The sequence below is a fragment of the Chenopodium album genome, chromosome 7, assembly GCF_948465745.1.
Source record: "Chenopodium album chromosome 7, dcCheAlbu1.1, whole genome shotgun sequence".
Taxonomy (NCBI): Eukaryota; Viridiplantae; Streptophyta; class Magnoliopsida; order Caryophyllales; family Amaranthaceae; genus Chenopodium; species Chenopodium album.
The window spans coordinates 65,552,449-65,624,537 of NC_137840.1; the positions used below are offsets into that span (position 1 = coordinate 65,552,449).

General features: G+C 35.9%; 1 protein-coding gene across 1 annotated transcript; it reads left to right on the top strand.

Moving 5' to 3' along the window:
- Positions 1 to 52,506: 52,506 nt before the first annotated feature.
- On the top strand, positions 52,507 to 56,803 carry LOC145640494 (uncharacterized). The gene is made up of 3 exons (XM_081691766.1): positions 52,507 to 53,599; positions 54,834 to 56,143; positions 56,243 to 56,803. The coding sequence occupies exons 1-3, from the start codon at positions 52,507 to 52,509 to the stop codon at positions 56,801 to 56,803; spliced, it is 2,964 nt and encodes a 987-aa protein (XP_081547892.1).
- Positions 56,804 to 72,089: the final 15,286 nt, after the last annotated feature.

A 72,089-nucleotide genomic window follows, 5' to 3' on the forward strand; every position in this document is an offset into this window, starting at 1 on the left:
TTTGATCCCTCGACTTCACCAGGTCATTACGAGGGATCCTGCTACGAGCGCCCTATGGGAATCGGCTGGCTTGGTAGATTTCTACGCGGCGATTGTAGGGTTTCGCAGCCCCCGGGGTTGCGGCGCGACAGTCGTTCGCGCATTGTTGGAGTATTTCTGGGATACTACCAACACCTTTCACTTTGCTTGGGAGGAGATGACGGTGACCCCTCTAGACTTCAGCATGATTAGCGGGTTGCGCTTCACCGACCGGGCTGTAGGTCAGATGTCCGATCTATCTTGGGGATCGGCTGAGGTAGCTGATTTGTTGGGTCCGATTGTTCAGCATATCAGGACCCGACCAGTGTCTCGGGGTGGTCCTAGGAGTGGACGATCGGAGCTGGCTTCAGTTCTAGCTCGCGGCTTCGAGATGGAGGATACGACGGCTGAGCAGCGGGTGTGGATCTTCATCTTGATCCTGATCTCTATGACCCTCTCTCCCGACAGGAGTTCACGCGTGCTCCTTTGCTACCTCCCCTCTTTCGCCAGGATCCCCAAGATAGGATCCTATAGCTGGGCCAGTCTTGGGTACGCGGATCTTCTTTTGTCACTTCGTCATGGCTGTCGGCAGCTGAATGACGAGTCCCCTATCACCGTTTATGGCTTGTGGAGAGTCGTAGAGGTGATGATCTTTTCCCTTTTTGTTTCACTTTAGCTTGTTCGACTCATGTGCTAAAGATTACTTTTATCGCAGCTATGGTTCTACGAGTACTTCCCAGGCTTGGCTCCTCGCCGGCGTCGCGGAGCGGTCCATGATTTCCCTGTCGGGGCCAGCTGGCGTGACCGAGGAGAGTCGCGGGTGGAGTCCGTTCCGGCACTTCGTGGGCTACTACGCCGAGGCACCTCTTCCGTTGGCGTAAGGACTAGTTTTGTTGCGTTCTTTCCTTCTGATGTTGTTTCCGTTGTTTTACGCCTAACCTTTTTTTATGGTTTCCAGGTTCCCATCGATGTCCAGTATCGTCCTTGGGCCGGGATGACTGATCTACCTGAGGCCCTGCGTCTTTCAGCGTACCGTACCATTTTGGTTGGTACCGGACGCTTTGTCTGGTATTTGGGGGAGCGAGTCGTTCGTCAGCATAGCGGCGATCGCTTTGTGGTGCCCTCATCCCCACCAGAGTCGATGCTGGACTCCCGCTTGATCAGAGAGCTGATCAACAGGGGAGAGCGCTATACTCTTCCATGGCAGGAGCTGGTTCACATGGAGAGTGATTATGCGCAGGACTTGCTTCCCTCTCTGGCTCCTCCACCCCGTCTTCCTGAGGTATGATTTCTTTTGAGGATCTTCTTTACTAGTCTCTGTTTTAAATAGTCGAATAACTTGATTATTCGATCATATTTTCAGACGACCATCCGCCCTGTGGGGAGGATCGAGATTCCTCCTCAGTCTGTCCGCTATCCAGGGCCGATCGGTATCACGGAGGACCATATTGCTGACGCGCCAGAGGGTTATAGACAGGCGCATGAGTCTCTGCCTGAGGTCTTTGAGCCGATGAGTTTTCTTGGACGCTTTATCCATCCTTTTAATACTGCTTGTTACTGACTTTTCTTTGTTTTATCCTCAGCCTAACCGCCCGGAGATGATGGGATTCATGAAGCTGGTGGACGCCCTGAAGTATTGCATCATCAAGCTTCGGCGTGGTGCGAGTTGTCGGAGCTCTAGCGACGTTCTTTAGGTATCACTTATTTTTTTTCATTTCTACCATTTGTTTTATTTTGCATTGTTGACACCTTTTGATTTTGTATCTTTCAGGAGCGACGGAGGTCCCGCTCGCGCTCGAGGCCCAGAGGCTCGGACGAGGAGGAGCTTGGTCGCGGTAGACGATCTCCTGAGGCTCACCGGCGTTCTCATTTTCAGCGAGAGCCTCAGACTACTCAGCAATTTCAGGAGGCTTAGTGGCAGCAGGGTCAATCTTCCCAGCGCTTTCCGGGCCAGAGTCAGGGGCAGCGACAGTCGTTTTCACAGCCTCCACAGCCTGAGTTTGGGTCTGTTCTGACTCCTTTGGATCCTGGTTCATTTTCAGCTCCGTTATCCGGGATTCCTCCACCGCTGTCGGGCTTGTTCTCGGTTCCGATTTATGGGACGATGCCTTCACCGACGATTCCCGTGTCTCTGGGCCAGTCTACTCCGTTTTCTGGTTGGACGGGTCCTGCCTTGAGCTTGGCTACTGCTGGGGCTACAGGGACTAGTAGGGACGCTACTCCCCGTACTCGGATGGTGGAGGGACTCTTCGGTTCGCCGTTCCCATATGCACAGGGTGGACCATATGCACAGGGTGGACCACATGCATAGGGTGGAGACGAGACTGATTCTGGCTCTAGGGACTTTTGACCGAGGGTTTTTGTTTGTACATACTTGACATATTTATGTATTACGACTCTTTGTACATTATTTATGGTTTATATATTTATTATTGTGTGTTAGTGTGTGTTTGAGACTCCTTGTGTGTGATTGTGTATTTATTAACGACACGATGAAAAAACATAAGTGGAGTAATGGAGGGTACTGACCTTCCCCAAAAGAAAAAGAAATAAAAAAGAAGAACAAAAAGAAAAAGAAATAAAAATAACAATATCTTCTCCACAAGAAAAGGAAATAAAAGAAATAAAATAAATAAATGAAATTACCATCCCCAAAAGAAAAAAGAAATAAAGTGATGAATAAATAAAATAAAATAAAATAAAATAAAATAAGATAAAGATAATAATAATAATATAGATAAAAAAGATGAGAAGTTTATTGGCAATAAAACTCTCAAATAAAACTGGAAAATAAACGGTGAAGATAAAAAACTATAAAAAATCCGGATAAATACGGGAAAAGATAAAAAAAAGGACGCGTGAAGTGCCGTGACACGGTACTGTACACCGTGTCACGGCAAAACCTGCCGTGTCACGGCAAAAGTTCTCGTGACACGGTGGAATTTCCCGTGTCACGGGACGCGTATTAGTCAGCGGTTTGTTTTACGCGTATGAAAAGATAAATTCTGGGCAGTTTCGAGCGCTTTTGCTATAAAATAAGACCAGATTATTCATGATATGCATAATTACGAAACACAAAATAATTTAGAATTTCATATTTCAATAATCATGTCTTAGAATTTTGATAATACATTGCGCGATTGGTCTTATTCTTTGACTAATGCTGAAAAAAGAGAGTTAGAATTATTTCATGTCAGGGGTTTGCTAGCCCTGCGACATGTAGCTATTGAACATGATTTTCTTAGGGCAACATTAGATTATTGGAGTCCAGAAACACACTGTTTCAAATTTGATTATGATGAAATCTGTCCTCCGCCGGAGGAATTTGGTGCAATCTTTGGATTTCCTGCTAGAAATCTTATTGCCATGCCTACCCTGCGTGAATATTATTACCAAGATTTTGAACGCCATCTGAATCTAACAGATCCAGATTTAAATAGAATTGTTTGTGGTAATGAAGTAGACTTAGAAAAACTTGCTAACTTATATTTTAATCGCCCTATCTCTGAGTCTTATCATGTATATCGTAGAAGGGCATATATTTTTTGCATGTTTAGCAAGATACTATTTGCAAACGGTAGAGTAGGACATGCTTGTCTAGCGTCTGTGCTTGAGCATGTTGAATCCGGAAGATCTCCTATGCCGACGTGCCTTGGAGAAACATTTCGTGGTCTTGACGAGGCAAAAGCTGACCTGAAAGCCATCAGGAAGGGCTCTCTGGTACTACTGTAGGTAAAAACACGCTCCGAATAGCCCCCGTGACACAAAACAGGCACCGTGTCACGGTTGGTGTCTGCCGTGACACGGTTAAAACTGCCGTGTCACGGGAATCTGCAAAATTTTATTTATTTATTTATTTATTTATTTATTTTTTTATTTATTTTTCGACTAATTTTTTCTCTCTTTTTTTTTTTTTTTTTTTTTTTTTTTTTTGCAGATTTGGTTGATGGAGCGCTTGGAATTATTTGAAGCCCCCGACGATATTGAAAAATATGGCCTTAACGACCTAGTCCGTAGGGAAAAGAATTACTCTGCGAACATGTCGTATGAAGATTATAAAAATTTCTTTGCAAAAAGGGAATTTTCCATTCGTTGGGTGGTGCCTTGGTGGAGGCTTACTAGGATGGTTGGCACGAATGAAACTCCATATTGCCGTGTTCCAAGTATCTCCAAACTGACCTTTTACTGTCCTTCTCGACTGATGCGGCAGTATGGACTTGAACAAGTAATCCCACGCTATAACGATAGTCCTCGTGAAGTATCGTTGCATGAGAGTAACGTTCACAAGTACGAGGCTTATTGGATTGGAAGACCTTTGTGGACCGTTTCTGCAAGTGACCAAGCTCCTCCTCCTTTATCTAGTGCATACAAGGCATGGTTGAACCCTAGAAGTAGGAGGGAACGATTCGGATCACGCAAGTCTGATGTGAAGAGTCGTCTTGGAAATAAGAAAGCTTCTCCTGAAGATCGTCTAGGTCCGAGAACACAAGGAATTGAGTTTAAGACTCCTATGATGCCAAGAAAGAAGAACTATGTGAAAGGGAAGGGTAAAGAAAAAATGGTGTACAGGGAGAAACAACCGAAAAAGTTCAAGAGAGGTGAAAGGGGTGAAAGTTCGACTAGGGGTGTGACGGTTCGGGCTACAAAAGACACATTAATGGTGAAGGCCGACCTAATTGAGAAAGAGAAGGATGTTCCTAAAGAGAAGAGAGATTAGATCAATAGTGCTTTGCATTTTATGATTTATAATTTTTATTTAAAATAAGGCATATGATGCCAATACTTGTAGTCGCATTTATTTTAATAATAGCACATTTATTTCAGCCTCAAAAAATAAAAATTACCATGACTTTTATTTATTATTTATTTATCCGAGTCAAGGAGTCGGACGCAATGGAAAAACGAGAATAAAAACTCGAACAATTAATTCGCAACGAATGCGCCAATATTCCAAAAATATAACTGAAATTCCACCGTGTCACGGTGAAAGGGTCCCGTGACACGGTAAAAATTCCCGCGTCACGGCAATTTTTTTTTTTTTTTGCTGAGAGGGGTTGACGTGGCACGGGAACTTCTCCCGTCAGACGGGATAAATTCCCGTGTCACGGGAGTTCCTCTTTCCTTTTTTCTTCGTTTAGGCCCACCGTGTCACGGTGAACAGTACCGTGACACGGTAGGATGTCCCGTGTCGCGGCAATCCCCCCCCCCTTTTTTTTTTGGCCGTGACGCAATGCTGAACCGACGCCCATATTTGATCAACAGAGGGAGGATTTTTTTTTATTTTAAAGTGGCCGGGCCCCCTTGAGGGGTTGCATACGTATCCTAAAAAGGAATCAGGCCAAATGTAGCTCTATTGGGTCATGAACCCATGCGACTAGGCATAGAATTTCTTGAGTTGATCCAAGTTAGTTAAATTATGGAAGCCGTTACCATCCATGTCCACCAATTGTGCCGCTCCGCCAGACAGGATGGCTTTAACAATGTACGGGCCTGACCAGTTCGGTCTGAATTTTCCTCTTGGATCTAACACATTTTTACGAAGTGCCTTAAGCACTAGGTCACCCTCTTTGATATTTCTGGTCTTAAATTTTTTATTAAAATGTCGTGCCATACGCTGTTGGTAGGTTTGGACATGATGCAAAGCTGCCAAGCGTTTTTCATTAAGCAAGACCAGTTCGTCGTATCTCGCTCTAATCCAGTCGACTTCATCTAGTTGGCTTTCCAATGCGTTTCGAAGAGAAGGTATTTCGAGCTCGATTGGTTGTACAACTTCAACTCCATAGACTAAAGAGAAAGGGGTAGCCCCCGTCGATGTACGAACAGAGGTTCGATAACCCCAAAGGGCGAAATGTAGCTTACTTGGCCAATCCTTATAATTTTCTGTCATCTTTTCGATGATAGTTTTCACATTTTTGTTGGCCGATTCGACTGCTCCATTTGTTTGTGGTCTGTAAGGTGATGATCGGTGATGTTTGATATGATATTTCTGTAATAATTCCGCGCATTCGGCTTGGAAATGCGTTCCATTATCACTGATCATCTCATGTGGTACCCCATAGCGGCATACGATGTTTTTCTCAATGAATTGAGCTACGTGTTTTGCCGTCAGCTTGGCATATGAGACAGCCTCGACCCATTTGGTGAAGTAGTCGATTGCTACGAGAATGAATTCATGCCCCCCTTGTCCTGGTGGTGCTATTTTTCCAATGATGTCAATGCCCCAAGTGGAGAAAGGCCATGGAGAAGTATACGTGTAGAGAAGCGAAGGTGGAACATGCTGTAAGTTTGCGTAGATTTGACACTTCATACATTTCTTGACGTATTCGTGACAATCTCTCTCCATAGTAGTCCAATAGTAACCTTGTCGTTGAATCTTCTGGACTAACATCTTTGCATTCATGTGAGTTCCACACATACCAGCATGAAGGTTTTCCATGGTTTTATGTGCTTCTTTCTTGGCTATACATAAGAGATTCCTTCCCATTGCAGTTCTCTTGTGGAGTTCTCCTCTAATGAGCACATACTGTGAGGCCAGGAGCCTCAAAGCACGGCGTGCCCTTTTATCAGTATTAGGAGGGTATTCTCCTCTTGTCACATAATTAAGGATGTCCGTATACCATGGCTCTTCGTCTTCTTGCTGTGGTTCTTGTTCATCGTCAAGTGCATGAACATAAGCTGGTTCATGTCTTCTCTCTATGGTCAGTGGCATTCTGATTGTGTCGGCTGGAAGTCGCACCATTGATGCTAATTTAGCTAGTGCGTCGGCGAACTGGTTTTCTTCTCTTGGCAAATACGTATATTCCACTTCATCTAGTTGCTCCGTGAGAGTTTCTAAATGAGCTTGATACGTAGCGAGACTTTCACTTCTCACTTTCCATCTCTTGGAGATTTGGTTAATGATTAGTGAAGAATCACCGTATATTCTGAGTTTCTTAATTCCCAAGGCGACAGCTGTTTCTAACCCCAAAATGCATGCTTCGTATTCTGCGGCATTGTTGGTGACATCAAAGTCGAGCTTCATGGAAATTGGGATGTGTTCTTCGTTGGGTGATACGAGCAAGACTCCTACACCACATCCTTTTTGGTTTGAAGCTCCATCAAAATAGAGCGTCCAACTATCGTCTTCGATCATGAGCAAATCTTCGTCAGGGAAATCGTACTCATCTTCTTCTTTTTCAGCTTCTTCTAGCGGAAAGTCTGCTAAGAAGTCAGAGACTGCAGAACCTTTGATTGCTTTTTGTGGCACAAATCTCAAGTCAAATTGAGCTAGATTGACTATCCACCTTGATAATCTGCCGTTGAGTGTTGCTTTCTCGAACAAGTATTTGAGAGGATCCATCTTGGACACGACATGCACTGTATGAGTGAGCATGTAATGTCTTAGTTTCTGTGTGGCCCATACAAGTGCGAGACACAACTTCTCGAGTGGTGTGTATCGCGTCTCATATCCTTGAAGTTTCTTGCTCAAGTAATAGATTTCATTCTCCTTGCTTTCGATCTCTTGTGCTAGCATTGCCCCCATCGTTTCTTTTGTGACCGTAAGGTAGAGTCAAAGAGGAAAGTCAGGTATTGCTGACGCTAGCACGGGTGGGTTTGCCAAATACTCTTTGATTTTGTCGAAAGCCTTTTGGAAATCATCATCCCATGTGACTGGGACATTCTTCTTAAGCTTCTTGAATATAGGTTCACATATCGCTGTGAGCTTTGATATGAACCTACTTATATACTGCAGCCTTCCAATGAAGCCTCGAATCTCCTTCTCATTTTTGGGTGGTGGCATGGCCATGATCGCTTTTACTTTTGAAGGATCTATTTCAATCCCTCGAGAACTGATCACATATCCAAGTAATTTGCCTGACGTGACTCCGAATGCACATTTTGCTGGATTTAATCTCATGTTGTACTTACGAAGTCTTTCAAAAAACTTGCGAAGTGGAACAATATGGCCTGGGCGATCTTTAGACTTGACAATCATATCATCGACATAGACCTCCACCTCTTTGTGCATCATGTCATGTAACAATGCTGTAGCTGCTCTTTGGTAGGTGGCACCCGCGTTTTTCAACCCGAATGGCATTACCGTATAGCAATATGTACCCCATTGCGTGATGAATGTGGTTTTCTCCATGTCTTCTTCGGCCATCAATACCTGATTGTATCCGGCGTAACCATCCATGAATGACAGGAGTGCATGGTTTGCTGTATTATCGACCAGAATGTCAATGTGAGGTAGAGGGAACCCATCTTTTGGGCTTGCTTTATTGAGATCCCTGTAATCAACACACATCCTGACCCTTCCATCCTTTTTTGGAACTGGAACCACATTTGCTATCCATTCCGGATACTTGGATACTCTGATGAAACCTGCGGCCAATTGCTTCCTGATTTCTTCCTTGATTTTGAGAGCCACATCTGGTTTCATTCGGCGCAGCTTTTGTTTAACAGGCTTCATACCTGGAATGAGTGGTATCGTATGCTGAGCTATATCCCTGTCAATTCCTGGCATATCTTGGTATGACCAAGCAAATATATCAACAAATTCACTAAGCAAGTTAATTAGCTCTTTGCGTTCATCTTGACTTAGGTTAATCCAATTTTTACTTCTTTAACAGTCGTATCATTGGAAATGTTAACTGTTTCTGTATCTTCAATAACTGCTGTTTTATTTTCGTGTTCTTACATTGCTTTTATTATTTCTTTGTCATTTTTATCATTAGCAAAGCAATATTGATCAGGGCTAGGGGAATGGCTCGCATCGTAAGCAAAGGTACTCATTTTATTGAATTTACTGGTTAATACATCAAGAGAGGCAAGGTCAGCTGCGACCTCACCAGAATTATTAGAAAGAGAGGACTCAACAAGAGACTCAGGGTTGAACTCTATGGCAGAAAGAGGGTCGGCCTCAGACTCTAAGGACTCGTCTATAGACTCAGACTCGGACTCGGACCCAGATGACTCAGACTCATCAAACATAGGACCCTCGCCAGCGGTTATTTCCAACTTCTCTCCACTCGGCGTAGTGATCCTCAATGTCTTGCGCCATCCCCTTGAAATGTTGTCAGCTTGGTCGATTAACTCGGAGGGGTCAAAATCCTTGTTCGCTATGACAGCTTGAACGAACTCGGAGTTATCATTGCAGACCGACTTGGATTCATTTTTCTCCATTCCAAAAAGAAGGTTGATTCCCAGATCATCATAGTTCAGGCTATCTGGCTTCTCGGCTGTGGAGAGCTCTTCATCGATGAAGTCACAATCGAGGAACATCTCGAATCCCGGTTCACGGATCCCGTTATGGACAAATGGTTCAGGGAATTCATAGCATGGGAAGTCTTCCCCTTCTTTGATGTACTGGCCATTGAGGGTGAACGGATATGGATCCATGTCCATTTCCGTCTTCGTGATTCGAGCGTTGTTGCGAGCCTTCATTTTCAATGCAGCTCGTTTCAGATCTTCTTTTGTTGGCTTGAATCCCAAGCCGAAAGTATCCTTCTTGAGCGCACCAGGATGGTCCCAAGATTTAGCCATTTTCTTCTTGAGTCCAAGGGCCATTCTAAGGAAGTGACCTTGCTTCTTCAGAATGGCGTTGATACTGGTGTTTGAATAGGGATCGAAGTCAAGATGGCACTTTTCCTCTTCTTCGATCGCAAGAACATCATCTAGTGAAAACCCCCAAAGATCTTCATCTTCCTCGTCATGTTCAACATGGACGATAGGAGTATCAATAACTTGAATGCGCATAGGAGAAGCATCGATGGTAATCGGAACCCCTCCAACTATGGCTTTCACTTTCTGGTGAAGCGATGACGGAATCGCCTTTAGCTCATGAAGCCAAGGGCGTCTTAACAACAGATTGAAAGAGGCCTTAATGTCCACCACCTGAAATTTGGTGCGACGTTCAATGGCCCCAGTAGTTATATTTAGTATGATAGTACCCACGGCTTGACGGCGAGTATTATCGTAAGCTCGAATCCCTTGAGTGGAGGGAGTCAATTCTTCATTTTTTATACCCAACTTCTTTGCAGTACGGAGTGGGCACACATTGATTTCAGAGCCTTTATTAACCAGGCTCATGGGAACATTCATCTGCCTACACACTACAGTGAGGTGTAAGGCCTTATTATGTTGGTCCCCTTCCGGGGGTAGATCCTTATCAGAAAAGGAAATCAGATTGCTAGTACTCGGCAGCTCAGTAGTGAGAAAGTTGACCAATCCTTGAGGAGTCATGTCATCGTCGACTCCTATTTTCACCAGAGCATTCATCATAGCCCTTCGATGCTCGTGGGAAGTGGCCAAAAGCTTCCATACATTCATCTCCACCTTGGTCTTTTGCAGTTGTTTGACCACATCGCTATTCACAGGGTCGATGGGATCAACTATCGGATGTGATTGTGGTGGAGGTGGAGGTGGGTTAGGTTGTTGCAACCGTCCACTTCCGGTGAGAACCTTGACCTCAAAGTCCCTCCAAATATCTTCACTGGTGCCGAGAGATGAACAGGCTATGTCTTTGAGATAGACGTCTTCATCATCACTATCCCAGATCCCATTCACTTCTTCAGTACTTGAGATAAATACAACTTCCGGCAGAGGTTCATTCACAGGTTGAATGAGTATTGACGGATCAAAGGAGACTTCATCTCCCATGATAGCCAAAGCATCAGAAAGAGGACCTGTTTGAATGTTAGGCTTCTTGCCCCCTGGAGGGACAGGAAGTTGGTTAGCAGCAATCAGGTCTTGGATTGCATCTTTCAGCCTCCAACACTTCTCAGTGTTATGACCCTTTCCTTGATGAAACTTGCAATAATCATTGGGGTCATAGCTAGCGGTCCTATTCTCAGGTCGAGGTTCTAGAAATGGTCCGATTGGCATAATCAGTCCCTAACCATGCAAACGGTCATAAGCAGCATCATAAGTCATTCCCAAAGGCGTATACACCCTCCTTTGCCTTTGGAATCTTTGAGGAGGAGCATTAAGGGCCAGCACATCATTGATGTTAATATTGTTGGTAGCATTATTGGGCTTAGAAGACGAAGAAGAAGGAGTGTCGTTCTTCTTGTTTTTCCAAGTGTTGTTGTTATTGTTGCTACCAACAGACTTCATCTGTTCATCTTCGATATTGATTCCAATATAGTATACAGCTTCAAAGGTACTTAGAGGCAGAAACTTCAAGTGTTGCTTTTATTTATGAGTCAGATTGGCAATGAACAAGCGAACCATTTCCTTCTCCTTGGGAGGATCCACCAAGAGCGCAGCTGTTTCTCTCCACCTGCTTAAGTAAGTGGTGAAGCCTTCATTCTCTTTCTGTTTGAGAATGGAGAGCTCACGTTCAGAAGTCTTGGCCTGGATGTTACACTTGTACCGATTCATAAAGCTTTCAGCAACATCCTCCCAGGTCGCGACATGCTTGGATTCCAAAGAATAGAACCACTGTTGACAGGCATGCTCTAAGGAAAGAGGAAACACCGTAGGGAAGAGTGTCACATCTACTCCCTTAAGAGCCATAGTTGCAGAAAAAGCGTTCAAATGGAAAAGCGGATTATCAGTAGGCTTGAATTTGGGAATGTCAGCAGTGGAAAACTTCTCAGGAAGCTTCTCTCTTATGGACGAAGAGGCGACAGGCTGTTCCACATAAGTGAACTCTTCGGAAATCTTGCTCATCTGTTCCTTGATCTTGTCCATTGCAGCAGTAGTGACATTGTTTTGATTGTCTTGCTCTACAGTGCTGACTCTAGTGGTGAGTGTCTGCATCATGTCAGACAATCTTTCGATTGTCCTGTTGAGGTTCTCAATGTCTTCCTTAGTGGCCATTGGTTGAAAGTAGACTGGAGATGGATCTTGTGGAGATGATTGAGGTGGTTTCCTTGTACGCCTCTTTGGTATAAGAGGTTGTTGAGGTATGGACTCGAACCGTAACAATCTACCCCTGCTTCTTGCCCAAGTGCTGTGACACCGAAACAAACACACCTTAAATGACCAAACTTAACCTTAACCTATCCGGATAAAATTTTTTTTTTATTTATTATTATTTTTTTTAAATTTGAAACTCTACTTATTAGCCAAGAGTCTTAAAGCTCGTTTTGCTCTTTTGTCAGCATGGGGAAGGTATTCTCCTTTGGTGACGTAGTTGAGTATATCCGTGTACCACGGTTCTTCTTCTTCTTCTTCTTCGTCTTGGACTATTTCATCATATTCTATAGCCTGGATGTATGCCGGTTTATGCCTTTTTTCTATAGTTAGAGGCATTTGCTCGATTTCCGTGGGAATCCTAACCATTGAGGCTAGTCTTGCCAAGGCATCAACAAATTGATTTTCTTCTCTAGGTAGATATGTGTATTCTACCTTCTCTAACTGATTAGTAAGAGTTTCCAGATAGGTTTGGTAAGGAGCTAGACTTTCGCTCCTTACTTTCCACCTTTTGGATATTTGATTGATGATTAATGAAAAGTCTCCGAATATCCGTAACTTTTTCACTCCCAATGCCAAGGCTGTTTCAAGGCATACCACGCATGCTTCGTATTCAGCAGCGTTGTTGGTAACGTCGAAATTAAGCTTTATGGAGATTGGAACATGCTCTTCTTTAGGTGACACTAGTAATACTCCAACGCCACATCCCTTTTGGTTTGAGGCTCCGTCGTAGTATAAGGTCCAAGTATCATCTTCAGTGACCATTAAGTCTTCATCTGGAAGCTCATTGTCTTGTATTGGGGTCGAATCTTCTATTGGGAAGTCCGCTAGAAAGTCTGACACCACAGATCCTTTGATAGCTTTTTGTGGCATAAACCTCACATCAAACTGGGCTAAATTGACTATCCATCTCGATATGCGTCCATTGAGTGTAGATTTCTCGAATAGATACTTGAGTGGATATAATCGGGAGACTACAAAGACGGTATGTACTAGCATGTAATGTCTTAGCTTGGTTGTGGCCTACACCAAGGCGAGGCACAATTTCTCAAGTGGTGTGTAACGTGCTTCATATTCGAGCATTTTCTTGCTTAGATAGTAGATTGCGTTTTCTTTGCCTTCTACTTCTTGTGCTAGCATAGCTCCCATTATCTCCTTGGTAACTGTTAAGTACAACCTAAGAGGTATTCCGGGAAGTGCTGGTGCTAATACGGGAGGATTTGCGAGATAGGGTTTGATCTTTTCAAAGGCTTTTTGACACTCGTCATCCCATATTACTGGTACATTCTTCTTAATCTTTTTAAAGATTGGTTCACATATCGTCGTCAATTTTGATATGAACCTACTTATGTATTGCAACCGGCCAATAAATCCTCGAATCCGTTTCTCGGTTTTGGGCGGTTGCATTGACATGATTGCTTTGATCTTTGTTGGGTCTATCTCTATTCCTCTAGAGCTTATGACATAACCCAAAAGCTTGCCTGAGGTGACTCCAAAAGCACACTTAGATGGCTTCAACCTCATATTATATTTTCTCAGCCTTTCGAAAAATTTCCTTAAGGCTACTTGATGGCCTGGGCGGTCTTTTGATTTTACAATCATGTCGTCGACATATACTTCGACTTCTTTGTGCTTCATGTCATGGAGTAAGGCAGTCGCTGCACGTTGGTAAGTAGCACCCGCGTTTTTCAACCCGAATGGCATTACCGTGTATTAATTAAAATGTAAGAATATTCTAAAATACCCCAAGAGACCGGTTATCTTTAAAAACCGGTCTTTTGAATTTGTTTTGAGACCGGTTTTTAATGGAAAATGGTCTCTTGGAACAAAGAGACCGCTTATGTAGTAAACAGGTCTATTATTTTTGGTCTCTTTGGCCAATTTTGTAGTAGTGAATAAGTGCCCCATGGTGTTATGAAGGTTGTTTTCTCCATATCTTCTTCTGCCATGAGAATCTGATTATAACCTGCATATCCATCCATGAACGAGAGAAGTGCGTGATTTGTCGTGTTATCCACCAGAATATCAATGTGTGGTAAAGGGAAGTCGTCCTTTGGACTTTCCTTATTTATATCTCGATAGTCGACACACATTCTTACCCTTCCGTCTTTTTTTGGAACTGGGACGACGTTGGCGACCCATTCGGGGTATTTAGATACCTTGATGAAACCTGCAGTTATTTGTTTTTGGACCTCTTCTTTTATTTTAAGTGCTACGTCGGGTTTCATTTGACGTAACTTTTGTTTTACAGGTTTCATTCCCGGAATTAGTGGTATAGTGTGTTGAGCTATTTCTCTATTAATGCCTGGCATATCTTCGTATGACCAAGAAAATACATTAATAAATCCTTTAAGTAAGTTAATTAAATCGGTTCTTTCTTGTTCATTAAGTGTTAGTCCGATTTTAACTTCTCTTTTATTGGTTGAATCATTTGAGATATCAACCGTCTCAGTTTCTTCAATTATCGGTGTTTTCTTTTCGAGTGTTTCCATTGCTTTAATAAGTTCTTTGTCTTTTTCATTGTAAGTTAAGCAATGTTCGTTATCTTGGGTTAAGGAAGAACACAAGGAGTAAGGAGAAGAAATTGTATTATTATACTCTGAGATCATTACATCAATGAGTGATATGTCCTCAGGGACTTGATCACTAACTATTTTAGGAGAAGAGATAGAAGGGGAAGGTGCTACTACTAAAGACCTAGATGACTCTATAGGGAAAGACTCTGACGACTCCTCGAACATCGGTCCTTGCCCTGTCGTGATAGATATCTTTCTTCCACTTGGAGTCGTCACCTTGACGGTCTTGCGCCACCCTTGTAGTGATCCTTCCGCTGGAGTGATTAGCTTCGAGGGATCGAAGCTTTCGCTTTGTAGGACTGTTTGAATGAGCGAGAAGTTATCCTCTTTGTAAGTTGGCTCATCCTTTTCTTGCCCAAATAATAATCCCATGACGTTAAAGTCAAAGCATGGGGGTGCTTTCTCCTTATGGGCAGGAGTTGGGATTTCATCTGTGAAATAACAATCCAAGAAAATTTCAAATCTCGGTTGCCTTATGTAATTTACAACAAATGGCTCGAGAAATTCATGGCATGGATAGTCCTTTCCTTCTTTTATGAATTGATCGTTAAGGGTGAGAGGGTACTGATCCATTGGGATTGCTTTCTTTTGGATGCGAGCATCCCTATGTGCCTTTGATTTTTCCTGGGCTCGCTTGAGATCTTTCCGAGTCGGTTCGAAACCAAGTCCGAAAGTGTCTAATTTAGGGAGGCCAGGTGACTCCAGCGATTTTGCTATTCCTTTCTTCTTTCCTAGGGTCATCCCAAGAAAATGTCCTTGTTTCTTCAGAATAGCATTTACAATCATGTTAGAATGGGGGTCATGGCAAAGAAGGGTCCTTTCATCCTCCTGGATCAAGGAGACCTATTCGTTAAAGCCCCATAAATCTTCATCATCCTCATCGTGCTTTACGTTAATTATGGGATTTTCTATAGACTTGATTCTCATAGGTGAAGCATCGATGATGATAGGAATTCCCCCAACTATGGCTTTTACTTGTTGGTGGAGAGATGAGGGGACGGCCTTTAGGTCATGAAGCCAAGGGCGTCCCAACAGCAAATTGAATGAAGCTTTGATATCTACTACTTGGAAAGTAGTTGCATGTTCTATTGCTCCCGCCGTTACATTCATGGTAATTTTACCAAGAGCTTGACGACGAGTGTTGTCGTAGGCCCTTATTCCTTGTGTTGACGGGGTTAAATCTTCATCCCTTATACCTAGCATCCTCGCAGTTCTAATTGGACAGACATTAATGACTGATCCATTGTCTACAAGAGTCATTGGGACGTTCATTCTCTTGCAAACTACCATGAGGTTTAATTCCTTATAGTGTTTGTCAACTTCTGGAGGTAAATCCTTGTCAGAAAAGGTGATCAAATTGATGGGACTAGGTAGATCACTCGTGAGGAAGTTAGCCAACCCCTCAGGAGTGGTGTCAGAATCTATCCCTATTTTGTCCAAGGCATTCATTACATCCAACCTATGTTCTCGGGATGTTGCCAGAAGTTTCCACACGTTCATTTCAACTTTTGTCTTCTTGAACTGTTTAACGATATCATTATCTTCAATGATAGGTATGGGAACTTGCTGTGTGGTTGGCATGGGTTGTGTTGAAACGGGAGGTTGCATTCTCCCGGATCTTGTGAGGACATTTATCGATGAGTCTTCTTCAGCCTAAAAGTCATCCATGGCGTATGACACTGAAGGTGGAGGTCCTACCACGTCTTTTAAGTAGACGTCTTCTTCATCACTGTCCCAAACTCCATTAATATTTACATCCTCTACTTGTGGAACTTGGACTAGTTTCTTTTCATCAATCATTTTCTGAATTAAATTCTTAAATTTAAAACAGTTTTCGATAGTGTGACCCCCTAATTAATGATACTGACAATAATATCTATCTGTCCTTTTAAATGATTCGAATGGTCTTGGTTCGAGAGGTTTGATCTCGCCACTCTCGGAGAGCATTTCAAACATTTGTATACATGGGATCCTAATTGGAGTGTAGAGTCTATTGCTCTTCTTGGGTTTTTCGGTGACTTGTAAAGGAAAACGCTTTGCCTCATAAGTCGTTCCCATGGGTGTGAATTCTCTCTTAGGTTCATCTTTCGGGAGTGGGACCTCGTCGTATTTCTTTTGAAGTTCCTTTATATCCTTGAGAGTTTCACATAGCAAATGCGACCCTTCCATCATAGACAATGTGAGCGATTGTATGTCCTCTTTACTTGCTGGTTCTAGAAGGTTATCCATGGCGTCGAAAAAGATCTCTTCCTCTTCTTCGATGGCATGGATTTCTGTAATGGGTTTGATGAGAGACGAGGGGTCAACCTCGTTTTCCTCATCAGAGATAGCCAAGGAATGAGCGAGAGGCGCATTATCAATACTTGGCTTCTTACTGGCATGGGCCAATGACAGCTTGTTGTTGTCGATTAAGTCTTGGATAGCTTCTTTAAGCTTCCAACAGTTCTCGGTGAGATGGCCCCTACCTTTGTGATACTTGCAGTGTGCATTGGGGTTCCAGTTAGCCGACCTCTTTTTGACTGGTGGGTCCCCAAATGGTCCAATGGGAGTTATAAGACCTTTTGCATTTAATCGATCAAATGCGGTGTCATAACTCATGCCAATAGGAGTAAAGTTCCTCCTAAATGGTTTCTTTTGTCCTTGTTTATTCATAGCAAGGACTTCACCTAGGTTAAAAGTGCTAACGTTGTTTGAGTGGGTGGTTTTGGAAGAAGAAGGATTGTCATTCTTCTTTCCTTTCCAGCCACTGTTGGAGTTATTGTTGACAGCTTTCAACTTAGCCAAGTCGTCTTCAATATTGATTCTAATGTCGTAGACGGCCTTGAAGGTATGGAGATTATTTTGATACTTGAGATGCTTGGAGTATTTTTCTTGAAGGTTCTTGATGAATAACCTTACAGACTCTTTTTCACTCGGCACCTCAATCATCTTAGCTGAGGTTTCTCTCCATTTGTTAAAGAATGAGGTGAAGCCTTCGTTCTCCTTCTGCTTGAGGATTTCAAGTTCCCTATGGCTAGTCTCGACTTGAATGTTGCATTTGTATCTATCAACGAAAGCGTTTGCTATGGACTCCCAGGTGGAGGTCTTTTCTTTCTCGAGAGAAAAGAACCATTGCTGGAAAACGGTCTCGAGAGATAGTGAGAACATAGAGGAAAACACCTTTTTGTCGATACCCTTAATACTCATTATTGTTTCGAAGGCTCTTAAATGAAAATAAGGGTTATCGGTTGCTTTGAATTTCGGGATGTCGTTGGCATTGAACTTCTGTGGAAGAAGATCTTTGTCCACCAAGACCCCTTGTGAACTAATCCCTTGAAACTTATAGTCGCTAGATAGCTTGCTTAGACTCTCTTGCATGAGGTCCATCTGTTGTTGCTTCACGGGATCATCTATCTTAAGGGTTAGGAGCTTTAGTGCCTCAGTTACGGTAACCAGTTGGTTCCTAAGCTCATTGACTACTTCTTGTGTTGCCATTACTGTCCTAGCTTTCCTCTTACGAGCAATGGGTTTGTCAAAAAGTTGGAATTGTACGAAAAGGTTGTCTTTGATTAACCGTCCTTCCTTTCTTGACCACGCGCTGTAATTTAAACCATTTTGCGTTTTAATTACTTGACTCAAATCGACCTTGATTTTACGGTTCTAAAGAGGAAAAATTAAAAAAAAAAAATAGGTCCATATTTTTGGCAAAAATAATGTATATATTTTTTAGGAACCAAGTATGGTGTTTAAATTGGAGGATTAATATCCGACTTACCCCCCTAAAAAAATGACGGAAAAAACGCGCGTACAAGACTCTCTTAGACATGGTCAAAGTGTGTATTGGTGTGTGCGTTGAGTGTAAGTGACATGCTTAGACTCTTGTGTAAGACCATGGGACTTAGTGCCTAGACTGAATTAATGACTTAACAAAGTATTGTTGACAGTAAAATTTAATTGAATTAATTGACAAACTGGTTAATTAGACATAAGGTGATGACTCGATCAATAATCCGTACTGTCGTCAAAACGACAGGACTGGCGCCTCTCTTTGCAGTGTAGCGCCAGGCGACAGAACTGTCGCCAGGCGCCACACTCCACAGAGTGGCGCTACAGTTCAGACTTTGGCGCCATTGCTGGAGCTTCAATCTAAAACTGTTTTCGGTGTAATTAATCAACAGGGGCATGCCTAAAGTCGTACTAGGTCAATTCCGATTAAAATATTACTTTATTTACTCAAATTTATTAATTAATTAATTAATAAATAAATTAATTAATTAGGAAAAGTTCTTTAAGTCATTAATTTATTTAATCTTAACACAAGTCAAACAAACGGTTAAGAAAAACATATACCATATGCACAACAAATAATGCACAATTAGTCAAGTAGGCACGATATGATGCAATGAGTTTGCAACCTAACCATGGCTCTAGTTCTCTAAAGTTCGGGATATGGGTTAGTCTATAGAGGGTCCATGGTTAATTGTCCGGATGCACCGCGCAGAAGCCTAACCGTGAAGGGTTGGCGCGAGTGGATGAGACACCGCGAGTTTTAGAAAAAAAACTCGCTTCCATGGTTTGGTGAATTTAACAATCTCGGATGTACCCTTTGTTGCTCAGAGCGTTCAATCAGGTAGATGGATCGTGAATTCCCAGAGGGTTATGTCCATATGTAGAACACATATGGGTTTCAGAAAAGTGAGAAAAACTCAATCAGGAAGTAGGATCGAGCAAACAATGCAAAAACTAGTCGAAATTAGAACGCATATTTCTGGCTCGGTATTGGATGAATTTGGCGCCAGCAAACAGAGATTGGCGCCGGATTTTGATTGTAGCGCCTGGCGACAGAGTTGTCGTCTGGCGCTACAGTTAAAATTCTGGCGCTAATTTTCTGTTCGCTGACGCTAATTCCTACACGCCTCAGCAGCTTTATGTGTTCGATAAAATTTTCCAGTTTTCGCGCAGTGTTATTTCAGTCCTAGTTGTGAAAGATATTCCCCAAATTTGCTACGTGTAAAAATCCTATGTTTTAACTCATTACGGATGGTCTTTCCAATGAGATTTTTTTTTATGCATGTGACAATAATGTTAATCAAAATTACGCACATGAAATACTTAGAATGTTTCGAGTCTCATCCACTCATTCTAAATCATTGCCGAAATAAATTTCAGGAATTAAAATAGAAATCCTCCCCAACGGAGTCGCCAAAAACTGTAGGGAATATTTCAAGCGTTAATCCCCTAGCTTAAACCCCACTGTGATCATACAGTAAAGTACGGTGACGTCCAAAGGGAAAGAAGATAGAGCAAAAGAGTCGCCAACAAGTTTTTTAGGAACTTGTAAACCATTCACGAGGTGAAGGTTACACCCCTTAACGATCCAAGAGATTGTCAACTCCATAAGGTCATGAACCAAATAGGGTTCGGGGATGAAGGTACAAATCCAACCTAAAAGAGATTGAACTTGCCCTAATAATAGGCCTCTATTTTATTCAGATCGTATTCATGTGCGCTTTCTGACTAACATGCAATCAATATGTTTACCCTAAACCTGTTTATCTATGTTGGTTGAATTTAATGCACAAATAACTCTTTTATTGGCGATCACTTGAATTATAATCATATTAACCCTAACCAAGATTATTAATAATCTTATTAAGCGTGATTACAAGTACCAATTCCCTTTAAACATGCATAAAAAGATGAGATCAAGCAATAACAATAAATAAGCATCAAGCAACATAATAATAATCATAATTATTATAATAAATATCATAATTATAAAATCATGATAACAAATTATAATTAAAATAATCATGTTAAAGCATAATAATAGCAAGATCTTAGGCATGATACTAACAAGATTAATAACAAACCCTAGCATGTCACTAAGCAATAAAAATCAAAGCTTTAGCCCTAACATGATACTAACAATCATAAATATTAGGAAGAACATAGGAAGCATCATACTAATCATACTTAATATTAAAGTTACCCTAGACATGATACTAGGAATCAAAATAACAACCTAAGCATGATTTCTATATAATAACATCAATAAAAACCATTAAAGTACTTACTTGGATGCCTCGTACCTCTTTCTAATAACAAAATACACACGTTAGTAACTTCAAGGAAAATAAAACAAAACAAAACAATTAAATTAAATAATTGAAATAGAGATTTGGGACCAAACCCTCAGAAATATCAAACCTTTCACGTCTAGGGCGAAGACAACTTTGAATATGGCTAGGTGTTTCTAAGTCTAATGAATGTGGAATTTTTATATTTGTGAGAAGGCTAGTTTAGAAAAGAGAGAGAGAGAGAGTAATCAAGAAAATCTTGATGAGAGTTGGTGAGAATTGGTCAATGAAAACGGGGTTTTTAGGAAGCTATTTATAGAGAAAATCAGCCAAAAAGATAAAACATCAAAAACAGAGTTCTGACGCGTAAAACCAGGTTAGCGCCAAACGCTGACGTTAGCGCTAGGCGCTAAGGCTAGCGCAAGGCGCCAGGCGCTACAGCTGGCGTTTGGCGCTGACTAATAAGTTGACGCGTTTTCTTAAAATCAGATAGAAATTTCCGTACAGGAGGATAAAATCGTATTTTCCTCAAAAACGTTATTTTATTCTGATAAAAAACTCTAAAATGTCAACAAAAGTCAATTTATCAATGCTAATTAAATTAGGAATGAAAAGAACCTTCTAGAAGAATCTAGAAGACTAAAAACATTCCTAATTGCATTAGGAATGATAAATCCATATTAGGCCCTCCTCTAGATCATTGGGCCGCATATAAGTCTCAAACCAGGCCCAGTTTAGTAATTTGGTCATAACTTGCTCAATATTCATCGGAATTGGGCTTATAATATATCATTGGAAAGATCTTTTCAAGCTCCATCCAACTACACTACTATTGGACCCATATCATGGACCAACCAAATTGGATTGGCAGTTTTCTTAAAATAGATTTTCAAAAATAGAGAGAAGAGAAAAGAAATTAAAGCTATCCGCAACACTAAACTTTCCACACTTTCACTTCATTCGATTATGATTCGACGTGAAAGGTACTCATCACTGGGTTTGGTTTTGGGGAGACACAAATGGGTGTCTACAATACCGATAAAGTATTTTTGTAATTTATTTCATTTTATTTAAGTAGTAGATAGAATAGAGTATAGTTACAGGTCGCAGTTAATCCAAGAAATCAATGGAGTGAAGGCCCAAAGGAGCAAGATGGATGAGATCCATGAAGGTTCAAGTGGGAGTTTTTTGCTTTATTAGTTTTCTTAGGATTAGGGGCCATGCTATGTCTTGTTTTTGCATTCAGTTTGTTATGCATATTAGATTTTATTGATGTTTTGGGATGATGCGCTAGAGTTCACTATTTAATCACAACATAATAGATCTAGGTCCCAGTAATATTGAGGTTGCTTTTCCAATTAAAAACCCGATGAAACCTTCAATATTTATGATAGGTCATGCCTCAGCTGGGTGTCATATTATATCTTAGGGGAGTGGGGGTGAATCACGTTTTACAATTTTAATTGGTTATACTCAACAAGGTTACCTAAAGCGTTTAGAACCTTGAAGCTAAGGGTAATAATTAAACATGTGATGATTAATTATTCAACCAAGAGTTACAAAGAATTGTAATCAGTAAAGAGTTTACTCACCTTGAAAATGCAATACTTGATGGTAGGGCCTCAGTCCGGTCAATTATTGCACAAATAAAGGATATTGGAATCATTTTATTCAATAGGGATCAATTAAAATTGAATAAATGCTTTAAAGTTGCCAATTTAATTCGCTTATGGCACTTTAAATTTTATTAAACATAATTGAATTTTGCGTTTACTTACAAGTAACATGTCGTTCTAATTTTATTATTATATATAATCTCCTCGATTGAAAATAAAGTTGAGAAACGTTCTCAAAAGGTTAAAAGATAATCTATAAACCTTAATTCCAATTTTGCTAAGATGGTTCTAAAAGGCAAGTTTTAGAAATCCATGTCACATGTCTAAGGTTGGTTTCATTCAACAAAATGTTTGATTAAAATGTCAACACATCTTCATTTTGAAAAGTGTTTCAAGGGATATAATGAAATGGGAGGTACAAACCCTCTAAAAGACAAGTATAAAAATCCAATAAAATCTCTTATCTTCAATATGATTGAATATAAGAAAGTGATTGGAAATCTCTATGATCAAAAGTTGATCAAATGACGCTACTCTTCATCCACTTTATATAAGAGTTAAATAGTTGATTAAACTTTATTATAAATAATGATTGAATAGACTTAGCAAAATCATGAAAAGTGCTTAAAGTAGTTAAGCAAAGCATCATTTTGAACCTAAGAGAAGTGTTCTAAGTGGCTCAAATGGGAAAGGTTTAGGAATATATGAGGATTGCATTAAGAAGTTATAGGCCAAGAAATGCAAACAAGTTGCTACTTCTCTAACCTAGAACTACTTACATGCTAAAAGTTGTTATAAACAACAAATGTTTCAAATTAAATGGACCAATTCCAAATGATTAGAAACTACCTCATATAGTTGGAAGGTAACAGAATGGAAAAGTTCCAAATTTAAGAATTGCATTATAGAAATTGATTGAGCATATTGCTACTTCTTGGACATATGATGGCTTGTTTAGATCACTCATTGCACAATGTGGTTGAACTAAAGGAAGAAGTTATGGCTAAAGAAGAAATAAATCTACAAGTTTAGAAGCAAACGTTGCTACTTCACAAGTAGAATCTACGAGTCTGGAAGCAAAGTTGCAACTTTACAAGTAGAACCTATATTTCACCTTACCTTGTTATTGGCTAGAATTAAATAAATGTTATTCATTCTTGCCATTATCAAAACACCATTCAATGTTAGTAATGACTAAGTGTTAATTCGGATGATATACTACAAGAGGGGGGTGAATTGTAGTATGTTCCTAGTGCCTACTTTTCGCGGAATATAAAACTGATTGTTGTTAGGAACTTAGACAATGCAAAGCGGATTTTGCGAGGAAACCATCCAGGGCCCAACTGGAAGTAAAACCTCGACCCTACCTTAGGGATTTCAAATACACTTCACTATAATAGGGCAAACACCAAGTTACAACCTATTAGACACGGACCTTTATTTCACAAGTTCCTCACTGGACTTGCTACTTGATAGGACCCTATCCTACCCAATCTAAGTACCACACTTAGATTCACTCGTACCACCAAAGTACTACACGTACTGCCAAAGTACAAACTGCTTGTACCACCTAAGTACAAAACTACTCGTACTACCAAAGTACTACCCACTTGGCCTCACACTAGAAGCTCAATTGGCTTCACCTAGAAGCTCACACATTGCACACTTACAATATAATTATTACGAGAATCCTCACGAACTCTCACACCCCAATACATAAAACACTCAAAACCCTTTTTCCCAATTACAAGATCTCAAAGAATAACTCTAAATACATACCAATGAATAAAGATATAAAACTAATATGCTAGACACTTCAAGATCTGTCTGGAACTTACTGGACGAACTGTAACCGGAACCTGACAGGAACTTTGACCTGGAGGTTTGACTTAGCTTTGTGGTGAAGGATGAAACCATTAAGCACGACCACTAAGCTTCATCAGCCTAAACTTTGAATGAATACATATGAGCATATTTATAGTACACCTAAATTATTCTTTTCGTAAAAGATAAGTTTTATTAAAAGATAGAAATAAAAGATATTTTCCAAAAATAAGTTTTCCAAAAATATATCTTTTGTTAAGAATATATTCTATCAATAATAATAAGATATATTTACCATAAAATCAGATTTTATCTAAATCTTATATTTTTCAAATATACTAATATATCTTACCATATCTTTTTACAAAAGATATAATTACCATTTCTTTTTACAAAAGATATACTTGCCATAAAATTAGATTTTATTTAAAACTTATTTTGCTGAAAATATTTTCCAAAAATAACTTATCTTTTTCCACAAGGATTTATTAGAAAATAAATATCTTTATTCAGTAAAACCAAATCCTTAAAAGATATGCACGTGGTAGATAAATATATATCATTAAATTCGACCTGCGACCTTTAACGACGTGCAGACCTAAGTTCCAATTAGGTTTTGGAACTCTGACAGTCTCTAAGTTCCTGACAAGTCAGTAACTCTAATTTCATTGACTATCATGAGTTCACCTTGGTTCTTTAGACTTGTTCCAGACTGACTTTTATGTCCAACATACTTACATGAATCCTAGAGCGATATACTTCGATTTCTTCGTCTTCATGTTGTTTCTTTGAAACTCTTGTTCTGGAATCTTGTAGTATTTATGTATTCTAGTTCTCGGGGCAACGTTAAGTTCTTGTTAGGGAACTCTTCATGTACCTGTTTGGGAACATGGAACTCTTCATGTACCTGTTAGGGAACATGCTCCGGCTCTCGTGGGAAAGCCTGCCAAAGGTTCCTTCTATATCTCGTTAGAGAATATCTTCTGGTTCCTTCGTGGTTTGGTTCTTGTGGGAGAACTTGCTTTAGGTTCATTCATTCCCTCTTGTTCCTCTTGAAGTCTTCTACGTTCCAACCCATTGACTTCACCTAAGTCAGTTCCTGTCTTCACATGAACACTTAAGAGAAACATTATATTGAAGTTTGTTTGTCATAAACAAACTTCAAGTGAGAGAACTAATTAAACTTAAAGCTTATGTAAATACTCCTACACATATACGACTCACGTATGTATAGAGTACTTACCTCATGAAGCTAACATATGCAAACACCTATTTACATAGTTACCTTCATAGTTCCTTAGCCATCATCATGCTTATCAACCATAACACTCATCATTGCTCTTGTTCTTCTATTGCTTATCATATATAGCTTAAGTTCCTTATATACATACTTGTCATTGCTCAGGTTCCTTGTATCCTGTTCCAAGTATAACTTGTTCTTTCTATGCACAACTTAATAAACACATTAGCTAGATAATCATCATTAGTTTACAATCATCAAAACCTAATTACTCAACAATTTCCCCCTTTTTGATGATGACAAACTAATGATGCTTATCACACATTAAAGGATAAAGCTTTGTACATTTATTCCCCCTTAGTTCTTCAAGGAAATAACATTTAGAACAAGTTAGGAACATACACAGGAACTTCACATAGTTAGAAACTTAGCAATACACATCCTTATCAATATATATATACTTTCAAAGATCATGTTGTAAGAACTTTAGACTTAACTACTACATACCATAAGCATCATATATATTCTTCCCCCTTTTGTCTTTATCAAAAAGGGTATTGTTCCACAAGTTTGTTTTCCGTAAATTACACACACATAAAGTCATATGTCACACCTACCACCATATATTAATAAAATATATAATGGTTAAACACTTGTTGTTCCTAAAAGCCTCAAGGTACTCACTTTTCAAACTGGATACTATTTCCACATTAATTTCCAACTCACAATCCAAAGGCCCAACTTCAAAACCCTTAATTGAACTTGACAAATAAGAAGTTAAAAATCAAGTCAAGATCAAAGCTAAAAAGTTAGAAATGGATTGAATGAATAGGCAAATGAAAGCGCAAGCTCAAAGGATATATAAAGAAGCATATGGAACAAAATAAGTAGAGGGAACATGAAGTGGAATTTGTGCTCTTCGTTTAGACCTTTTGAGATGATAAGGTTCACCACATTTGTTCTTCATTTCATACTCTTGAACCTCCTACTAAACACAACACATATTCATCTTGCTAATTGATAACCAAGTTCCCTTACTTCAACTACCAACTTCTTTGAGAAACATTCTGCTTACTGGAACTTAAACAGATTTCAGCTTCATAGTCAAGTTCCTTCAACGTTTAATGTTGCTCCGTCACTAGCTAGCTTACCAAGTATACGAGTACACGCCATCAACATAGTCAATATTCTTCATATTTAGAAATCTAGGAAATTAAATATTGGATCACCCTTATTCTTCTTCTTCTTTTTTTTTTTAATTTTTTTTTTTTACATAGGGTGTCATTACACAGATTTTGCATGCTTTCCTAGAATAACACATTTTAAATCAATGAAGAAAATACTTACTCATACACTTGATTTCCACAACCAAATATGAACCAATTTGATTTCTTGGTTCCTACCTTATTCCCCTTGAGTTCCTTACCATTCTTCTTCCTTTTCAAGTGCTTACTTCTTTTCTTTTTCTTCAACTTCCCCCTCAACATGTAATCACCATTCTTCACGTTTCATTGATCCATAGAAAGATTATGAACAAACTTAGAGCACATGGGAATTAAGAATAAGAAGTATGGCTATATGAAAAGATAAGGAAATAGGGTCGATAGAATCTTCGAATATATGAAAAATATGAAATAAGTATAGCGCAACACGGACACACAACTAAAAGTTGTAGAATAATGTTGCATTCGAAGAAATGTGGTGTGGATGCTTGAAAGTTGGCTAAAAGATAGGTTAGTTCCCTCTGAAATTTAAACAAGTGAGGTACAAACGGTTTAGGAACTTACCTGTCTTGTTCCATCAAAGTTTCTTCCATTTTTCCTTTGACAACTTAGGAACTTCGTGTTTGACAGCACCCATAGTTCTATTATGAGACCTCTAATACTCTTAGGCAAGTGAGTATTTCTTTTACAACATAAGAACTAAGTGTGACACATAAACAATAAGCGCACATTCTTTACTTTAAGTTTAACATGCATAGGAACCCCAACTTGACATAACTTAAGGGAAAAAATACTTTATACTCATATTATGTTTCATCAAGTCTTGTTCCATTAAGCAATATACAAGAATATGACAAGTCAAGACAAAACCATAAGAGAATCCATTCACAAATTCACATATTGCATTCATACCAAAAATATATCAATTCAATTCATCTAATGCCGACATGTGAAAAGGAACTTATATCTTATGTAGTTTATAACCAGTAAAAATATAACTTTTAAAACATTGGTTGACATGATGGCTTACCTTGGAGTTCTTGAAGTGGTTGTTTTGTTCCTTAATGATCTCAAATCTAATATGAACTTCCACTTCTAACTCAAGTTCCATTGTCAATGGTTAATGCTTACAAATATATTTTCTCATCATAGAATCATAGAATCATCAAAAACCAATGCACAATGGCTCGTTAGTTGTACCAAAAATATAATCAATGTAAATAAGTACAACTAAAACCTTAGTCCATCTTGAAAACAAAAATTGACAATTTTAAAGCTCGACTTTCAAGAAGGAACTTGGATAGAAATCTATCCTAGAGTATGTTCCACATAGACATCTATAGCAGAAAGTTACACAAAAGACAGCCATGACATCCATGTGGTACAACTCTAATCCCATATAAACAGCAAGATAAAATAATATTCAATTACCTTCAAGTCTAGCTATACGAGCAACAAGTTCCTGAAAAACAATACATACCTCTGTATTGGTTGTTTCCTATAAGAACCAACATGTCCTTGTTCCAATCACGTGCCTTACTCAATAAGCTTTTTCCAGAACACCCTTTTTAATCTCCGACCCTTTTTAGGTGTTCTAGAATAGGTTCAGCATGTAACAAACACCTTCTTCCTTTTAAGCTCATTGAGTTCTTGTTACACATCTAACCTTCAAGCTCCATCCTCAAATGATTCAATGTCTTGAGGCTCGACCTTAGTTACATATGCATATAAGACACTGTAGCTCCATAGTTTGTTGAGATTTTGCTGGTCGGAACAAATATTATCTCAACTCTGGAACTTCGTCGGAACTTGCTTTCTTGTATTGAGTTCATTGAACTTTGCTGCATGAGCTGGAACTTAACATCTAAAAGTTCCTCAACATGTGTAGCTAGCCCTTGCTGTTATCCTTAGTGACATATTTCTTTACTAGGAACTCAGGTAGTTCTACAAGAACATGTGAGTTCATCTTTTATAACCTGCTTGATGGGAACAAACTTGTTAGTCTCAAAATATGTTCACTTATTGCACATTAAACATGATAGTGTAAACTCTTTATGTTTTACTGTTCTAGGCATTTATGGATAAATCGCCTTGGCACTTGTATCATTAAACATCCCTAAGTGGAACATAGGGTATGGTGTCTTGTTAACCAAAGATCTATTGCTTCAGTGTTGATGATGTAGTAAGCGACATTGAAAACTATTCCAAAGAACCTGCAAAGACCATTAGTATATAACTTTGTTCTCTTCATATCTTTCATGATTCAAAGTTGGAAACTTGTTGTCAATCCTGTGTTCCTACTACAAACATCAAACATGACTGGAACTAGGTTCCATTGTTAGATCCATAACTTCATAAATAATGAACACTTAGCCACATACCCTATGATATAAAAGACTTTCAACAAACAGTTCATCATCTCTTCTATTAAGAAAAGTAACCAAGTGTCCATTTGCGTTCATTACTTATAAACAAGACATCTCTTTCAATTAGTCTCTAAATATCACATGATAAACAGATCCATATCACTAAGATCCAATGGATTAGTGTTGCTTACCATCTACCCGATGTTGAAAGAGAATATAACATGTTTTAATTCTCATGCTTCTCAATCTTCACCTGTTTGGAACTTACGTATACATATACCTATTATCGATTTTCTACTAGGTTTATCAAGCATAAAAAGATTAACATGTTTACAGTTTGAAGCATAGAATTATTTCGTAAAACATCTAGAGTTACAAGCATTTAAACACCAAAAAGTGCATCAAAAACTCGACAAGAAAAATGTTCACAATGGTATAGGAACTTGACTTACTAATCACATGTTATGCAACAATTTTACCTTCTGTGTTAGTCTTATAAGTCAAAGTTCTTCCATTGTAGGTTTATAGCAGAAAATATCTTGATTTAACAATCATCATCCCTTTGGAACCTCGCTGTCGAGATACTACGAGTTCCTTCCTACTGTGCACCTTCAACTGTTCATGTTCCTATTGATATCAGGTTGGAACATGCCCTTCTAGTCCTTTTGACCATTCTATCTTGGGTAGAGGAATGTGTTGGTTTAATCTCACATTCTTCAACACCTTGTCAAAGTTCCTCAAATATTCATTCTAAAGATGTAACCTGAAAAATCAAAACCCAAGAGAATTCTTTTGTGCTTTCAAAAGGTTAGTAGGTTAGTCAAGAGAGATAGATAAAATCTAAAGCATAAAAGTATTGAAACATAAAGTTCCAGTAAGAATACTCCCTTTTGGATGTCGTTCCATAAACGAAATTATGGATCTCCAACACGTAGTCAAAGATAGTCATCTTAACTCATCATCCTTCATAAGAGTCTACTACACGGATTTATGCTTGGTTCCAAAGAACTTTGAACAATAGGAATTTGACTGGAACTTGCATAAGATGCTGAACAGGAACTTGTACACTAACTCTTATAGCACCTTGATATAGAAGCTTTGTTATTCCTGTATCCTAAATCTATTGTATCAATTCAAGTTCATCAAGTTCCAACTAGTTAAGCACTAAGTTCCTAACGGAACAAACTTTTATGCACCGATTTATCTCAATGGACAAACCTACAAAACAATCATTAACAACCAGCACCAAACTAGAAGAGAAGTTAGTTTGTCATGATATATGCTATAAGCTTTAAAACAACTTCTCTTTTACATCCATTCACAAATACCACCTTGGAAATATGTAATTGAATTTCAACAGGAATCTGTGAAGGATTAAGATATATACCAAAAGAAAATGACCAATATTTACATAGAGAAGTATAGGCGACTTACACACTTTTCCATATTGTCGCTTCACCTACTACAAACCTCTTATAAAGGCTCTCTAGTGAGAGGAACTTGCACATAATTCCTTATATACAAACAAACAAAGTATCATCATTATTAATAGGTTGTCTCCACTCACATAGCCTGCACAATCATTCACCTTTTGGCTTTGGTTACCCAGTATATATTGGGTACCTTCTTGTTAGTAATAGTCGTCAATAATCCATAATTAAAACAACTACGATTAAGCTAACTATCTTTACTAACAATAAACATCATGTGTCTACATAATAAATATTCAGAATAATAAAAACACATGATAAGGTCATTCTTTGGCAAATATTCAAAATATTCGTTTATTACCTTGCCTAAATAATTATGTTTCCATTCAAGGGTAGTCCAGGTTCCAAAAGACCAAATATGCATAATTCTAAACAATAAGTTCCTTAAACTATTTTCAGTAAACAAATTGTTTATTAATAAATCAATTTATAAATCTGAAAAAATGATTTTTAAATACACTCAAATCATATTTGAGGTTACACAAAATTGATTTAAAAACATTAATAATAAAATCAACAATTTAACTAAAAATACCGCAAGGAACTCACACACATAATAACATGCATATAACAAAGAATTCAAAGACGAAACACTTACCTCAAAGATGTTAATCTTTGAATTACTTCTGCTTTACAAGAAGATTTTGGTCTTAATGTGGAGTTGGGAACATTCTCGGGCTGAGTTCCAATTGCTGCATTTCTCGTAGATATACATCCTAGCATGGAACTTGCTCCTCGGGGTTACCCGGCTTTATCTAGAGCATTGGCTCTGATACCAATTGTTAATTCGGATGATATACTACAAGAGGGGGGTGAATTGTAGTATGTTCCTAGTGCCTACTTTTCGCGGAATATAAAACTGATTGATGTTAGGAACTTAGACAATGCAAATCGGATTTTACGAGGAAACCATCCAAGGCCTAACTGGAAGTAAAACCTCGACCCTACCTTAGGGATTTCAAACACACTTCACTATAATAGGGCAAACACCAAGTTACAACCTATTAGACACGGACCTTTATTTCACAAGTTCCTCACTGGACTTGCTACTTGATAGGACCCTATCCTACCCAATCTAAGTACCACACTTAGATTCACTCGTACCACCAAAGTACAACACGTACTGCCAAAGTACAAACTGCTTGTACCACCTAAGTACAATAGTACTCGTACTACCAAAGTACTACCCACTCGGCCTCACACTAGAAGCTCAATTGGCTTCACCTAGAAGCTCACACATTGCACACTTACAATATAATTATTACGAGAATCCTCACGAACTCTCACACCCCAATACATAAAACACTCAAAACCCTTTTTCCCAATTACAAGATCTCAAAAAATAACTCTAAATACATACCAATGAATAAAGAGATAAAACTAATATGCTGGACACTTCAAGATCTGTCTGGAACTTACTGGACGAACTGTAACTGGAACCTGACTGGAACTTTGACCTGGAGGTTTGACTTAGCTTCAAGGTGAAGGATGAAACCATTAAGCACGATCACTAAGATTCATCAGCCTAAACTTTGAATGAATACATATGAGCATATTTATAGTACACCCAAATTATTCTTTTCGTAAAAGATAAGTTTTATTAAAAGATAGAAATAAAAGATATTTTCCAAAAATAAGTTTTCCAAAAATATATCTTTTGTTAAGAATATATTCTATCAATAATAATAAGATATATTTACCATAAAATCCGATTTTATCTAAATCTTATATTTTTCAAATATACTAATATATCTTACCATATCTTTTTACAAAAGATATAATTACCATATCTTTTTACAAAATATAAAATTACCATATCTTTTTACAAAAGATATACTTGCCATAAAATTAGATTTTATTTAAAACTTATTTTGCTGAAAATATTTTCCAAAAATAACTTATCTTTTTCCACAAGGATTTATTAGAAAATAAATATCTTTATTCAGTAAAACCAAATCCTTAAAAGATATGCACGTGGTAGATAAATATATATCATTAAATTCGACCTGCGACCTTTAACGACGTGCAGACGTAAGTTCCAATTAGGTTTTGGAACTCTGACAGTCTCTGAGTTCCTGACAAGTCAGTAACTCTAATTTCATTGACTATCATGAGTTCACCTTGGTTCTTTAGACTTGTTCCAGACTGACTTTTATGTCCAACATACTTACATGAATCCTAGAGCGATATACTTCGATTTCTTCGTCTTCATGTTGTTTCTTTGAAACTCTTGTTCTGGAATCTTGTAGTATTGATGTATTCTAGTTCTCGGGGCAACGTTAAGTTCCTGTTAGGGAACTAAGTTCCTGTTAGGGAACTCTTCATGTACCTGTTTGGGAACATGGAACTCTTCATGTACCTGTTAGGGAACATGCTCCGGCTCTCGTGGGAAAGCCTGCCAAAGGTTCCTTCTATATCTCGTTAGAGAATATCTTCTGGTTCCTTCGTGGTTTGGTTCTTGTGGGAGAACCTGCTTTAGGTTCATTCATTCCCTCTTGTTCCTCTTAAAGTCTTCTATGTTCCAACCCATTGACTTCACCTAAGTCAGTTCCTGTCTTCACATGAACACTTAAGAGAAACATTATATTGAAGTTTGTTTGTCATAAACAAACTTCAAGTGAGAGAACTAATTAAACTTAAAGCTTATGTAAATACTCCTACACATATACGACTCACGTATGTATAGAGTACTTACCTCATGAAGCTAACATATGCAAACACCTATTGACATAGTTACCTTCATAGTTCCTTAGCCATCATCATGCTTATCAACCATAACACTCATCATTGCTCTTGTTCTTCTATTGCTTATCATATATAGCTTAAGTTCCTTATATACATACTTGTCATTGCTCAGGTTCCTTGTATCCTGTTCCAAGTATAACTTGTTCTTTCTATGCACAACTTAATAAACACATTAGATAGATAATCATCATTAGTTTACAATCATCAAAACCTAATAATTACTAAACACTAAGCATCGAAGATTAAAAAACGTGGAATAAATGTTATTCTATGCTTCATTGAGTCATAATGTGTTTTGAGATTGCTAAATAAGTTCAAAGTTCTATATGATAGGAATTATTAAACAATTTCTCTATATATAAATTATCTCTAAAATGTCAATTAATTCGAATAAAAATGAACATTGCATGCGGAAGATCCAAAGGGATGGACTTTCAATATCATTGGACTATGAATCCATTGATATATGTAAATATCATTCTAATTTGAAATTATTAACAAAGTCACCATTTAGAGAAATGATGATGCGAACTCGAGGTCGAATACATATCGATGTAAGAAAACCAAAGGTTCAAAGGCTAGAGACGGACAATGAAACTTTATTTGTGATACGATCACTACTTGTGCTTAGTTGAAGCATAAGAGTGAAAATTTTGAAAAGTTCAAAATGTTCAAGTATGAAGTTCAGTATCAACTTGACAAGATAATAATTGCATTACAATATGATTGTAATTGTGAAAATTTGAGTCAAGACATTTACTTGGCAACACATTCAAAATATTGTAATATGATCGTAATAATGAAAATTTAAGCTAAGACCTTGATGAACATCCAAGAGTTGTGAAACCGTTTTACGACAAACTCCGAAAGAAAACCTTGTGAAGTGTTTATGAAGGGAGCTATCAATCTATATGAGATATATTTTGATAATGGATAAAATTACCTATCTTCCAACCATTATTCAGGGGATATACTTTTAAGATAAGCTACAAAACTAAACAAACTACATAGGTCAAATCAAATTGCAGCAAATGCTTCATATGGGATATGGATAAGAAAAGTTCTTATTAATTAAGTCTTTCTACACAGCAAGGAATAAATGTTGTATTAAATCGTTTAATGCACGATCAATTCCTATACAGAGCACGGGGTACTACTACACAAATCATAGTTAGCACAAAATGTTTGTTGCTCAAGTAGGTGCCCTTATGGAAATTTTTCCAAAAGGTCAAGTGGGAGTAGTGTAAATCTTGATAAAGTTCGAGAAAAGAAACAAAAAAACATGGTTCAAACCATGATTGGTTCACCCTATGCTAAATGTGCCTCCTCAAAAGGCAAGTGGGAGTATAAGAATCTCGAAAAGTTTGAGAGCCTTGAAAGAGTTCAAGAAAAGTGATTTTGAAAATCTTGAAGAAATTTGAGAAGTAATCGAATCAAAGCAACAATATGAGCATGATTCATCTCATATTACAAATGACAACGCGTGGTCTCATTAAGTGTAATGGGAATAATAACCATGTGTCGAAGGTAGTACATTCCAAGTGCAAATCCTTTATTGTCATTTCTCATTGAAAGCTAAACAAAGTTGTTGTATGAGTTTCAATTGTTGCATAAAAACCCACAATGATGACTAGCATATGTAAAACTAAGCCAAAGAAATATGATTTCATATTGACTAAGAGTTCTAGAATATTCATTTTGGAACATGATGATTATGCAAGTAACAAAGATTATTTGACAAGTTATAACTCCAAGTGGTTTAAAAACCAGGAAATCTGAAATAGATTCTAAGTCTGTAAGAAAGTGTATGACACTTGAATAATTTTCCTAATTGGGTGAGACCCATTATAAGCAAAACAGACAAGAAAGAAAAATGTTTTCTAACTAAGAAAAGACTTGTTAATGGATTTAACAAATTCATAGTATGACTATGATTACGATGAAACCTTTACATTAGTCATGTTGCAAAGATCTATTAAAGATATTTTAGTGATTTCTACCTTATAAGATTTGGTGGATGGATTTCAAAACGCTTTCTTGAAATTGTTCATGAAATAAGATTTGTATATGATACAATCAAAAGTTTGAAAATCCAATAATCCTAAAGATGCATAAAAGATCCTTTAATAGATTGAAGTTAGCATCATGGAGTTGATTAATGTTCTTAATTTTGTGAGTTAATCAAATTGTTTGATGTTCTCGTAAAATGAAGAAAAGGTCTTGTGTGTACAAGATGTTTAGTGAGAGCTATGAAGTCTTCTTGGTCTAGTACAGAGAGCAATTGTTCATTCTTGAAGGGTCAAGTGATGGCTAGTGCATTTTGTATGAAAAACCTTGAAGAGGATGATGAGTACATTTGGGATTCAAGATCTATAGAGATAGGTCTCGAAGGATGTTTGTGTTTGGTTAAGAAGCTTATATTGATAAGATTCTTATAAGGTTCAACATTATATTGAAAGGAGTTTCAATCCCATGTAACATGGCACATTGCTTAATGATTAAATACTTTGAGAAAGGTTGATGAAACTAAGGTTTTGAGTGATGATCCTTATGCAATTCGCAAAGGATGCATCATGCATGCCATGGACTATACTCGTCTATTTGATTCACACGTTTCAAGAACAAGTGATGATAGGTTTCAATCGAAATCCAATGTGATGTTGGAATACAAATTAGAAATTCCAAAATTCCTAGTAAAGGGATTAAAGAAGATTCTTAGTGTATGAAGATGAATATTATTAAAATTTAGAAATTGCAAAATTCATGTTTATGAGAATGTCTCATGAACTCTAATTACTAAACCCCTTCCATTTCCAAAGCATGAGAAACATGCTAATGAAATTGGATTGAGGCAAATGATGTAATTAGAAGTTGTATTTGTTTTTGGGGAAAAACAAGTTACATGTGTAATACATTCATTTGCAGAATTATGTTTATCAATTGAAACAAAGTTTCAATCTTATTTAATCGTGGTTTCAAGATTAAATAAAATGTCCAAAATAATTATGAATTGATGGGCTCATCAGGTTGGTGACCTGGTGAATGAAACCCCATAGGTGAACTAAATTCATATATTATTTAAGTTCCTAGTTCGGAATCATTAAACTGGACATAAATGTTTTGAATTAATGGACTAGCATGTAAGATTGATTGGATAGCGCAGTTTCATGGGCTATAGGAGCATAGTGAAGCTCGGTCAATCACATGGGTATGCATGAATGATGCATGATCGAACTATAGACCTACTTTGAAGTTCAAGTATAGAGCTTCCGGATATATTAGTGGATTCCTTTGACATGAGTGGAACACTGATTCCATTCAATGGCTGATTTGACTGTGGTACATTCAAACGTCTGCCCGTAACTGGAGATTATAAAGGATGTTTCTCGGTTACTTCAAAAGTTGAGTGGGAGCTTTGGTTGTCACAAGATTGGATTGAGTCTACCTATTTAATTAGGAATGTGTCTTATTTTGGCCCCTTGAAGAGGGAGAATTCTAAAAATGCATGGTCGTGCTCAAATGGATTACATAGTAACCATTTGTTTTGTAATTCTCACTCAGTTTTCAAGAAAAGATTTGTAGACTAATATGATCACGACATGAGATGCAATCATATTATCAAATCGACACAAATTGACTTAAGGAATTTGAATATTGCGCACTTGTCTCAGACAAGTGGGAGATTGAAGGAGTTGTGTCTTCGATAAGTGCAATTACTAGATATATCAAGGATCACTATTATGGAGATAATAAGTTCGTTCTCTTGGGGCGTCATCATCTGTTGCTAGACTATGAGAGATTATCTTTGGACTAGTCAAATAGTCCAAAGCTCGCTAGAATGGATCCTATGAGGTCACACACAAGGGTATTGGGTTAAGCAAGTTAGAGGCCCATTAATGGGCCTCATGAGCATTTAACTAATCATGAAATGGATTGGGCTAGCATAGTTAGATTGGAATTATGTTTTGGGCTTTTGACATGGGCTCTTATTTAGAGATGAGATCTATAAATAAGATCCATGCCTAGGGTTAAAAGTAAGTAGTCATAATTCACACACAGTGTATTTTGACATCAAGACAACCAATCCCAAAACCCTAATTCCTCTCTCTAACTCACGGCTTTCTCTCTCCTCCCCTCGTCCGTACGGCCGGCCACCTTGGTGGCGCGTGTGGTGGTTCGTGGTGGTTTGTTGCTCGCACTTCTCCATAGAAGGTCAATTAAAGGGTTCAATTGCAACTAACTAGCAATAGTGGAGGTCTTAATCTGTGCCCGTGGACCAAGTAGAGGAATCACGCTTGAGGTTCTTTATCTCCCATTGTTCTTGCTCGATCGTATGTGGAATCACGCTTCAAAGGTACGATTATATGTTCTTTATGTGTTATGCATTAGATCTTGGGATTAGGTACTGTATGAATATGATTCATGTTTTTCCGTTGCTAAGTACCTATAATCTCCTACACCTATCCCTATGTAGCATTAAGCGGACGGAGGCCCTTCCTTAAGGTTACATTTTCAAGGTAAGTAAACTCCTTTACTAATTACAACTTCTTGTAATTCTTGGTTGGATATATAACATCACATGTTCAACTATCCCCTTGCTTCAAAATCCAAAACGCTTTTGATGATTTTGTTGATGGTGACCAAATTAAGTGTGCAAAATTCGCAATTTCACCTTACCTCCCAAGATTAATAATAATACCCTGCGGAGGCATGACCCATTACTATTAATCAAGGGTTTAATAAGTACTTTATATTTGGAAAAGCGAGCCTCGATATTTGTGCATGGGACTTAAGTTTATTATGTTGTTATAAATTAGTGAACTCTAGCGCATTTGATAACAACATTCAATAACCTTATAAACATTTTAAGAATAATAATAAAATGAATAAAATTAAATATGAGCTAGTATGGCCTCTAATCCTAAGAACTAAGCTTGATTAGGCACCTCCTTGAACTCTTCATGAATCTCCATCCATCTTCATCATGGGCCTTTCTCATCTTGGGCTCTTCTTTGGATTAATTAAGTATTTAAATAATTCACTACAAAAAAAATCAATATAGCATCAACTAAAAATTTGTTGCTATTCACCAAAAATCCGTTGCCAACTCTATTTAACAACGGGTTGGAAACAAAAATTTGTTGTTGCTAAAAGGCTTGTTGCCATGGGATTTTGGAAACCAGTTGCAAAGCAATTTTATTGTAATATTGCATCATTTAAATATAGTTTCCATGATTGTTGCTGTTTTTGGTGCATTCGTTGCCAACTTTGGCAACAAATTACCATTGGTTGTTGCTAAAATTAGCAACAAATTATTAATGTTAGTTCCTAAAATAGCAACAAATTATTAATGTAGGTTCATAAAAATAGCTACAAATCATTAATATTGGTTGTTGTCAACACTACGAGACAAAAACCCAATCCCTATTAGCGATTCGGTTCAACCCGATCTCGGCCTTTACCAATCTGAAATCTCACACAGGTTAGGTCAACTCGGCTCGACTTTGCACGTAAGGCTCTTTGGTAGGAGTCGAAGTTGCGACCTCAAAGTCAGATGGTGAATCTCTTACCAACTATACCAAGTACTATTTGTTTACTTCTATGCATATAATTTATAATAAGTGAACAAAATATTAGAGACGAAATTGAAAAATTTGTCTCCAAATTAGGGACAAAATAAAAAAATTCGTCTCTAAATTAGAGACGAAATTGAAATCCGTCTCTATTTGATGTCATTTTAGCAACAAATAATTTTATACATTACAGCAAAAAGTGGCTTACATATAAATTAACAACAATATGTAACACAACTCGTTTCCAATGGCAACAAACAAAATAATGCGTTATCAATTAGCAACAATAATTTAGAAGACTTGTTTCTAATGGAAACAATTCAAAAATTCATTGTATTTGTTTGTTTCTAAATCAATACAAATAAAATATTTGTTGTCATAGTTTGTTAATATTTGGCAACAAGAGAAAAATATGATGCCGTCTAGTAACAACTAGTAAGACAATTTGTTTTAAAAAGCAACAAATCAAAAATATGTAGCCATTGTTTATTAAAAACTAAAGCATAAAATGTCGCTTTTAATTATGCAATGAAAAAATTTAGATTCGTTGCTATTTAGCAACATTTTAAAAATCTGTTGCCAAACTTAGTTGCTAAAAAGCTTTTATTTTTGTAGTGATTAAACTAATTCATAATTAAAATAAATTACAAAAATGCTTAACGATACGCAGATCGTATTTAAATTACAAAAATACACAACGATACGCAGATCATATTTTCTAATTTAAACTTTGGGCCATACTAGTCATTTATAGCAATAATAATATATCATGTATAACATACAATTGCCACATAATAAATCACATAGCATACTTTGCCTAAATTAAAATATCAGATATTCTTATATATATATGTATTAAGCAAGTTTGGTAGAGTTGGTCGGAAACTCAACTAGTGACTTTGAGGTCACAAGTTCGAGCCCTACCAACTACTAAATGTTTGGGAGTGACAACATTTAGAAAATTTTTTTAATTATCTCCTTAGATGGCAACATTTTTCATTTGTTGTCTTTTAGTGTTGCCTTATGTATCATTTTACCTTGGCTTTCAAAATTGTTGCCTTTGAATAAAAATGGGTTGCCTTATGAATAGACAACGGGGGCATAAATTACGCCTCATATGTGTTGCCTTAGCTACAAGGCAACACTTTTTTATATTAGGCAATGGTTTTCCATTGTTACCTTTGCTTTATTTTGTTGTAGTGACTAAGGCAACGTATATTTCCAAATATCACATATTTTAGGACACGATTAGATAATATCTCCATATTATTCATTACCATAATTAAATATCATATATTTAAATTAGGAATGAGATGAAATCAAATAAATATATAATCTAAGAAAATAAATCACATTTATATTCTAGGATTATCTTAATTAATTTAAAATTCCATTCTAATCACTAGTTAACCATCAAATTATGGATAATCACATAAACCAAGTCAAATAACCATAATTGGAATTGCTCATTTATCTCCTTAAAAACAGTTTTTTTAAAAACAATTATCCTTAATTAAATTTAAATTCATAATTCAAAATTAATTAATTTTTTTTTTTAAAAAAAAAAGTTGAAAACAGGGGTGATGTGACTGAGCTTGCTGCCCAGCCACGTCACAGCCGCTGCAGCAACCAGGCCAGAGCCCAGCCACCGCAGCAGCTGGCCATCGCAGCTTGGCAACCGCCCAGCCACAACAGCACTGGCTGGCGCACCAGGCAGAAGCCCAGTACACCAATCAGCCCGAGCAGAGCTGAAACCGTGCAACAGTTGCACGTTCAGCTCTGCTCTGCCCAACACCGACTCCCCTGCTGCCCCTCCGCCATTTTCGACCACCGGAGCAGCCACCGTGGCCCACCATTAGGTGGTTCTGCTACCCAGCCGTGACTGCTCCCCTTCAAGCAATTTTTTTTTTTTTTTTTTTGAGTTAAATTAATTTTACAACTTTTGAAAAATTAATTTTGGTGATCTAATTACAATTAAACACAAACTCCTTTATGCATAATTTCATAAAAATTAATCAAAATCTCCATTTTTATTAATTTAGGGCTTTTCATATAAAATAACTCCCAATTCATATAAAACTAATTTTACATGAATTAATTAATCATATCTAAACAATTTTAAATATGAAAAATAGATTATATTATATAAATTTAACAATTAAAATCGAAAATTAGGGTTCATAACCATCAAATTCGAAATTTTGGGGCTTTAGGGTTCCTAAAAAAAAAATGGTTAGAGGCTATTTGAGCAATTAAATTCACAATTTAATCAATTCCAATCAATTAAAATCATATTTTAATAAGGTTATTTTAATCCATAATTCAATTCCTCCCCTTAATCGAATTAAAAATAACCTATTTCACACATCAAAATAATCATATTATTGTGACCAGTAAATTATATGCAAGGGGCTAACTGATACCACTGTAGGGTTTTAGGTACTCTAAGCGGAATTTCATGAATCTCATTCATACGCACCTAAACAGGATCTCATGCATATACAAATAAAGGATCACATAATAGTTTAGAATTAACCTTTGAAGCGTGAATCCTCTTAGCAATCTTCTTCTCTACCGGAGATAAAGAGCCTCAATTGCAACTCCTCTATTTGGTCCACCGGATTGAATCAACACTCCACCAATGCTAGTTGGACGGGAAAAACCTTTCACCTTTCTTGGAGTTGAGAACCAATTTTAGAGAGAAAACTTACGTTGTTTTTCAGAAAACTAAAATACTGTCTCATTTATTTTTCCTAAACTAATTAATATATAATCATATTATTATTAATTAGTTTAGGGTTTTCTCTCCCCTTTCCCTCTTTGGCCGGTCACCCTAAGGCCCACTTTGGGCTTCGGGTTTCTTTATTGATCCAAACCTAATGTGTGACCTTGTAGGATCCATTTACTTGGCATTGGTTTAACCCAATGATCAATATTGGTCTCTAGCAAGACGTAAAGACGACCCAACTAAACAAACTTATTATCTCCATAATACGATCCATATTATATTAGTAATTGCATGAGAGTCGAGGACACATTTCCTTCAAGAAGGAGACGAATTGATCGAAACTGAGTCGCTTAACAAGCTTCCTCTTAGCTGGGATAACACTACTGACTATCTTAGGCTTCAAGTAAAATGTGTTAGTTTTTCCCTCCATTTTTTTTAGGTTTGTTTTAAGAAGAGGTTAGTTTAAGAGTAAGAAAGTAAAGAGAGAGAAAGAGTAAGAAAGTAAGGAGAGAGAAAGAAAATGAAGTGTGAGAAAAATAGAGTTATGAGGCATATTTATATTGCAAGGTTCAAGGTAGGAGAAAAAATAAAATAAAAAAGTTAATAGAAAACAGAAAAAGCACCAAGATATTCCTTATCATTCTGCAATTATAAAGTATTAAATCGGGGGTAGAGGGTGGTGATGACTAAAAGTGATACTGAGTACTTTATATTTGATAAATAGAGTTCTCACCGGATCCCGACCCTATATATATATATATATCAGTTATAGTATTATTAAAAATCACTTAATATACTACGTAATTAGAGGTTTAGAAGATAAACTTTAATGAATCTGAACAAATAAAACAACAAGCAACCAAGAAATTAAGTTTTTACGGAGTACAATTTTTTTTCCTTACATTGTCTTTACTTTTTAATGAACAAATTATTTGTGTGTAAAAAATATGAACAAGTTTTTTTTTAATAGATTGCAAAACAGAACCTATTTTAATGGTTTTTTACTTCAGTGCCTTCAAATAACCGACAAAATCTTTGTACTCCGACTCATTAAGTTTCTGTTGGACCTGCAAGGTCAAGAGAAAGCATTTGCTGTGAGCATTTATTCCATCTTAGATCATAAACCAAATTGCTCCGAGCCCATTTGTTGTGTAGAGAAAACATGAGAATTCCTGGATATTACCAATGGTTAGCTTGGCCTGCAATAAAGCATGATAAACGATACAAAGCAAACAGGAAATCATCCTTTTCATTGTTGAACTTTCAAAATGCAAGCCTAAAAAAATACACTATTGATCATTGTTGTGGGTTAATTGAAATTAGTTTGAGCCCTTAATCCTTTCAGTTACTGTCTTATAAATGTTAATTGAAATAAATGTTTGCTCATGTTATTGAAATCTCCTTAATTGTATAGGGTTTGATTATGTTATTTGTTTTGCAGCTGATAATCTTGGCTAAACTTCGTGAAAAGTACACCCTGGGAATAATTACAAGTAAAGTGAACACTATTCAATCTGTTAAAGAAATTGCTCAGAAGAAGAAAAAGCAAAGTAAAGTTTCTGTTGCTGACAAAGAAGAAAATGCTGAAAAAGAAGAGCCTGAAGAAGAAAAAGTTCAAGGAAGAAAGAGCAAAAGACTGAAGAAAGCTGAATGTTAGGGAATTAAATAGTTAGTAGTGATGATTTGTCTTTTTTGGTTTAGGGAATTGGGTAAATTAAGATTTTATCTACTTTTAAGTAGTCTTGAATGATGTAAAACTGATTTATAAACAAATTTTACCAACAGAAGCCTACCCTTTTTTTATTATAGTGATGATTATATTTGAATTAAAATTCAATGTTTTGTTTATTTTTACTTCACATACCTTGTTATATACAACCAGTGTTCATTTGAAATATTCGTTGATTTGTTAAATGAGCAAACAGATGCTTGCTCATTAAATGATAGATCAATGAATTCTTGCTCATTTGATAAATGTTCAAAGGATTTCTTGCTCATATGATAAATGAGTAAAGAAATGTTTGCTCATTTCACAAATGAGCAACTATTTTTGCTCATTTAAGAAATTAGCATTTACCTTTTTTATTATTTGCTAAATGAGCAAGGAATTACTTGCTCATTTGATGATTGAGAAAAGATATGTTTGCTCATTGACCTGAGGAGAGCTGATTTTGGACTGGGAGATGAAACAAGAGTGAAATTGTTCCAAGTTCATATAATAGCTAATTTTCTCACTTGCCAAATGAGCAAATAATTATTTGCTCATTTGACAAAATGAGTAGTTAACTATTTGCTCATTTGATAAATGAACAAGGAATTATTGCTCATTTGAGAAATGAACAAATATTTAGTCACTCATTTGAATATGTTCTATTTTCAATTCAACAATATTTGCAAAGCATTAAACTATGATTAGTACAAAATTAATAATATATTATTAAATATATAAATTCAACAAAATCTTATATGTATATAAAAGTACCATTACACTTTTTTTGGACAATTTCTAATATCATGATGACTCAATTCACCACAACCTCTACATAATCTCTTCTTTTTTTGGTTTTGTTCTACAACCTTTTCTTTTTCTCCCTTAAGCCTTTTTGCACTTCTACCTCTTGTTTCAACATTTGACACATCAATCTCAGTCGCTTTTTTTTTGAAGTCTCTTCATTTGATACATGAACTCCAGTCCCTTTATTCTTTGAAACTTTTGGAGGTTTGACAATTATTTCAGTTGGCACACTAGCTCCAATCAATAGCTCAATGTCTTGCTCTTTGTTTTTTACACTTCCAGCTGTTGTTTCATTATTTCTTGCAATCCTCTTTGCTTCCAAATCCTTTCTTATTCCTTGAAGATTTATCACAAGGTCTTGAATATCTTCATCTTTGCCTTCTGCCAAACTTACACAAGTGTATATCTCTGACCATAAATCATTTAAAAAAAATTTCTTGTCTATTATATTAGCACATTGTTCCAACAGGTTTCCTCCCAAGTCAAAAATTGGTTTCTTTAATGCCATAGTAGTCCACCTGTGTAGCATATACTGCTCAGGAATGGTTTCAAACCTTTTTGCTTTCCAAACCCAAATCATATGTCTACATGGAATTCCTTGCTTATAAAATAGCTTGCAAGAACATGTGGTGTCATAGTTAGTTGGATTAAACACAACATCAAATGTTCTAGTCTGATTTCCTTCACTTACTGTTGCAACTTCCAATTCATTTTCTTTCTTCAATTCATCAACACCACAAGAAAAACAAGCAATTTCAACCTCGTATTGAAATTCATAAAAGACAGAGTTAGTATATAAATGTGAGGCATGCTTTTCTATCCCTAGTGGTGTTTTGCACTCAGGATATTTGTGCTTTAAATCGTTATCATTCTGACCTTGAGTGTGTCTCTGGGCATCAATTGCAGCTTCATATCTCAAGTAAAACTCAACAAGTGACACATGAGGATTGATAAAGGAGCAGAAAAAGTTGTTTTCACTTTCGGATCTTGATGTTGTACGCATTATTCCTCCAAGGAACACATCTATGAAATAGGCCGGAATCCACTAGGCTCTTATCTTGTACATATAACCTAACCACTCATGTTGTTCCAAGTGGTATTCAATCATCACCTTGTTCCACCTTTCTTCAAACTCAGCGGGTTCAATTTCAAGGTGCCAAACGCAAGCACATAATTTTTTTAGGAAACCAGTTTCTTCTTGCATGATTGATTTCTCCACCTTATCTGGTAACCTTTTCATTATGTGCCACATACAGAACCGATGTTCGGTCTTCTTAAACATACTTCTAACAGCAATTTTCATTGCTAGATCCTGATGTGTGATCATACAATTAGGTTCATTCCCACCCATTGCCTTGAGGAATGATCTGAACAGCCATTCAAATGACACGATATCTTCCTTTGCTATGAAACCAGCAGCAAAATTAATGCAATTCTTATGATGGTCAACCCTTGTAAATGGAGTAAACACCATGTTGTACCTGTTTACACATACAAAATAAAGTTTAAATGAGCAAATAATTTAATACTCATTTGAAAAATTATCAAATAATCGATTGTTCATTTGTCAAATGAGCAAATAACTCAATGCTTATTTGTGAAATAAGCAAACAATTATTTGCTCTTTTGTCAAATGTGCAAATAATTGAATGCTCATTTGTCATATGAGCAAATAACTCAATTCTCATTTGTGAAATGAGCAAACAATTCAATGCTCATTTGTCAAATGAGCAAATAATTCAATGCTCATTTGTCAAATGAACATGCAATTCAATGCCCATATACATACTCTTATCAAAGAATATTAGACTTATGGGGATATTCAATTTTCACATAGAAGTAATGAGCAATTAAACTAATTTTATTTAAAACAAAGTCATTAATTTAAGTCATAGCTAGTAATAACACATAAATGAATTACCTATTGGTTTGGTATGTGGTATCAAAGGATACCATATCACCAAATAGAGCATAACTCTTTTTACAAAGGGGGTCTGCCCACAATGCTCTACAAAGGCAATAATCTTCATCCATCTCAAAATCAAAGAAAAAAGCGCTCCACGTTAGCTTTTTGTTGGTAAAGTTATCCATGAACATTTGAGCATCACTTCCTTAAATGTATGCTTTTAAATCTCTATGAAAATTTTTGAAATCTTCCTTAGATGCACCAATGTTTTCATATCCTCCAACAATTTCCTTCATCATTTGAAAAGTTGTAACGGGACCAATATTCACCGATTTAAAGAACAAAACAGTTTATCACATGAGCAAATAATTCAATGCTCATTTTAAAAATGAGCAAACAATTCAATGCTCATTTGTCAAATGAGAAAAAAATTATTTGCCCATTTGTCAAATGAGCAAAAAACTTTTATTAGAACATACAGAGAATTCATGAAACATAAGAGAATTTGAAACATAACAGAATTCATGAAACAATTCAATGCTCATTTGGCAAATGAGCAAAAAATTATTTGCTCATCATTTGTCAAATGAGCAAACAACTTTTATTAGAACATACATAGAATTCATGAAACATAAGAGAATTTGAAAGTGTTACCTTAGAATTATTCACAATTATTTTTTTTGTGTAAAATGTTCATTTTCCTTCCTTCTTTTTGGAATAGATTGCAGCTAGGTGTATAAAGTGCATGAGTATGTCCCTCATGAAATTGTGTCACTATGAATGTGTTATCATCACAATGCTTTAGGACAATATGTGCCTTGCACCCAACACGAGTAACGAGTCTCTTCCTTTTGATTGAAGCTTTTTCTTCATTGTTTTCCCCTTCCTTGTTATTTAAATTTTTTTCTACAGTAGTCTTTCTTTTCTCTTTGTATCCTTCCTTATTGCACAATATATACTGATATTTCAATTCTTTGCTTCTTCTTTGTCTTTTAGTTGTAGACTTCCTTGTATTGAAACCAGAAGCAAATGCATAGCCTTTATAAAATTCAAGGCCCTCTTCAAGATTATTAAACTTCATCCCTATAGCTGGTTTCAACTCATTGGGGCATATTGGATGCCATTCTTTTGTTCCTCCAGGAGTGATCAAAGGTGCTACTTTAGGAGAAACTACTATTGTAGGAGTAGTTGGCACATTTTTTATGGTACTTGATTGACTCTCAACTTGTTCGTTGTTGCTCATCATTTGTGAATATGCACCTCCTTAAACACACACACACACACACACACACACACACACACACATACGCTCTCAATAATTAGAACTGAAATCAGATTCTTAAACAAACTTACACACACACAGATATAGATACACACTTACACACACACACACATACACACACACACACGATAATTTCAGAATCTATAATTAGAACTAAAATCAGTTTCTAAAATCATAATTGCAAGCTGAAAGAGGAGGGGGCAGGGGGGATAGGTTTGCTCATTTGTCAAATGAACATGCAATTCAATGCCCACATACATAAACTCTTACACTCACTCACACTCACACTCAAACACAGACACACTGTTACACTCACTCACACTCACACAGACACACACACATACATACACAATTCTATATACTGAGTGTTTTTACCCGAAACACTGAGTACTTATAGATCCTTGAATTACTTATGAATGTAATTAATATTTGCTCATTTTAATTGTAGTAACCTCATTTTAAATGTTCTATTATACATATTTAGGTTTGCTCATTTTAATTTATTTGCTCATTTTAAATTTGATTGAAAATAAGAACATAATAACAGCATTCAATTGAAAATAAAAACCTACTAACAACATAATATGAGCATTCAATTAGAAATTTCAGAACATTTTTTATCATAAGTTTAATATGACGTCATTACAATCACTATCAAGTTTAATCTGATATTATTAAAATCTCTATCAAATTAATCAAACCTAAATAATTGATTCATTTCAATCAAATAATTGATGCAATTAAACATTCAATTCAATTAATGTAATTCGAAAATTAACATGTAATTCAATTCGAAAATTAACATGCAATTCCAAAATTTTTAGAGATGTAAAATCAAAATATTTTGAACATTCAGATTAACATGCAATTCAAAATTAAAAGTACGAACAAACCTCAATGATGGATGAAATTGCGACCGTTGAAATTTGCAGAAAGAAACCGTTGAAATTTGCCGAAAGAAGAGCATACTCAGTGAATCGCCATTGATAAGTAAATCGTCATTGATGAGCTTTGATTTGCAGACAGAATAGAGGAGAGAGATAAAGTAGAGGCTGAAGGTTAGTTTGTTAGGCAGGCTTATAATCTCAGCGGATGGATTTCATCTAATCTAGCAGCGGAGATTTGTCCTCACATAAGGTGTGGGTTCTCACATAAAGGGTGGTTCTCACCGGATCCCGACCCTATATATATATATATATATATATATATATATATATATATATATATATATATATATATATATATATATCAGTTATAGTATTATTAAAAATCACTTAATATACTACGTAATTAGAGGTTTAGAAGATAAACTTTAGTGAAACTGAACAAATAAAACAACAAGCAACCAAGAAATTAAGTTTTTACGGAGTACAATTATTTTTTCCTTACATTGTCTTTACTTTTTAATGAACAAATTATTTGTGTGTAAAAAATATGAACAAGTTTTTTTTTAATGCGTCTTTTATTATTTTAAAGTAGTACTATAGTTATAAATTTATAATACATATACAAAATTATAAAAAATTAATAAAAATTAAGTTAGACCCATTTGGACCCGTTTTAAACCCGAGATCCGCTAGACCCGATGGATCTGGGTCTGAACTTTTTAGACCCAGCGGGTCTGGGTCGGATCTGGGTCCACCTTTAAAATTTCAGGTTTAGGTCCCTATGGATCCAGTCCAGACCCGACCCATTGTCATCCCTAATGGTAATACAATTGTACAAGTACTTGTGAAAATGATTTGGACCGATCGGACAATTAATTAACAGGAAGAAAAATTTGTACTCTTACTTTATGTTGTCATGTTATTAGTTTAAATCGAATTGCAAACAAATCTTTATACGGTATAAATTTTTTAAGTGCTACCAAAATATTGAATATGAACGTACTCCAATGGAGAGGCAGACTTCAATTGCGTAGAAAATAAATGTTACTAACAAGCCACATATTATTATTTCGTGAAACTAATAAAAATATATTTGCTCTAGTTATGTTTATCACGTCTGTCAATAATGTGCATAATTTCAACTGTTTACATTGTTAATCATTAATTTGTACAAATTGTATAAATTAGATCTAGTAGCAATATTACATACCATTATTACCATATGAGAATTTTTATATAACTGTATAAATCACATGTCATTGCACTAGTAGAAAATATCAAAAAGGCACTCCCTAATTGGCACCGGTTCAGTCCAAACCGGTGCCAAAAATGGCCTACAAAATTGGTGGGAAGGTAAACCAGAGTAAAAGGCACCGGTGAACCGGTGCCAAAATCACAAAGGCCACCGGTTTAAACCGGTGCCTTTGTGAACCAGACCTTTTATTATTTAAAAAAAAAACCGGCCTTATCTCTCCTTAAAACCCTAAAACTTAGCTTTCTCCTTCTCTCTCCTCTCAGTCCGCCTCTTTCATCACTCTCTCCTCTCCCTTCTCTCTCCTCTGCTCTCCCTTCTTGCTCTATCTCCTCTGCCTTCTTGCTCATCTCTTCTCTTTCTCTTCGAACCTCTTCTCTTCTAACACCACCGCAACAACACCTACTCGATCTCTCCTCTGCTCTCCCTTAAACCGCAACAACAACAACATGCAATAATAAACCGCAACAACAACAACATGCAACAACACCACCGCAAAGCCGCCGCTTCCACCGTAACATCAAGTTGATTTGGGTTTGTTCGAAGTTGATTTTGGATTTAATTGATTTGATGAGTGTCTTCGAAATTTTTTATGGGTTTCTTTAAAAAAAAAAAATTGTTTAATCCACCACGAATTAAATTTGTTTTATTGATTTATTTTTTATTTTAATCGATTTAAATTTGTTTTTTTAAAATGATTTTCGATTTTCTAGTTTGGTTAATCAATTTTTTAACTTATTTTAATTCGATTTTTTTTTAATTTCTGGGTTTTTTTGTCGAATTTTTTTTTATTTTATGGGTTTTAATTGATGTTCTGGGTTTTAATTGATTTTCTGGGTTTTATTTTCTGGGTTGTAATTGATGTTATGCGTTTTTGAACTGATTTTATTTATTTTTCTTTTTTTTTCCGATTTTTGAACTATTTTTTTTTTCGATTTTCTGGGGTTTTTTTTTTCCGATTCATTTTCTTTTTTGAACTGATTTTCATTTTCATTTTCTGGGTTATTCTTTTCTTTTTTTCGATTTTCTTTTTTTTTCGATTTTCTGGGTTTTTGAATTGATTCATGTTAATCTATTCATTTTGGTTATTTTAATTGGTGCAAGTATATGGATTTAGTTCTTAAATTGAAGAATCAACATGCAAGTATATTGATCTTAAATCGAAGAATCAACTGATTTTCTTTTTTTTTTTATTTATATTGTAATTTTTTTTTATTTATATGTGTAATTTTTTTATTTTGATTTAGCTGTTGTAATTTATTTTGCTCTATACTGTAATTTTTTTTTATTATATATATATTGAACAGATTTGATTATATTAATATTTTGGCACTTTTGGTTATTATTAAGATTTGATTATACTGTAATTTTTTTTTATTATATATATTAATATTATAATGAACAGATTTGATTATATTAATATTAATACAGATCTAATTTTTATGTAAAAAAAAAAAAAATTTATTATGTTGGCACTTTTGGCACCGGTTAACCGGTGCCAAAAAAGGAATCATAAAATTTTTTGGTACTTTTTGGCACCGGTTAACCGGTGCCAATTTCAACTTTTGGCACCGGTTTGAACCGGTGCCTTTTTAAACCCCTTTTTGGCACCCCCCACATTGGCACCGGTTCAAACCGGTGCCTTAGGCCGGGTTTGAACCGGTGCCAAATTCATTTTTTCACGTAGTGTTGAATTCGAGTTCGTGAATTGTGTGTACAATTAAGGGTCTGTTCTCATTGACTGAAATCAGCTGAAATGAACTGAACTGAACTGAACTTAGTAATTAGTGATTTACTACGGATTAGTGATCTTTGATTATTTATTACTATACATATGTGTATATACATATGTACATATTAAAATATTTATGAAAAATATACTTTATAATTATAATATTTATGGAAAATATATTATAAACATGAAACCCCAAAACATTTTAAACACATATACTATATAATTTAAAAATAAAATAGTATTATGACAAAAGAACACAAAACACTTTGTTGTTTAAATTTTTTTTTTTTAAAAAATAAATAAAAAATAAAATAAATAAAATTACGTTTTCAGTTGCAAATAATCGTTGCTTGTTGTATACTACACAATTTTATTCGTTTACATAAACTAGGGATTCCATTCACGCACCAAGTTGAAGTCATGGAGCGAAGAGAAGATCATACTATGTACGATCCTAACAGAAAAGCAGCTATGGATATTGTACGACAAGAAATAACTGATCAGATATGGGAGTCAGTTCAAAGGAATGCCGAGGTAATGGAGGGGCTGAGCTTGGTGGATAAGAAGAAGACGAAGAACTAACCGATTATGAAAATTAGTTTAAGTTGTGTAGTACTCTAATTTTCTCAATGAGTTTAAATGTAGAAATGTGTATAAAAAAAATACAACCATTTGACAATGAATTGTATCAATATTATTATTTTTTTTTTTTTTTTTTTTTTGTTTTTTTTTTTGTTTTTTTTTTTGAAGCAAAGCTCCCAAAGAGCAACTAACTTTCATTAATAAGATCAGCAATCAAAGTCGATACAAGCTTAGAAGGAAAATCAGAGAACCAAGTCCTACACCCCACTTTCCATGGAGAACAATGAGCTATCTCGTGGGCAGCATTATTCCCTTCTCTACTTACAAAACACCAACTTACCCTTTCAAAGAAGCTGCTATATAATGATAGACATCCTCTAAAATCAAGTGCAAACTACTGCTACCCTTTTCTTGTGATGAAATTGCTTTAATGAGGCCAAGACAACCACTCTCGACTACCACTTTCCTATATCCCACTTCCACAGCAAGCTTCACCCCTAAAAATAAAGCCTTAGCTTCCGCGATCTCCGGCGTCCATCGATCCTCAACCATCCACGAAGCAGCAAGCAAGGCATCCCCCTGTTCATTACGCACCACTGCACCCGCACAGCTCCCCATCCCCTCATAAACCCCACCATCAACATTAAGTTTCACCCATCCTACATCCGGAGCCATCCACCGCCCCCTTTTCCTTCCACTCACGCAAGCCTTACTCACTTCCTGTTAGGAAAGATAGACTAGTATCTTTTATCATATCTTTGTGATTTACTTTGATATATTTTCCTAGATATATTTCCTATCTTATCTTAGGAAATAATACTTAGTTTCCTAGGTTTGATAGAATTAGGAAAAGATATTCCTTGTGCCTTAAGGAGTACAGCTTGTATAAATATACATTGTGGTGGAATAATAAAGGGCAAGCAATTGAGTTATCATATTATCATGGTATCGGAGCCTTTACTGCTTTCATAAATTTTTCTTTTCCACCATGCCTGGCGATGACAGCCCACCGCCACCACCTCCACCACCTAAAATCGAATCAAACTCCCCTTTCTACCTTGGACCTCAAGACCGTCCTGGTGATTTCATAACCTCGCAACGCCTAAAATTAAATAACTTTAATGATTGGTCTCATGCGATCTTCATAGCATTGTCATCTAGGAGGAAATTCAGATTCCTTGATGGCACTATTACTAGCTATTCTTCCCCTTGCACGAAGGATGATTGGGTGACAATACACTGTATGCTTGTGTCATGGCTTATGAACACAATCGAACCGGAGGTACGATCTATGCTATCAAACTATGACAATGCAAAGAAGCTCTGGGATGATTTACATGAACGGTTTGGACTTGTTAATGGCCCACACATACAACAAATCAAGTCTGAACTTAGTCGCTGCGAGCAAACAAAATCCATGCCTGTCGCGGTGTACTTTAGTAAACTCTCGGTGCTTTGGGATGAGATTGATAAACACGAGCCATTGATTGGATGCAAGTGTGGTAAGTGCACTTGTGATGTTGGGAAACAACACGCAAATAGACGAGAAGGGGATCGTCTTCAACAATTTCTCCTTGGGCTATACTCGGATTATTATGCGGCTCTTCGTTCTACGCTCTTGTCTCAAGACCCTCTCCCAACCTTGAATAGAGCTTTCCAAACAATAGCACAAGAAGAACGTGTACGGGGAATTGCAGCTATAAAAGAAGACCCACCCGAGGTAGCGGGGTTTGCTGTTAGGATGGAGACTAACCCCAAACCGCGCCTCTCACGTGCCGAAAGAGCTGCGTTGGTTTGCACATACTGTAACAAAAAGGGCCATGATGCAACTACATGCTTTGATAAACACAGTGTTCCTCTATGGTACATCGAAAAGTACGGCTCAAAGGAGGAAAATAAGGGGGCTGGCCGTGGGAAAAATGCCCCTGTCAAAGCCAATGCCACCCCCGCAAATCAGCCACCTCCTTCGACTTCTGCTGCCGCAACCACTGCTCACCAATTTCCGCACCTTACTGCCGACCAATGGCAAGCCGTAATGGCTGTGATGGGCAATGCTATGCCTCCTTCACACCGTATCAATGGTAAGTGGATAATAGACACCGGTTGCTCGCATCATGTAACCGGCGATCTATCACACTTATTAGAATTGCGTGATGTTCCTTCTTGCAATGTAGGACTCCCGGATGGCCAAAACGTAGTCGCCATGAAAGAAGGGGTCGTTAAATTAACGGACAAAATTACTCTTTACAATGTTATTTTTGTTCCAAAATTAAATTGTAACTTAATTTCGGTTTCGCAATTGTGTTCAACAAATAATTGTGAAGTCATAACTAACTCTACAATATGTACTATACAGGACCAACGCACGAGGGAAGTGATTGGCACGGGTGATCTCAAGGATGGACTATACTACCTCCGGGAAGAAGCTTCTCTTGCAACAATATTGATTGAAGACACCTTGAGACTTTGGCATAGAAGATTGGGTCATCCCTCCGAGAAAGTTGTAAAACTACTCCCTTTTCTTAGTAATTCTAGTGGTCATTTAAATAAAGATTGTGAAGTGTGTCATCGTTCTAAGCACACTAGAGACAAATTTCCTTTAAGTGAAAATAAAGCTTCCCGTATTTTTGAGATCGTGCATTGTGATTTGTGGGGTCCCTATGATAAACCATCATCTTGTGGTGCTCATTATTTTTTTACCTTAGTTGATGATTACTCCCGTGCAGTTTGGATATATTTATTGCTTGATAAAACGGAAGTGTTTAAAATATTTATGTCCTTTATTGCCATGATTGATAGGCAATTTTCTCAGAAAATAAAAATTGTACGGAGTGATAATGGCACTGAATTTTTTTGTTTGAAGAATTATTTTCTTGCCCAAGGAATTTTGTTTCAAACCTCTTGTGTAGGGACCCCTCAACAAAATGGTAGGGTTGAGAGAAAACACCAACACATTCTTAATGTTGCTCGTGCCCTTCGATTTCAAGGGGGTTACCAATTTATTTTTGGGGGGACTGTGCTCTAGAGGCAGCCCATATAATTAATCGTACCCCATCTGTTCTTTTAGGCAACAAAACTCCCTATGAAATGTTGTTTGGCTCTCCCCCTTTATTTAGTGAATTACGTGTGTTTGGTTCTTTGTGTTTTGCTCATAACCAAAAGGCCAAAGGTGATAAGTTTGCAAGTCGTAGCAGAAAATGTGTCTTTGTTGGCTATCCCTTTGGGAAGAAGGGGTGGTATTTGTTTGACTTAGACAAAAAGGTTTTTTTGTGTCTCGAGATGTCCGTTTTTTTGAGGATATATATCCATATTTAGATGTCGAAACCACCAACATCGACATTGATACTGATGATATACATGCCACAATCAATTTGGGGGACAATATGGATAATTATCCTATTTTTGAGGACAATGATGATGGGAAGCAGCCTGGGTTTATCGAATGTCCACCCCCGACACCTGCTGCCCCTAATCCCACAGCCACGGCAGCAGCTCGGGAAGGAAAGGAGGAGGGGGCTACGGCACCTACTTTGTTAGGGCGTGGTCACCGTACAAAAATACCCTCTAGCAAATACAAAGATGACTATGTCACTCATACCCACGTTGCTCGTAATAGTCCATCCGGAGCATCACTCAATCCAATTACTCCACCTTCCTCAGGTATGCCGTATCCTATAGCACATTATGTTAGTTGTGATAAATTTTCTGCGAAACATCGAAATTTTGTTGCAGCTATAACAGGAGGCAAAGAACCACGATCATTCAAAGAGGCAATGCAAGATGATGGGTGGAAATTGGCCATGAAAGAAGAAATGCGTGCTCTAGAAAATAATGACACGTGGACCATGGAGAAACTCCCTCCTGGTAAAAAGGCCCTTGGAAGTCAGTGGTTGTACAAAATAAAATACAATTCTGATGGAAGTATTGAACGATTGAAGGCACGATTGGTCGTCTTTGGTAATCATCAAACCAAAGGCATTGATTACGATGAGACTTTTTATCCAGTTGTCAAGATGACAACAGTTCGTGCTTTTCTTGCCATTGTCGCCTCTAAAAATTGGGAGCTTCATCAAATGGATGTCCATAACGCGTTTCTTCATGGTGACTTAAATGAGGAAGTGTACATGAAACTTCCCCCAGGCTTCACTACTAATGAACCAGATCTTGTTTGTCGTCTTCGAAAATCTTTATATGGCCTCAAACAAGCTCCTAGGTGTTGGTTTGCCAAGCTTACAACGGCATTGAAGGACTATGGCTTTGTTCAATCCTACCCGGATTACTCACTCTTTACTTTTACAAAGGGGTCGGTTCAACTTAATGTTCTTGTTTATGTGGACGATCTAATTGTTGCAGGAAACAATTCAGCGGCTTTGAAATTGTTCAAAAATTATTTGAGCACTTGTTTTCATATGAAGGATTTGGGTGTTCTAAAATACTTTCTTGGAATTGAAGTTGCAAGAAGTAGTACAGGTTTATTCTTATCTCAACGCAAATATGCGTTAGATATAATCTCAGAAGCGGGTCTCTTGGGATCGAAACCGGCCTTGACTCCGATGGAACAAAACCACCGATTGGCACGCAGTGATAGTCCCCTACTGGCAGACCCGGAACCATACCGTAGGCTGGTTGGACGGTTGGTGTATTTGGCCGTCACTCGGCCTGACCTTACTTACTCCGTGCATGTACTATCACAATTTTTGAAAGCACCGCAGCAAACTCATTAGGAGGCTGCAACCCGAGTGGTACGATACTTGAAGAGCACTCCGGGTCAGGGCATATTACTACGGTCTGACAACGATCTAACTCTCAATGGTTGGTGCGACTCCGATTGGGCAGCTTGCCCCATTACACGTCGGTCATTATCTGGGTGGTTGGTTTTTTTGGGACACTCACCGATAGCTTGGAAGTCTAAGAAGCAACCCACGGTAGCAACTTCTTCCGGGGAAGCTGAGTATCGTTCAATGTCGGCTCTAACGATGGAAATAAAGTGGTTAAAGGGCCTACTCTTGAGTTTGGGCGTGCAACATCCTCAAGCTATCCCGATTTTCTGTGATAGTCAAGCAGCGATACACATAGCTCAAAATCCGCTGTTTCACGAGCGTACAAAACATATCGAGGTTGATTGTCACTTTGTACGGGATGCCATTCAAGAAGGTCTAATTATTCCACATCATGTTCGCACAAATGAGCAATTAGCTGACATTTTTACGAAGGCCTTAGGAAAGCCACAATTTGATTACCTCCTTAGCAAGTTGGGCATCTTTGATCCGAGTGCTCCAACTTGAGGGGGGGTGTTAGGAAAGATAGACTAGTATCTTTTATCATATCTTTGTGATTTACTTTGATATATTTTCCTAGATATATTTCCTATCTTATCTTAGGAAATAATACTTAGTTTCCTAGGTTTGATAGAATTAGGAAAAGATATTCCTTGTGCCTCAAGGAGTACAGCTTGTATAAATATACATTGTGGTGGAATAATAAAGGGCAAGCAATTGAGTTATCATATTATCACTTCCTCCCCTTTAAGCTCACTCATAAGCTTGTAGACATACTCAAGAGATCTCTTTGGGTCGCATTCTTCGCCATCAAAAATCCACTTATTCCTAGCATTCCAAATCGCCCAGCATATTGTGATTAATAAACCGTGCTCAGCCTTAGATATCCTCTCCAAACTGTTCGCCACCAAGTCCCCAAAATTGCAAAAATTCCCCTGAACCTCACCTCCCAACTCACTTGTATCCCATAACATGCGAGCAATGATGCAGTCCCGCAGACCATGGAGTTCAGTCTCCTTCTCGACTTGACAAAGAGAGCATAAATCATCCCTTCCCGGAAGCCTTTTACTCAAGCCAGCCAATGTAGGAAGCGCACCTCTACAAGCCCTCCAAACAAACAATTTCACACGCGGTAAGGTATTAGCGTGCCAAATTTTATTCCAGAAATTTGGGGAACAAGAATTAGAGGCAATGTTACCCGCATCATACTCCCCAAAGATGGCTCTATACGCTGATCGCACAGTATACTCCCCATTCTTTTCTAAATCCCAACACAAAGAGTCCACAGGAAGTCGACAGCTAAGTGCAATTCCAAGAATTCGATCCCGTTCAAAAGGCAGAAAAAGCTCATTAATTTTTTCAATATTCCAGGAAGCAGTAGGTAAGTGAATTAAATCACAAACCCGGAGCTCGTTCGACGCCTCCTTCCTAGGAGATATAACTCTTCTAGTCTGAGTATTCGGGATCCAAGGACTATCCCACACCGAAATGCTAAGCCCATCCCCAACACGCCACCTCAAACCCCGCTGCACAACCCACTTCGCCCCCCAAATACCACGCCAAGTGTAGCTAGGAGTAGACCCAAGCTTCGATCCCAAATAGTCCCCTTGAGCATAATACCGTGCCTTAAAAATACGAGCCATCAAGCTATCAGGATGTTGTAGGATTATTATTATTATTATTATTATCGTCGTTGTAATAAGAGGTTACAAGAATGAAATTATTATCGTCGTTGTAATAAGAGCTTAAACGAATGAAATTTGACTTTATTATATCATTAGCAATATCATTAGACATAAACTGAACTGAACTGAACTGAACTGAACTGAATTTCAACGTATGAGAACAGCCCTAAGAGAAAAGTGATGGAAGTATAACACAATAACATAGTGTTATCATGAATTGGATTGATGATGATTTTTTAAATCGAAATTGATGCTTTTGACAAGTTTTCTCTTAGCTGGGATAACACTACCCTTCTTGAACTTAAAGTACAGTGCACCCATTTCACTATTTTTCGCCATTTATAAAGACAAAATAACAATTAAGAAGTACGGACTCTACTAATTTTGACAAATAAATAAAGAAAAAAAGGGAAAAAAAAAAAACTAACTTAGGTAAAGTGAATGAAGGAAAACGTTGAAATATTAAGTGGTAATTAAGGGTCTGTTCTGATTTACTGAACTAAGCTGAACTGAAACTTATTGGAGCTGAACTGAGCTGAACTGAAACTGAAACTGATTGGAGCTGAACTGAGCTGAATTGAAATGAATATTTTATGAGAGAAGGAAATTAGAAACTTAACTGAACCGAATTGAATTGAACTGATTTGAGCTAAACTGAACTGAAATGAAATTAAGATGAATATAGCATACCCTAAATAAGGGTACGATAAAGCCTTATTATGGGGCCAATGAGGGAGGAAGATATCAATATATGTGTTCTTTTTTATAGATGTCAAAATCACAAGAAAAGGAGAGGAGTATCTTAACGGGAGTATCTTAACTTGTCATGTGTATTCTTTGTTACTCCATCTGCCTCATTTGTTGCTTCATAGGTAAAATATGCTTTATTGAAGGCTGAACTACAATATTACAGGGGGCGTTTGGTTAGTGTATTTTTTGGATTAGAAATAGATTCGATTAAACTGATAGTGTTACCGTGTGTTTGGTTTGAAGGCATGGTAACTATTACCATTGCCTGAAGGTATTGGTTACCCCTCATTTGTTATCTCTCAAAAACTTGGTGTAATACATACCCTTATTACCCGACCCTCCTCTTAACAAACACATTTTCCATGATTAAACCAAAAAAATGAAAAGGTAATATCCAAATGATCGCTTCCCCTCCTAATATTTGTTTCTTTGCCACCCCGTTGTCATTTTCCAAACCAAACGAACGCCCCTTACAAGTGAATGAAAGTGTATTTGTCTTTTTCACTTTTATGAGTGTATATCAGTAAATTTAGTGAAGGGGTATTTTTTACATACTAGAAAAATGGACAATTCTTAAAGAAGATTTAAAAATAAAACTCGGGGCAAATAAATAAGGACATTTCTTCAGGAAAAAAAAAGAAAAGAAAAAATAGGACAAAGGAGGGAGTAGTTGATATGAAATTATGAAGTCAATTCTATATTTCTGTAAAATAACCCCACTCACTTTTGCCATGTTGGCGTGATGTTGTCAATAGTACAAGGTCCCATGAAATATTGGTATATGTGATTATGTGAACAACGATGGATGGTAGATTGGTGGTAGAAGGGGAAGGGTGGTGTCTAATTGTCTAATGGCGTGGTTATTAATTGGAGGGGGATCTCTTTGCTTGGAATCAGTTATCCGATAATTGATTATATTTATATGTATGTGAGAAATAATGTTGAAACGTACTTTAATAGTGATAATTAAAAAAAAAAATTAAATTAGGATGAACTTGACAAAAAAAAAAAGTATGGGTCACATTCAAGAAGAATCCTTAAAAAAAGAAAGAAAGAAAAAAAAAAAAAAAAAAAAAAAAAACATTCAACAAGAAGAAGCCTAATAAAGCCAATAGCGGATCCCAAATAAGATGCCCTTATATTTTAATACTCTCACATTTTACTCTTGAAAATACTTAAGCCTTGTTCATTTGATCTTTAAAACAGAGCAGCCTATTAATATTAAACAGAGTAGAGTTCATACCACAAATCTAAAAAAAAAAAAAGGGCCTAAATCTACGAAAATTAACATTATAAACAAATTTAGCACAGAGTAGAATGGTAGATTCTTTTATCATATACGCCTTGTTATTTTAACTTTTTACTTAGGTCCTATTCACTTCACCTTAAAAAAATAATATTAAGTAAAAATAATGTCAGTTTAGCAAAAATAAGTTCAATTCAGTAAAATTAATTTCAGTTCAGTAAAAATAATTTCAATTCAATAAAAATAAGTTCAGTTCAGTAAAATTCAATTTTCTTAAAGAAGAATTATAATAGAAAATCAGAAAAAATTAATTTCAATTCAGCAAAAATAATTTCATTTCAGTAATGTCAGTTTAGTAAAAATAATTTAAGTTCAGCAAATATAATTTTGTTTCAGTAAAAATAAGGTGAAATGAACGGGGTCTTACAAAACATTTTTTTAATTAGAAATTACAAATCATCCTTCGAAAAAAAAGAAAAAAAAGAAATTACAAATCATTGATTAATTTTGCTCAATTTTAACTTTTAACTAAATTTACATTTTTTTTTTTTATCAAACTTAAATCATTTTTACAAATAAAAATTTATTTTTACAAAGTTAGGCTCTGTTCACTTCACCTAAAAAAATAATATTAAGTAAAAATAATTTCAGTTCAGTAAAAATAAGCGCAGTTTAGTTAAATTAATTTCAGTGCAGTAAAATTCAGTTTTCTTAAAGAAGAATTATAATAGAAAATCAATAAAAAAATAATTTCAATTCAGCAAAAAAAATTTCATCTCAGTAAAATTAATTTCAGTTCAGTAAAAATAATTCAAGTTCAGCAAATATAATTTTATTTCAGTAAAAATAATTTCAGTTCAGCAAAAATAAGGTGAAGTGAACGCGGCCTTATACTTAAAAAAATTAAACTACTCCGTAATTTTTACTACTCCGCAACTCATTACTATATTTGTTCTTTAAAATCATTACTTTACATACTTAACTTATTTTTACTACTCAATATACACATTCTATTATTGTAATTTGACAATGTGACCAAAGATATATATATCATCATTAAAAACAAATGTGAAGATTGCCAAAGATTGACACAAGTAGAAATTCAATTCCTCAAAAAAGAAAAGATCATTAAATTCCAGATTTAACAAATGACAAACAATGAAACAATAGTGAATGTATACAAAAACACAATTTCACTTACTTATATAGAAAAAACAAAATCACGTAAACTGTAAACATCCTCGAAGGTCCACATTTCCCCAAACATCTGCGGCAACAAAGTGCACCATCTCCCAATCCTTAACTAAAAAGTTCGTCCCTTTCAACTTTGTGCTACTTTTACTTTTTTCCAAAACAAAATAAATACCCAATTACATTTACATCCTTTGGAAGATTTTGTATCATTCTCCTTTCTCTCTCCTCCAAGAAGAATAACACAATTATGGCAAATAAAATTGCCAAGGAGACTAGCTCATCTTTTTACTATAAGCCTAAGAAGGTGAGTAGTGTTATCCCTGCTAAGAGGAAGCTTGTTAAGCGACTCATTTTCGATCATTTCGTCTCTTTTTTCATCTCTCTTTGTTCTCCCTGTTGCCCTGTTTCCGTCATGTACAATAGGGCCATACGGCCCATACATGACGGATACGGTGGCAACAGTAATAGTGGCGAGACCGGTGGCGGTGATGGTGGCAACAACAAGAGTCATCAGCTTTATTTGCTGGAATAGTAACATTACATTTACATAGTAGTATTTTTATCAATGTTGGACCAATTTGTATTTTCATATTTTGCTTTTATAATTTGGGAGGGAAGATTAGTTGTTTGGTTTTGTTAAAATGTATTTGGGTGATTTGTAATTCTCTTTGCTTTTGTAATCTGTTTTGTTAGTTGGATGGTATCTTGGAGACTCTGTTTCCCCTGTTTTTAAGATTAGATCAATGGTCCGGATCACTGACCCGGTCCAATCCGTCGCGAAAAGAGTATGGGTTTGGGTATTTGGAAAATGTGCTTTTAAGTCCAAAGCCCAAACTCGCCCATAAACATCCAATATCATCCTTAATTCCAATTTGAATTTTAGTGAGTTTGGATACAACATTGGGGACAAAACAGGTGAAAGGATTATCGTCTGATGGGTACACGACTACACTTGTCCATGTTTGTAGCTAAACAAGTTGGGACTTGAGTTTTAGAGTTTTTCTTATACGATTATTTTCGGTTCACTTCAGCTCTAATGAGTTTAGTTCAGCCAGTTCAGCTCTAATAAGTTCAGTTCACTTCAGCTCTAATAAGTTTAGTTCAGCCACTTCAGCTCTAGTAAGTTCAATTCACTTCAGCTTCTAATTTCTTTCTCTTATAAAATATTCATTTCATTTCAGTTTATTTCAGTTCAATTCAGTTCAGTTCTGCTCTAATAAATTCAGTTCAGTTTAACTCATTTCAGTCAATGAGAACATGCCCTTAATGTATTTCAATTGTCTTGGCTATTTTATAATTCCCATTATTGTGATTTAAAAAAAAAAGGAAAAAATAAAGTTAACCTTTACATTTTCAATTGTGATCTTCTTGTATTTTGCATCTATTTTCCCATCCCTAATTGATTGATAAAATTCTAACTTTATATAGAGCAAATAGGGTTATAAATGAAAATTTTTTAAACCAATTAAGGAAAGACACTATTTTAGAGACATCTATATGAAGTCATGGACTAAGGCAGTATCAAAATAATTAACCTTGAGTTCTCTCCCTATGCATAGTATTTCACTATTTTTGACCACTTTCAGTTCCTAGCTAGCTATAACAGTAGTACAGTACAACATGATCATGCATAAAGAGGAACATGCATTTGGTAACATTCAAATATCTTTTTCATATTTTAGCCAATTTAGGCCACCAATATGATCACTTCACTAACAAATATGTCATACATTAATATTTTCTTTGTGCTAATTATCCTCTAGACTTATTAATGTTCTCTTTTCATCCAATAATCAATCATTTCTTTAGCTTGTTAATTAACTTAATGATATCCTCCAATGTATGTGTAATCAATCATTAATTGCTATTATAATATATGAATTAAATATATGTTAGCTTTGTGAGTTGAGGTTTATATTTGGAGTATTAAGCTTAAAGTTATGTTTAATGGTTATTAGCCTTTTTTTTTTCCTGCTCCTCATTAAGGTTTTTGTGATGTAATTGTAGTATTATATTATACTATATTCAAACTATGTTGAAATTCTTATATTACTTGTCAAACGTAATCATTCATCCATCATGCATCAATTTCGGTTCACTTCTCTTTTTTAAGAATGATGCAAGTTGATCTTATACTACCTCCGCTTCTTATTGTATACAATAAAGGGTATTATTTGTAAAATATAAATAACTCCTTTGTTACAAATAATAAAAAAAAATAAAGGAAGTATGATGCATTTGACTAGATCTCTCTAAACTGGAATAACACTACTCTTCATGGACTTCCAAGTTAAAGGTGCTAATTTCACTATTCTTTGCTATTTTATTAATTTACATATGTACTTTGGCTAATCTGTGTCTATGTTTTCCCTATCGCGCTTTTGTAGTCAAGTTATAACAATTTTGACCACAAATTGTCATTAAGGGTCTGTTCTCTTCAGCTTATTTTCAGTTCAGCTCTAATAAGTTTAGTTCAGCTCTTAATTTCCTTCTCTCATAAAATATTCAGTTTAGTTTAGTTCAACACAGTCAATCAGAACAGACCCTAATTCATACAAAGTAAAAAATAATATAGTTATGTGTGGAACTTGTTGGATTCGTTTCAATGTTATTTTAAAATATCACATTCTATTGATTTTTTTCAATGAATTTAAAGATATTTACGATTACGGATTATATTTTAAGATGCATTTTAAAAGTTGTGAAAAATAAAATGGAGCAAAACAAATAGAGATAAGCTTAGGGTGGATGAAAAACGAGTAGAGAAAAAACGAAGTGTTAGAATAAAAGGAGTAACAAAAATCCTACTATAATAAACAAATGTAGACAAATAAAAAGTGGGGTTCGGATCAAGGTAATAAGCGTGTTTTTATGTCAATAACAATGACATTGAAATTAAAGCTTCTCCTTAAACAAAATAAGAACTCTTTAGACAACGAAAGGAGTACTGTACAAGTATTGCAATACTATTTTTGATTCTTTGATTGTCATATTTGATTTAATAAATAAATCATTTAGACCAGTAAAATTGAGATAAAAATGTTTGCAAAAATTGTCTAATATGGTTGTCGTGGAGTTGTTATTTTTATAAGGTTGATTTATATAATAGAATTATTGATTATGAAAAAGATAGGTGGAAGTTGTGAGATACGGAATAGATTGAAATAAGCCTAGAATGAGAAAAGAGATATCTAATACTCAGATTGTCTAATGACTTGACAATGATTCGAACGGGTATTAAAAAATTAACTTTAGTTGGAATTGGTTGCTATGTTTCAAATTAATATAATCACAACTCTTTTAGATATAATAATAATGTACTTCAATCAAATTATTTCATAATTTTTTAAGAGGATGCCCCAGTTTCTCACGGTGAGAAACGAATTCGTTTCTCATGGTGGCATTTTTGTGAATAAATCAACAACTTTTCAACTTTATTCAACTGTGGAGCCCACAATATTGAAAAAGTTGTTGATTTATTCACGAAAATGCCCCCATGAAAAACAAATTTCGTTTCTCATCATGAGAAACAGGGAATTTCCCATTTTTTAACATACTAATTGTTATTGCTGTGTGATTTTCATCCTTCCATGGATCATAATCATCCACATCAAATTAGTTAAGTAATATATGATAGGCAGTCATTAAAGAACCATTTCTAATTTGTTTTGACTTTTGAGGGTTTTTTTATTTTTATATTGAAACTATTGGAACATAAATCTGGCATGGCCTTATGATATTAAGACTCCGGTCATTAGGACATTTAAATTACGGAATTACCCTTCTGATATTAATACACTTTCGTGTCAAAAAGACAATTTAAAATGGACAATTATATTCCAAATAATGAAGGCATAATTAATTAATTATGAATTGTATAGAACTAACTACGAAGTATATAAATTTATAAAAAGGTATTAGCCTGTAAAAAAAAATTATTTAAAAAAAAAAAACCCAATTCACAAAAAAATATCATTAATTCGACTTCCCAAACCAGAATTACTAGGCAACGTAGTTCTTACTACTAGGAAAACCAAATTTTGTTACACTATTACTACTTACTAGTCTGAATTTGGCTAATAATTCAATTAACGTGACTAATAATTCTGAACAATCGCAATAATATTAGATTTTTTATCCTCATTTCATCGATTTTACAATATTTGCAATGTGTAATTTACTTATTCCCTGATTTCGCCGTCGTTTATGAGTAATACGGAGTATATGAATCCAAGCAGAGTAAAAACAGAGCTTTCGAGTTACCAAACAAAAAAAACATAATTCAATTACTGATAACAGAGTATTATCAGGGCACAATACATTAGATCATTACTTGGACTGAAAAAAATAAAATAAAATAAAATAAAAAACTTGATGAAACAATCTTAATCGTACACACTTGGTATCCATGTTACTGTATCTCAGGAAAAACCTTATGATTGTTGTTGTTGTTGTTGTTGCTGCTGCTGCTGTTGTTGTTGCTGCTGCTGCTGCTGCTGCTGCTGTTGTTGTTGTTGTTGTTGTTGTTGTTGTTGTTGTTGCTGGCGCCGCTGCTGCGGCTGTTGTTATAATTGCTGCAGCCGGCATGGCCAAGGAGAACAGAGTATTTGGAGGAAGGAGAAAGAAATAAAGAAAGAAATTGATCGAAAATGATGCGTTTGATAAGCTTCCTTTTAGCTGGGATAACACTTCCTTTATTAGGTTTCAAGTTAACTGAGCTAACTTCGTTCTTCTTAACCATCTTCTTTAATTTTTCTTTTTTTTTTTTTCAAATGTGTTTTTTTTGGAGGGTTAGAACTTTTGGAATGGAAGAAGGGGAGAAGGTAAAGATAATGAGAGTGATAAAGTTCAGAAAATGAAAAACTATTTATAGCAAAATTAAAATATATATTTGAAAATTTCACCAATAATGAAATTCTGTGGAAATTTCATATGCTAAATTATCACCATGCTAATATGCTATGATGTCATAGGATGATGATATATGTAAAATCCAACTCCTTTTATTATCCTTTTACATTTTTGGAATTTTGTTTATGTGAAAACTTTATAATTATAGCAATAGTCATAATTTTTGAGAGATTTAAATTAAATAATCACCCATATCAACATAATTTACAATAAAATTAATTTGATGTGAAAGTGATTTTTTTTTTTTTTTTTTTTGAGGGGAAAGTGATTAAATGAATGCAAGGGAAGGGAGTTGAGTAACTTTATTAATGTTGGAGTAAAGTCTATTTGATATGACATAATCGTATTATGAATATGTGACACTAATGAATGTAAAAATATTAGAAAACGGATGGACAAATTGTATTTTGCATCTCATGAGTAGGGAGTAGGGACCCTCCAAATAATAAAAGTGCATAAAATATACGAGTAATATATAAAAGAGATTCTTCTGAAGAAAATGACTAGTAACAAAATAAAAGGGATTCTTGAAAAGAGAAAGACTAAAATTTCAAGTATGAAAGACTCAAAGATAATGTAGTAACTTGTTTTCATGAAAGATTAAGTAAAAAAAAAAATAATAATGAAAGATTAAGTCTGCGCTTTTATCTCACAAAGTAAAATTACCAGGCCACCGTGTCATATTTTATATTTTATTATACAAGTAACTCGGAGTATGTGTATAGGTAAATGTATAAACAGATAAATATGATTAAACTAAATGAAGGCAATGAAGCATGCACGGTTTGTTTAATTTTTTTAAATATATATTTTTTTTTTTGTATTAATGTGCTAAATTTTATTATATATTTAGATAATATTCCTAATATTAAAAGATACTATATAATATTTAGTTAATTTAAATTTAAAAATTTCATTCGCCAATTTTGCCTATGTGGCATTTGAATTATTTAATTCTAAAGGAAATTAATAATCTCTTATTTAATTGGCTACAACAAAAATTTATAATCCTACATGACGCGCTAAAAAAATTAAATCTTACGTGGCTCTCTAAAACCTCGGGAAAAAAACTCCCCTTTATATATATTATTTATTAGATTCTTTCCAATTTTAAAGGGAAAATTCAGGTTTTTCAATATGATAAACAAACTCTGTTTATCTAAGGGTATAATAGTCAATATTTGTATTTATTTATGGGTAACTTTGTAATTTTGGGGATAGAAGAGGTTTAATGAAGTTAATGGAAACTCGGAGATTTAAAGTGCTTCAATGGAAAAATCAGTAGATGCAATAGAGAAAATCGAGCTCACGAACTACATCAATGGAGGAAGACGAAAGTCGTACCCTTTGGGGTTAACCATACCCTTTATTTCTCCATTTCTTTTAGAGTTTTTGTTTAATTCGACAACAAAGCCACTGAAAATAAGGTAGTAGAGATGGTGGGTCGGGAGGAGGAAGCTTCAACAATCCATTTCCATGGCGGAAGAAGCTTCAATAATGGAGTCAAAAGCTTCAAACAGCGTCGGCATGGAGGGTCACGAAGAAGAAGCTTCAATAATAGTGATGAGTTGACATATTTCACTATTTGATAAACATAACACGTTTATCTGGGACAACCCCCATTTTTAAAGTGGATTGCTAAATACCGCCAACGTTTTTTTTATCAAACCGCCAACAAAAATTAATAAATGAAAAAATTACCCTCACTCATCCTCACATTGCTTTTTCTCTCCTAAGTGCAACAAGCCTCATATCAACTGTCAACCACTACAAAATTACAGCAACCACCATTGCCACCACAGCCACGCCCACCACCACCCACCATCACTACCCACAACCATCAATTAAGAGGTAGCAGATTTTTTTTTTTTTTGTGTTGCCGAAATCTCGAAAGAACCAACAACATACAATCAACAACCATCGGAATAGAGACCCACCACCTTCTGGGAAGCTGGTGGTTTTCTTTTAAATCCGACGACCAGCACAACCGGCGCACAAAATCGGTCACCCGGGACGGTAATCGGTTTTCAGTGTCGATTGACCATGGTAACCGGCGTCCAAAACCGGTTACTGTCCCGGATGACCGGTTTTTCACGCCGATTGTCCACGGTTGACCGGTGTCCAAAACCGGTTACCGTGATGTTCAATCGGTTTTCCGTTTCGCTGATTTACGCCGGAAATTATTGAAAAAAATTGAATCGAGGTGACGAACTGGTTTTCCCGACCACCGTGATGCCGGTTCATCACCTCCATTCCCTCTTCGCCGCTGTCCTTCCACCGCCAACGAACGATCGCCGCTTCTCCTTGCCTCCGGTTGGCTGTTGTGGTTGATGGTGGTTGGGAAGTGGTGGTTATGGCCCTTATGTGTGATGAGAGAGAAAAAAAAATAAAAGAGAAAGAGGAAGATGTGGTGAGGGGTATACTAAGGGTATTGAAGTCCGTTCACCTTAAATGTTGGCGATTTTGATAAAAACTGTTGGCGGTTTTTAACACCCCCCTTTTTAAATGCTTGCTTCACCTTTTATTCCCGGTCATTTTTAAATACTTTCTCTACTTTCTTATTTGGAAATATTTTATAATATTTAATTCATTTCTCTCAACTAATTGTACTACATCCGTTACATATTAGTTGCAAATTTAGGGTATTATTTATGAGATATAAAATATTTTAATGATGCAACTAATATGTAACGGAGGCAGTACTTCTTCTCAAAAAAGTCGAAAAAGAATAGATTGTTTTTAAAAACTGAAAATGATGATGATCATGTAAATTTAAGATTTTGTTTCCTCATGTAAGTTTTTAAATTACTCTAGAAAATAAAATAATTTTGTAATTAAAATATATTTACCCGTATAATTACATTCCCCCCCCCCCAATTTATTTTTTTGCTCTTCCCAGTCCTTCATTTTGAAAAATAAACATCTTATAATTGAACATATTTTTGACATTGTACCTATTAATATGCATATAAATATTAAATTAACATTCACTTACACAAATTGACAAAAGTGAACAAAATTGCTCTTCCCAGTCCTTCATTTTGAAAAATAAACATCTTATAATTGAACATATTTTTGACATTGTACCTATTAATATGCATATAAATATTAAATGAACATTCACTTACACAAAATGACAAAAGTGAACAAAAAAAACCATATGCTCTTTTATGAACAAATAACCATTGCTATGATTTTCTATTATGTTTAATATTATGTTTAATTTCTATGAAAATCTTAATGAATATGAACATCCAACTATTTTTTATTCTACAAAATATAGCTTATGTAACTATGCGCTCTTCTCCAAGCTTGCATAAAAAAAGAAAATAAAAAAAAAACTATGTGCTCTTTAAAGTGAAAAGAACATCTATTAAAAGGAAAACACATAAATGTGTTCAATTCTCTTGAAAGAATGTCCTACGTACAATTTGCTAAAAAGTACTTCCTCCATTTCTTTTTAGTTGATACGTTTTTTTAGTTATGTTTGCCGCCAATGCACAAATTCAATCATCGATAAGCAAAAATTATAAAAAGTTGATATTTAGAAAATATATATTGTGACAAATCTAACAGATTCCAATATTTTTATCATATATAAATCACAAAACATAGTCAAAGGGACGTGTGTGAATAGTGCTAAAATCAAAACGTGTCAACTAATAAAAAACGGAGGTATTATATGATTTCATACCAATTAATTTAGTAGATCAACGAAATGTTTTTCAATAATGAAAAAGCTAGTGTCTAACCTTTTTAATGTTAATGTAATTGAAAATGCTTCCTTACCTTATAAAAGGTAGGAGATTGCGCTTATGAATAGTGCACGAACATAACTATTTACTCTAAAATCCAATGTTGTGAAGTGTTTAAACACAACCCAAAACAACTCTGCGCATCACGCGTGTTAGTTGCCCTAGTTAACATAAAAATAAACATTTCATACAATTAAGAAAACACAAAAATCTTATATCAGTTAAAAAAAGAAAAGTGAGCATTAATTTTATAAGAATGAATATCATATAACAAAAAAAAATGAACTTTTAAATTAATAAGGATGAACATCTATCCTATAACAAGAAAATGTTCATTTTTCAAAATAAAGGACCAGCCAGAGTCGACTGGCCGGAACTAGCTAATACTAATTGAAATAAATAAAAATAAGGTTATTTTAGATTTTAACACCACATAAAAACCCGAAAATGGTTTTTAACACCTCCAAAAAAAAATGATTTTAACACCACACAAACTAACAAAAAATGGATATTACCACCACTTTACGGATTCCTAAACGGAATCAGTTAAGTGCCACATGTCGCTTTCTTATTGGCCAAAAAAATAAAAATAAAAGACCTAAAACTACCCAGCCACCCCAGCCCCGCCACCGCGCCACCACCGCCTAACCACCGACCCACCCCTGCCCTCCCAAAAACCACCACCAACGACGCCTTCGCTCACCCAACCCAGCTGAAGCCTCCCCCTCCCTTTCCCGCAACCGCTTTGCCCCCAAAAACCACCTAACCCAAAACCCTCCTTCCCTAATACGGTCACAATTCCGGTCAGAAATGGTCGTAATCGGCCGGTTAAGGAAACTCAACCCCAAAACCGGCTGATTTCGGCCATTTGTGGTCGGAATCGCGACCGTATTAAGGAAGGAGGGTTTTGGGTTAGGTGGTTTTTGGGGGCGAAGCGGTTGCGGGAAAGGGAGGGGGAGGCTTCAGCTGGGTTGGGGGTGCGAAGGCGTCGCGGACGGTGGTGGTTTCGGGGAGGACAGGGGTAGGTCGGTGGGTGGCGCGGTGGTGGGGCTGGGGTAGTTTTAGGGTTTTTTAATTTTTTTTTTAAATTTTTTTTTTTATTTTTTTAAACAACTAAAATGGTGACACGTGTTACTGAGGACCCCACTGAACGGAATTTTTGGACGGAATCCGTTAAGTGGTGGTAAAACCCTTTTTTGTTAGTTTGTGTGGTGTTAAAATCAATTTTTTTTTTTTTTTTTTTATGGAGGTGTTAAAAACAATTTTCGAGTTTTTGTGTGGTGTTAAAATCTAAAATTTCCTAAAAATAAAAGTTAATTATTGTTTCATACAAGCGGGTGTAACATGTACATGGTACACCCGGAAGAATATTACCTTACCTTACAAATAAAATAACTTTACCTATAAATAAAAGAACATTACATATAAATAAAAGAACATTACCTGTAAATAAACAAAAAACCGTAGTTATAATAATTTATTATACATTAGAAACGAACATAAAGTACATCATATCACGTGTTTTGAAAAAAAAAACATTACATATAAATAAAATAATGTTACAACTAAATAAAAGAACATTAACTACATTTCTGAAAAAGAGCATTACTATAAAATAAATAACATTATAAATAATGGAAATATGCTACTACCCAAATCCATGGAAAAAAGAGGATGAACAACAATAGTATTGCCAAAAATTTACATAATCAAGTAATTTCATGATAAATGAAGCTTCATATAAACAACAAACATCATCAAAAAACACAAAATATAATATAGGTACAAAGAATAAGCAAAGATATTTCACCATTGAAGCACAACTTACGGTTTCATATTCATGAAAAAAAAGAATATGAACAAAAAAGAAAGAAAAATCATACCTCATATAAGTAAGAAACTCTTGTAAAGTGAATTAATAGTGGAAATCAAGCAAGAAGAACACTCAATTGTAAGTTCTTTAGCCAAAATAAAAAATATAAATACTACTCAAACTTTCCAAATCAAAAAAATCTAAAAATTTGGTTGTGAAATTCGGATTTTAGAGTATTAATTAAATCTAGTAAAAATGTGTTTGTGAGTGATGAATTAAGCACATGGAGAGAGGGAGACACAAAGAGAGAGAAAATGAAAGCTAAGGGTGAAATGAACCTTATATAAAATAAAGAACATTACATATAAATTTCTTCAAGTTTTTTTTTAAAAAAAAATATACTACGTATATACTTCCTATGTTACATATTATGTGCAAC

Coding starts and splice junctions, on each gene's coding strand:
- LOC145640494 (XM_081691766.1), top strand. CDS start 52,507: ATGCCTGGCGATGACAGCCCACCGCCACCACCTCCACCACCTAAAATC. Junction 53,600..54,833: donor TCCTTCACACCGTATCAATG/GTAAGTGGATAA, acceptor ATCCATATTTAG/ATGTCGAAACCACCAACATC. Junction 56,144..56,242: donor CGGAACCATACCGTAGGCTG/GTTGGACGGTTG, acceptor CAAACTCATTAG/GAGGCTGCAACCCGAGTGGT.